The 71593-nt window shown below is 38.0% G+C and overlaps 6 protein-coding genes and 1 pseudogene across 10 annotated transcripts; 3 read left to right on the top strand and 4 right to left on the bottom strand.

Annotated features, from left to right (window-relative positions):
* The first annotated feature begins 3642 nt into the window (after positions 1–3642).
* LOC110914965 lies at positions 3643–5534 on the top strand. Of its 2 annotated transcripts, none has more exons than XM_022159574.2 (2): positions 3643–3894; positions 4025–5534. In XM_022159574.2, exon 2 carries the CDS (start codon positions 4072–4074, stop codon positions 5371–5373), a length of 1302 nt encoding a protein of 433 aa, XP_022015266.1. In that variant the 5' UTR covers positions 3643–3894; positions 4025–4071; the 3' UTR covers positions 5374–5534. The 2 variants fall into 2 exon arrangements, with proteins under 2 accessions (XP_022015266.1, XP_022015265.1); XM_022159573.2 differs by having other exon boundaries at positions 4022–5534.
* Positions 5535–8025: 2491 nt separating this feature from the next.
* On the bottom strand, positions 8026–12046 carry LOC110915644 (protein EMSY-LIKE 3). Its single transcript, XM_022160373.2, has 10 exons — positions 11696–12046; positions 10841–11052; positions 10638–10747; positions 10299–10527; positions 9982–10200; positions 9838–9906; positions 9506–9739; positions 9347–9415; positions 8476–8539; positions 8026–8318 (listed from the first exon to the last, which is right to left on the bottom strand). Exons 1-10 carry the CDS (start codon positions 11721–11723, stop codon positions 8281–8283), a joined length of 1272 nt encoding a protein of 423 aa, XP_022016065.1. The 5' UTR covers positions 11724–12046; the 3' UTR covers positions 8026–8280.
* A 5481-nt stretch (positions 12047–17527) lies between these two features.
* Positions 17528–21928, bottom strand: LOC110915776 (protein MULTIPOLAR SPINDLE 1). Of its 2 annotated transcripts, XM_022160532.2 has the most exons (10): positions 21699–21928; positions 20768–20825; positions 20539–20688; positions 20399–20461; positions 20035–20108; positions 19873–19927; positions 19554–19667; positions 19177–19360; positions 18091–18161; positions 17528–17991 (listed from the first exon to the last, which is right to left on the bottom strand). In XM_022160532.2, exons 1-10 carry the CDS (start codon positions 21849–21851, stop codon positions 17807–17809), a joined length of 1107 nt encoding a protein of 368 aa, XP_022016224.1. In that variant the 5' UTR covers positions 21852–21928; the 3' UTR covers positions 17528–17806. The 2 variants fall into 2 exon arrangements, with proteins under 2 accessions (XP_022016224.1, XP_022016225.1); XM_022160533.2 differs by lacking the exon at positions 20768–20825 and having other exon boundaries at positions 21699–21836.
* Positions 21929–44410: 22482 nt separating this feature from the next.
* On the bottom strand, positions 44411–45986 carry LOC110919874. The gene is made up of 2 exons (XM_022164121.2): positions 45442–45986; positions 44411–45156 (listed from the first exon to the last, which is right to left on the bottom strand). Exons 1-2 carry the CDS (start codon positions 45926–45928, stop codon positions 44420–44422), a joined length of 1224 nt encoding a protein of 407 aa, XP_022019813.1. The 5' UTR covers positions 45929–45986; the 3' UTR covers positions 44411–44419.
* A 323-nt stretch (positions 45987–46309) lies between these two features.
* Positions 46310–47209, top strand: LOC110919875 (putative F-box protein At3g10430). The gene has a single exon (XM_022164122.1). It carries the CDS (start codon positions 46310–46312, stop codon positions 47207–47209), a length of 900 nt encoding a protein of 299 aa, XP_022019814.1.
* Positions 47210–49118: 1909 nt separating this feature from the next.
* Positions 49119–53163, bottom strand: LOC110915775 (protein MULTIPOLAR SPINDLE 1). 3 transcript variants are annotated; one of them, XM_022160529.2, is made up of 10 exons: positions 52819–53163; positions 52187–52244; positions 51958–52107; positions 51818–51880; positions 51385–51458; positions 51245–51299; positions 50961–51074; positions 50687–50867; positions 49664–49734; positions 49119–49530 (listed from the first exon to the last, which is right to left on the bottom strand). In XM_022160529.2, the coding sequence occupies exons 1-10, from the start codon at positions 52975–52977 to the stop codon at positions 49346–49348; spliced, it is 1110 nt and encodes a 369-aa protein (XP_022016221.1). In that variant the 5' UTR covers positions 52978–53163; the 3' UTR covers positions 49119–49345. The 3 variants fall into 3 exon arrangements, with proteins under 3 accessions (XP_022016221.1, XP_022016220.1, XP_022016222.1); XM_022160528.2 differs by having other exon boundaries at positions 50687–50870; positions 52819–53078; XM_022160530.2 differs by having other exon boundaries at positions 50687–50870; positions 51391–51458; positions 52819–53075.
* Positions 53164–58940: 5777 nt separating this feature from the next.
* LOC110918088 lies at positions 58941–63098 on the top strand (annotated as a pseudogene).
* Positions 63099–71593: the final 8495 nt, after the last annotated feature.

Raw genomic sequence — 71593 nt, 5'->3', positions numbered from 1 at the left:
CCAGGATCAAGCCACCAATCATATTGAACATAGTATGTAAATAAAAATAAAACCCAACGCAATATAATTGGTGTCCAAACAAAACGTAATTTAAGTTGTAAGCGGAAGCAAAATGTTTAAAATAAAGTGTAAGTTCAAATATATCAAATGTTTAACATGGCATAAGACTACCCATGTCCCACAACGATCACGCCTCCTCGTGCAAGCTCCATAAGTACCTAACGACCTGCAAGACATGTAACAACGAGTCAACAACAAAGTTGAGCGAGTTCACAGTTGGTGTTCTTTGTTAGGTTATTTCAAAAAAACCATGAGTTCGTTTGTAAGTTATAGTTATCCCGTTTTTCCCTGTTTCCCAAACATATTCATAATCAGTGGGGGCTTCCCCATGTGAACCACTAGACCCGTTTACCATATCGACCACTGACTAAAGTAAGTTGGTGCCCTGACGTCAATGTCTATCATCATTAACTAGTGCCCAGATCTATTAGTTCACGCCCGTCCTCTGCGGCACGGTGTGAGGCTTGTCAAACCTAAATAGCGCTATCTAACTAATAACCCGCTCGCCATTGGCCCGGCGATTAAGTCGATATAAAAAGGAGGGACTTCATGATAGAAAGTTTTGGTCTAGTATCCGTGTTGTCACCCTTCAGTAAAGAGGGTGTGTACGTAATCTCCAAACCAGGAGATTACGCAGGTTCCGATTAAATACTTATCACATGTTGTCACCCTTCAATAAAAGAGGGTGTGTACGTGTTCCAAACTAGGAGATCACGCAGTTTCCGATTAAATACTTATCACATGTTGTCACCCTTTAATAAAGAGGGTGTGTACGTGTTCCAAACTAGGAGATCACGCAGTTTCAGTTATAATGTATATATGTACACATGCATGCAAAGTGTGGCTATTCGAATTAGCGACCACATATTCATCACAAATCACATAATAAATCTTGTCACAAAATTTCAGCTTTTAAGTGCATTTTCGGACAATTTGCGGTGCGTTAATCGGGACCGTTCGGGCACCGGATAGTTCCCGAAAAATTACAGAACATTTCAATCGAACCAAAGACCATTGCATTAAAATTTGGTGACCAAATTCCTTACGGATTTTTCGAGAAAAATCATGCGCCAAACCATGATCAGATTTGACATAATCTGGTCAGGTTTGCCGAAAAAATTATATAAAAATATACGTTTATCCGAATGACGAAATTCTAGTTGGAGATTTGCACCGACACTTAAGAGCATCTACAGTAAAATTTTCAAGTCTAAACAGTAAACACATACCAAGTTATGACACGAAACTTGAGTTGCGTTTTCTGCAGAAAATGACAGCTTAGAGCAGTTTTGCGATTTAATTCGTTAAAAATACCTATACCTGTCCGAACAATATGAAATCACTGCGGTTTGAAAGATACTTCCGAATACTTGATTTTAGGCTCCGAAAACATAGAGTTTCAATACGTTTAAGTCCCAAAAAATACTGCCGAAGTTGGCGTATTTTCTGCAGTGAAAGTTGTTTGGTTTCAGCTTTCACTCTCAACATTTATTATGTGAATTAAAGTTGTTTTCAAGAATAACGAGCGTGTTATCAACATGTTAAAACATCCCTAAAGCTAATCATCTCAGATTCATCAGACAAAAGCATTTAACTATATTATGTACATAAATCATTCAAGCAATACCAAATACCAAACACCGAATCTCATGACAAAAGGCCATGTTGCAATTAAACTTTTTGACCACAAAATGCCATCAGATTACATGTGAATTTTAACAGCCATCTTTATTTGCTTCTTTTCATGCCATGACCAACAGAATTTCTATAACATCCTAATATTAATCGTGAAGAAACCATATAACCAAGTAATATATTTAATTATAAACATCAACCATCTAATTCAGCCATACTAACTCATGTTATATGTATCGATCACTTATACAAGTTCCAATTTGAAGGGTTTCATGTCACTGTACCCATTAACAATTAGTCTAGCATGATTCACCAAATCCATATACATAACCTCCTATTTTTGAAGTCTATTATAAACACGCATGTTTAATACGAGTTCGTGTTCTTGAACATTCGAACCGGAACTTCTTTACGCTATGAAGATCAAGTATCGACTACGACATATCACAAAAAAAATAATAATAAATCAAGACCGCTCCTATGGTTTCCGACTCGACATCGTCAACCTGGTTCGTATCCACACAACTTCCTATAATCTACAGGTACATATACATATATATACGGATAACTAGCAAGCTCCGGGTAGTCGTAACGGTACACGTTCAAACGATCACATTCATACATACCATCACTTACATACTTTCATACTCCACATAACTACAGATATATATATATATATATATATATATATATATATACATGCATGCATACATATTTACACACACTAGTTCAAGTTTACAAAGCATATACAGTCAAGTATGGTAGTAGATAAACAAGAATTTACAACTCGAACCGAAACCGAAGTAACACGTTGCTAAAACAAATCTAAGAGGTGAACGAGGCTTACCGATATTATATAACTTTTAATACCTAACTAACTCAACCCAAATACCCATACCTTTACCCACTTATAATTCTTAACTAGCTAGCCCACTAAGTCTTAGCCCATTAACCAAACCCAACAATATTTCAAATTATAATAAAATAATTAAAGCCCAAAACCTTTAGAAAATTCTCTCCCCCCCTCTCTCTCTCTCTCTCTTGCGTCCCTGCACTGCCAACAAACAACATCACCCAGCGACAACAGTCCAGCAGCCGGCGACCACCGTAATCAGCCACCATACCACCATCGTTTGACACCAAATCTAACTGGAATCCGAACACGGGTAAGTTTCTTTGTTATTTTGATGATTTTATTGCTATTATAGGAGAAAAAAGAGTAATAAAGTTGTTAAATAGGTTTGAAATTTTGTGTGTTTTGACGTTGTTTATGGTTGTTTAGATGATTTTTAGGGTGATTATGTTGTTTATATATTTTTAGGGTGATTACAACTTACGTTATAATTTATAGGGCTTGAATAGTTGAAAATTAAAACTAAAATTGAAACATTATGTTATGAAGCGATGAACTTATGTTATATAGAGAAAGAATTGCTTAAGAAATTAGTTTTAGATGATGTTTTGGATAGATTTCAAAAAATGAAAACCCGTAGGGCGTCAACGTTTTAATTATGTTTGTAACAAGGTTTGACATGTTTTTGATGATTATATAAATTTAGTTTGATGTTCGTTTGTTTTACATGACCCGACCCGACCCGATACGAACCGATTTTTTTACTTATATACCTAGGGGCCTAAAATTTTTAAAAATATTCCGCATCCCATGAAAAAATTACTGAGTCTGCCGCTGCATGACACTGACGTAGAAGGTCATGAACACACATTATAGCATAACAATTTCAAAATCATAACAAAAGAACCTAAAATCAATTAAAAAGGACAACTAAAAATAACAAGCCATAGGTAGCAACAAATTAAAATTCAAATATTCGAATACTTAATTAGTCTTTCAATACACTCTTACCATACATAAACTAAAGCCCACAATATATGCACGTGTACGGTCCCTTTTATGTAAAGTCATACAAAACGAAACGGCGACGTGTCATAGACCTCTTTCCGTGAACCACAATTATTATTATTATTCATTATTCACTTGTGTACTACTACCGCTTCAACGCATGCGTTTTATCCTCTCCGATCGCCGGAACGCCGCCGTAACTGTCGTTGCTCCGCCGTACCTTCCGCCGTCACCGTAATCGTCGCACTGAACATCATCCCCTCCGTTCAATTCTTCAATTCCAACAAGAGAGAAAAACAAATAGGTCAACAAATTGAAATAAATCGTCTCTCGATCAGGTTAGGGTTTACATCTCGATAAATTTGTTCATATATGTGTTTCAATTTCGAAAATTCATATCGTTAGTGTTAATCGGACGTTGAATGTTCATGATTTTCGCCCTAATTTTGCCCTAATTTTGTGTAGAAGGTGAAATTAATTAGGGAAAATTGAGAATTAGGGATCTGTGAAATTAGATGGCTGATGATATGGTTATGGATCTGGATTTGAACCAAGAGCCGTTACCACCACCACCACCGTTTGGTCATGGATTATTGATAAATGAACTCGAAACCGCACAAGGTAGGATCGAGGAGAGACTTAGGCAGCTTGAAGCGGTTACGGCTAGGGCTAGACATCGCCAGCGATGGCGACAGGCTTGGAACAATCCGGAGTTGAGTTATATGGCGGTAATTGAGGGGGATGGTGGTTCTGGGAATCAGAATCAAGAGAGGAATGATGTTCGGGATGCCGTTAGGGTTCAGGAAGGGGGTGAAGAGAGGGAGAGGGGGAGGAACAGTAAAAGGGATATCAGTCAGTTAGCAAAAGCGTTGGAGATGGATTTGGATCCAAAAAAGACGGATAATGATGGAGGCGGTGAGGAAGATGAGAGTGGGGGTTTTTTCGATTGTAATATATGTTTGGAGATGGCTCGGGATCCGATTTTGACTTGCTGTGGTCACTTATTTTGTTGGTGTTGTTTCTACCAGTTGTCGTATGTGGATTCGAGTGCGAAAGAATGTCCCGTTTGCAAGGGAGAAGTGACGGATTCGAGTATTACACCAATTTACGGGAACGGGAAGAATCCGCCGGTTTTGAAGTTGGAATCTGGTGTGAAGATACCTCCAAGACCGCGCGCGCGTAGAGTAGAAAGTATCAGGCAACAAAGGGTGATGAGGGGGATTTCTCATATTCCTGTAGCAGAAGCGCTTAGAAGGATTAGAATCGGGATCGGTTCGATTGGTGAAAGCCCCGTTTTTCAAGGTCTTAACGGTGTAGGTCCGGGTTCTGATACCAATCCCACGTTGCTACACAATTCAGAAGCTGGCGGTAGCCGCCGCCACCGCTCCCGCCAGTTTTCAAGGGTGATATCTGAAAGTGCTGCGTCACTTTCTTCTATTTCGTCTGCTCTAAACAATGCAGAAAGATTGGTTGAAGATCTTGAAACTTACATTAATGACCGTTATTTAAGTAGAGCAGAGGCACGTCGTAATCTACCAAGTAATCAAGAACTGAATGCTTTTCTTGCTGCTACTACTGAAAGTCAACCAGAGCCTCAGAATGCAGAGATGAATTCTTCATTACCAGATTCTAGTTCTTCTCAAAGATCAGTTGCTGTTGTGCACTTGGATGATATATCAACGGATGGATCTGTAGAGATCGATCTGACAATTTCTCAATCACACCCGTCTTCTTCGTCTAGACGAAGTGCTGGTTCGCCGGCGTTGAGTTTAGAAGGTGGAACATCTCGGGAACTCAGGAGGAGACGTTTGAGGTGATGTTCGTGAGCCTGAAGTATTTATACTTTGCTTGTTTTCGTCATTACATTGATTTTTCATAGTGGACATGTTTTAGATGTCGAGTGTTATCTTTTTCTGTAATTCAACACATGTAACGCTTTTAATATCTTGAAATCGTAACACCTGATTTGTTTCATGCATTTTGTTTCTTATACATGGAGCCTGTGTTCATTGCAGTACCAATGATATGTTGGGAACCATGAGAGCCTCATAATGCACTTGTCACTATTTTGCTTTGAATGTGATACACAAGATGTTAATAATATTTTGGGTGTTTTTTTTACTATATTATTTGTCAAATCAGTTTTTAGAAAACCATAAACCAAACCTCATGGGAGGCTGGAAAGTGCTCAGGGGATCACAAAAGTGGAAAAAGTTGGTTTATGGGATGATTCAAGTGACAATCTGGAAGACTCGGAACGCGAGGGTGTTTAACCACAAAGACCCTTGTATCCGTGCAATGAAAGAGGAGATTAGGCACTTTAGTTTTTTGTCGGTAAAAAGTAGAGCCAAGGCGAGGGTTTTGACATGGGAACAATGGGTTCGGTTCGATTTTGCAAATATACTTTTTTAATCTGTTGTGTGGTGCTTTTTTGGTCCAACTAGTTTGTTAGTCCATGCTTATTAATAAATGTTTGTTGGCCGTTCAAAAAAAATAAAATAAAATAAACCAAACCTCATGGGTTGGCTAGCTAGCGGGTAATTACTAATTAGTGTGTATAGTATGACAGTTGGCGCCTTTTTTATTGTTTAAGATCACTGTTTGCATTATTGTGATTATTACTACTTTTTCAACTGATGAGATGATTGATGAATATTACACGTATACATAGCTTTTTGAATAAAAAGAAAATATGAAAATTATACTCTTGACTAGTTTCTACATTCAAGGCAAACCGGTGGCTGAATCGATGTTAAACCTGGTCTTTTAAATCGTGAATAACTGGCTGAACCCGCTTGGAAAGTTCGCCATGACTAAGGCAAAACGAGACTTGTTATCAAAGTGGCATCCTGGTGGTGTATTAATGAAGAGAGTTGGACCATCAGTACAGGTAGAGGTGCACAAATCGGTTTGGGCTGCTGAACCGAACCTGTTTGGAACTGGTTTGGGCCTTGTTCGGTCGTGATGAAATCGATTCAGCGGAGGAACCAGTTTGGTTCCCAACCGGTTTTGGGGTGTTTGAAACACAAACCTATGGGTCTGTTTGGTTCGGTTTCGGTTTGAAAACCAAGTTCGTGCATGCACATTTTAAAGTTATTTAAAAAACAAATGTACTAAATAAAGTACATAAAATACAACTTTTGTTATTTTTTGTTTTTTAGAATATGATACAAAATCAATGCAAAAAACATAATTTAGGAAGAAATGAGATTGGTACCGATACTATACCTAAGTGCCTAACCGATACAGTGATACCGTATTGTATAGTACTGGTACTGAAATTTTCCTTAAAACTGAAACTGAATACCATATTGTATAGACTACTAGTATGGTATAGGACCGTTAAAGGTCCCAAACAGGTACCGTACTGCATAGTAGCGATACCGAAATTGAGCTAAACTAAGGAGCTAAACTAAGAAACCAATGTTGTATCATATGTGTTCGGTCGGTAACGGTATTGTATAGTACCAACACTCGGTTAGAAGGTTTTCATCCCTAATTTTATGTATGTGTATTTATATGTGTGTTAATGTGTATGTGTTACTGTATGTATTTGTATGATGTGGATGATAGTATATATGTGTGTATGTATTTGTGGATGATAGTATATGTATTGTGTATGTATATGTTAGTGTATGTACGTGTTTGTGTATGTATTGGCTAGGGATATGGAACCGGTTTGGAACCATCGGTTTTTTTCTGTTCGGAACCGGTCTAGGGTACCGGTTCAGAACTGGTTTAGTTCTTGTCCAGTTTGTCGGTTCCTTAACACGAACTAGTTTATTTTTTCCACACAAGTAATGCATAAATGATAAACCTAGAGGTGCACAAATTGGTTTTGGGCACAAACTGGTCTGATTGCAGTCAAAAAAAAGTCAAAATTGTTTTTTTTTTAAACCAGTTTGCTTTGAAACTGGGTTTTATCCGTTCAATTCGGTTTCAAATGAGGAGTTTCAACCCGATTACAAACTGGCAGTTCGTTTCAATTTAAAGCCTAACATTTTCCAACTCTTGGATACGAGAACCTGATTATGAGAGAAGGCGAGCTCGTTCCTAATATTCCAAATACACCAGCCAGCAAGCAACCAAGATAATCTCGAGAAGCACTTTTCGTTTTGACCGGCTGAGAGGAGATGTGAATTGTGAATTGAGAGAAGATCCATGACTGTGAATGAAAAGATCCACACCAATGGCTTTTCTTCCACACCAAAGATGCTATAATGCATGAAGTAAATAAACGGCCTGATGATTCATCCTCTTAACCGCATAAAGGGCAGACTACTGATCCCACATGCACATTCCGTTTTGCCAGGTTAACAAGAGTGTGAAGATATTAACTTTTTTGAGGCAGGGTGGAGAAGATGATGTTAGAAGATGACAATGTTAGAAGATGATGATGGCAGCGATGCGGTGAGCAAAGGTGATGGCAGGGTGGAGAAGATCAATGGTGAAAATCAACTATGCTTTAGTGACAGAATTTTAACCATGTTGATAATCGTCGTTATTAAAAGTGCAAATGAATTTCATATAAAACATGAACATGACAAAAGTTACCCCATACTACAATTACTGCTACACATTATATCTAAAGGGGTAACAACCAATCATGATATATTTTACAATGCACTTTAACACTAGTACCCAAATCTAAAACAAACATCTTTCTATGTCACCTTTTGCCATCTCATTAACCGTTAGTATTTCGCTATCAGTAGTTAATTAAACTATTCCCGTTCCATTGGTCGTCCACGCATACCTTCATCTGTCAAAAGCAGCCAACAAAAAGACCCACTTTATCATACACGAATATGACCCCCAAATCCATTCAAATTCTCAAACACAATTCATTATTGCACCATCCAATGACACCCGAAAGTAGAATGGTTTATAAAACCGTGTTAAGAGTTAAAGAAGTGTACCACTTTCACCATCAGAAATATCTGCAAGCCTTGCAATAGCATCAGCAAGTGCCTCTTCATGTTCCTGCATTATATCATATATTAATGAGACATGTCGACTCACAGTAACAAATTAGAGGTTTCTTTATGAAAGGATCTATTTGGGTTAGACTTGTATATAATGGGTCAAAAAGGGGAGCATAAATACTTAAAAATCGCCCAAAGTATCATTTTAATGCATAAAACCTCCTGAATTATTTTATGCAAAAAGTAATAATAGAGTAAAATGTCATTTTCGTCCCTGAGGTTTGGCCAGTTTTGCGACTTTCGTCCAAAGGCTTGTTTTTCCGCATCTGAATCCAAAAGGTGGTTTGAAATCTTGCCATTTTCATCCGGCTCGTTAACTCCATCCATTTTTCTCTGTTAAGTCAGGGGCATTTCCGCCTTTTTTGTTAACTTAAAAGAGCAATTTGGTCTGCCCTTTTAAGTTAACCAAAAAAAAAGCGGAAATGTCCCTGACTTGACAGAGAAAAATGGATGGAGTTAACGAGCCAGATGAAAATGGCAAGATTTCAAACCTTTTGGATCCAGATGCGGAAAAACAAGCCTTTGGACGAAAGTCACAAAACTAGCCAAACCTCAGGGACGAAAATGCCATTTACTCATAATAATAAATAAACAAAACATTCATATTATTCAAATAATGTAACTTCCACAACATTTTAACTGTTTATTAGAAGTATAAAAATTTTGGGCGGAAAGCGTTTCGGGCCAACCCATGCCCGATCTGACTACAAGAAAATTACCCACAGCCCACCTGACCCGTTTGTCCATCTGGCAAACCTCTAGAAACAACAAAAAAACCACGTACTTCAAACTTGTTTTTACTAACCTTGAGGACTTTTCTTGCTTTCTCTATTTCAAGTGGATCTGGATGACTAGATCCAAACACTCTCTCCACCTGCGCATGTTCATTAATAATACAAAATGAGCTACCGCACAAAATAATAAGATTTAACCGTACAAGCAATTAATACTGATTAATATTTACCTCTTTTATTAGAGTATCGGTGTTATATAGTTGAAGATCATCTAAACCCTTCTTTCCGATGCCATTCTGTGACGGTGGGAAAATCTTTCTTGTTTGACCCTTGGGCATCCCTCTACCTCTTCCTCCACCTGGACCACTATCTCGCCCAACGGGTCGACCCGGCCCACCATAGCCCGTTTTAAGAGGAATCCCAGGATCCTCACCTTCCACCCATTGTATATCCTCTGGAGATATCTGCATCAACAACAAAACTGTAGTAATAAAAAAAAAAAAGCCTTTTAAAGAAAGAAATCGCATCATACAAAAGATATATATGATATATCTACACTTACCTCTGCAAGATTGACCCACTCCCATGTCTCATTTGTTGTATACATATCGTATACTAGTGCATGCCGACCCTGAATGATATAAAAGATTTTCAGAATTGTTATTTTTTTAGGAATCGATGAACGCGTGTTAAAAAATCATATTACCTCCACTGGATTGTAATCTGTAATTGTGGCTTCATAGAAATTATTGTCATCGGGCCACCTGGTTCTCACTTTTCTACCGATTAACGGTGAGAACGATGGTGTTTCAGCGGTTTCATTTGCATGTGCACCGGAAGTCACACGGTTACCAAGCTGGGCCCTACCAGTAGTGCTGCCTGATGGAGGATGCTGCGTTTTTATGTTAGATAATCCACCCATCATCTGACCACAGAAAAAATCGGTGTGAATTGAAAAGATAGTCAAGATACACAATAATATAATTATATAAGAAATAAATGCTAAAAAATACGAAAGCTTACGGATTTCTTGTTTTTTCCTTTGGGCCCCGTCACAGGTGCTCTTCTAGCAGATGAAGGAGTTGGTAAAGGTACATGTTGCGGTGGCCCACCAAACGATTGAGAATGTCCTGACGGGTTCATCTTCTGCTTCTTACGGTTTCCTGATACAGATGGGCTCGGTAATGGGTCATGTACTGCTTGACCAGGGTTGACCATCCCGGGTTGAAGCCCACTGGACTGCCTCCACTCCCTGTTATTTTCATGACACAACACTCACAAAAATCAGAAAAAAGCTCCGTAATCATTAAAATGACAAACCGTGTTAATGTGTTATCACCAATACTGGATGTCTGGATTTACCTTATTCTCCGGATAACGTCATCTGAATTTACTTTAAGCAAAAGTTCTCTATGTTCTTCATTTGACAATCTCAATTCTTTCCTGAGCTCGGTTATTAAACCTTCCTTTTCCTGAAGATATATGTTTTAATGAAAATCTAACAAAAGCCTGATTAAAATAACAAAAAATTCACGCATACATAATGAATTAATGACAAAGCATACCCAAGTGATTGCATCTGCTTGGGCTTTGAAGGCTCGTAAAACTGAACTGTATGCTTCTTGCTCAAGGTGGTGAATTTGGGCTTCCATATCGGTATCCCCGTACGTCCTAGGATATTGTGCGGAACCCATAACTGCAGATCTTCCATTACCTGCCACGTGTCCACCTCTTGGAATTCTGTTTTGATGGGACGGGGGGAGATCATCATCGGTTCCTGCAATGAACTCATATAATTACTTAATTAGCATCAACACATGGATACATATACATGCATACATACATACACATACATATGCAGACATGCACACATGCATATGCATGTTCACCAGATCCATAATTAACAGATCATATACCAAACAAAAGGAGTGTATAAGTCAAAGTCATACTACATATTTCTAAGTCGGATATGTAACGAAGAATCCATAAATTTAAAAGAAAGCTTACTCATAGTCAAAGGTCCATTTATAGTCGCCATTTAAACGCATCAAATCACTAACAACCACCCAATCTTAAATTGATTCTCTACATTCCAATACACTCTAGTCTAAACATACACCCAAGACCAAGAAAAAGAAAAAGAAACTACCTTCTTCAAAATACGGAATAACAACATATTCATATCTCACTCTCTGTAACATTAATACACACACGCACGCACCATTAAAGTAGCTCCTAAATTCAAATATACCATTAACTCAAGTATTCAAAACAACAAAAAAAATACAAAGTTAACCAAAAAGATTAACAAAATACAAAATTATCAACAAATCAAGCCGAATTATCGCACATTGATCGAAAACAGATTCACCAACAAAGATCAACAAAACTATCAATCACCAGAAAGTTAAAGAACTCACCGCTGCTATCATAAGGTTCGTAATCCATAGCCAGCTTGCAAGATAAAGGGAAGAATGAATCAAATTTCCACAACGATTAAGCGCACAAAAACCCTAAGTTGGCGAAAAGTTTGGAAGAAACGGGAAACGATGAAAGAGGACTCAAATTGAGCGTCGATTGGCGTTAAATTTGGAAGAAATCGATTGATTTGAAGGTATACAGGGGTGATTATGGGGGAATTAGGGTTTGAATTTGGAGTTTTGAAGAGAGTGATGACAAAAGGGGCGGATATGAAAGAGATCTATACGGTTATTGGTTTTTTTGGGGTTGAGTTCCGGCTCCTTTTTGGGGTTTTGACTTTTTCTAATTTGAAGTTATGATGAAAGGTTTGTACCTATGAGTCAGGGTTGGTCAATCACCTTACTTTCACTTTGATGCAACTTTTTAAAGGGTCCCTTTTTAAACTCATTTTTAGGCTTGACCTAAATTTTAATAGGAATGCGCGGCTGTATGTCAATCATGTTGGGCTGACGGGTTGAGAATATAATATATTTTGGTCAATGTCTGGTCTGGTTGACCGGACCAAAACGCGGTTGTATGTCAGCCTTTGTCTGGTTGACCGGACCAAAACGGCGCGCTTTAGCCACAGCTCGACACTGCAGTGTGTGCATATAGGACAAAAAACACTTTTTGGTGTGCATATAGGCACATTGATGTGACAATAGGTACACCCTTATAGGCAGCGCTTTGGACCAAAACAATGTCCCTTTGTCCCCCTGGCGTTTGACACGTTTAGCTCCTTGGCGCCGGAGGCGGTTTGGTTCTTAGCTAGAGTTCAGCGTGTGGTCCATAGCAACTTTTCGACCCCTCAGGGGCGAGGCTTTGTTTTTAGCAGATTAGGTTTTTCTATTCAGAAGGGGATGACGGCGCAGTTTGTTGCCCGTCTATCTGCTATCCTTATGTAATTTCCTCTGTTGTTGAATGGAATAAAAATATTTATGATTTTTCGAAAAAAAAATTATTGGTGTGGTTTAATTAATTGTTTTCGTTTTCTTTATCTCTCATTCCTAATTACAAACTAGAGTTTATATATTTAACTTGATATTAGAAGAGGTGAATGTAAATGATTGGAGAATGAGCAGTTAACCAATAAAATAAATAAGTTCAAAATGAAAAGTTGATGAATAAATTAATTTCATTTTCAGAAGTCAAGTTAATTTAAGGAGGGAAAAGAAAAAAAATAAAGGGAAGAAAGGAAAACAAAGGATGTTTAACGAAAGAAACCTAAAGAGTTTAGCCTAGTTTTTCCTTTTATTTTCTTTTTTAATTGAAATTCGGGAACCCAACATGTTTGATTTTCCTTTATTTTCCTTCTTTAAATGAAACTCAAGAACACAAATATATTTCTATTTTGTTTCTTTTTCCTCCTTAAGTAAACTCAGGAAGACAACACTACTAGAAGAAAAAATAAAAATGAAAACGTTAAACTTTGAATATTAACATTTTTCATTTCCAAAATCTAAGTATTATTTAAAAAAAAAAAAAAAAAAAAAAAAAAAAAACCCTTAAACCGGTTAATATGTTAACTACTATTAGATGGATCGTGTATAGATTAACCCATTAATTAAACAGTTTTAGTCAACTTGGGTTATAATTCACAACTTTGACTTTTCAAACAACTCTAAATCATAATTTTCCTCGTTTATTTTGTGTTCCCGAGTTTATTAAAGGATAAAATAGAAGAGAAAGACTTTATTTTTTTTTTTTTCATTTCTCTCATCTTCTCTTCTTTTCTCTTATTTCCATTAAAAAAAGCTCTTCAACACTATTATTCTCTACTTCCTTTCAAATCATTTCTCTTCTCTCGTTATATGAAACTCGGGAACACAAAGACGTACGCACAATTTTACTATGGCTTTTATCCACGCACACATTTTATTAATGTTTTATTGTCATCTGTGAAGTATAATTGAAGTTTAAAACATCATTTTTCATGAAATTTTCATAAATCACCCACACGCATCTTGATGCATGTTAGAACTTACGCTCTGTTCCCGAGTTAACTTAACGAGGGATAAGAAAAGAAAGTAAAAGTGAGAAAGGAAAGGACGAGAAAGGAAAAAAAGATGTTTTTCCCACCATTTCGTCCCAAATCGAAAGAAAAGAAAAACTAAAGAATTTAGCCTAGTTTTCTTTTGATCTCCTTTCTTTTACTTTTTTAAATGAAACTCGGGAACACGACATTAGGGATGGCAAAAAAGCCCAAGCCCGACGGGTATACCCGAAACCCGAAACATACGGGCCAGGTACGGGCTTAAAAAAAGAAAAAAATTGGGTACGGGTATGGGATTTAGTAATACCCGCCCGATACCCGGCCCATTTACCCGAATAATACCCGAAAGTATCATATTATAGATTTCCATATATATAAACTTAGTACATGTACTTATTACCTTCTCTATAGTCATATGTGGATATGTATTTGGCAGATGCTTAGTGAACAGATAACTTATTTTTAAGCATGTATATTGGATATGGAAGCTATCACCCTTTATTATGTGGATGTTTATGTAATTAGGTGGTCCTCATACAATTACTTAATTAAGTAATCGTTTTGATTTATTTTGGTATATGTGGTCTGAATATGATATGTAAGTTATTAATCATATTTTCATTTGTTATAGTCATTAAAATAGTAAATTATATAAACATCAAAGTAATAATTGCATATTTGTCCCAACGGGTAATTTTTATGAAATTAACGAGTATACCCGATACCCGCGGGTATGGCCGATACCCAACGGGTAATTACCCGACAAATACCCGACGGGTAACAGCAGTGGCGGAGCTTGACCAAAAGTTTCGAGGGGGCGTAAAGTGATGGGACCCAATTCTTTTTTCCTATCCTTATGTTTCGGGTGGGGTTGGGTTGGCTATTCGATTCAAATCGGGTCAAATAATAATAGTTCCACATAAAACAAAGTGTATATCTACCAAACTACCCATCATTTATATACAAAGTTTATAAATATTTAGGATATACAATTTAGAAAAAATAATCAGGGGGGCGATCCTATATAATTTTAAAATTTTCGGACGAAAAATCGAAAATTATACACTTCTAACTGAAATATTGGGGTGGGCGGGTGCACCCCCGGGCATCCACAATACTTCGCCCCTGGGTAACAGGTCAGGTATGGGACAAAGAATTACAACCGGGTACGGGCCTGAGATTACCAATACCCGGCCCAAGCCCGGCCCATTTCCATTCCTACACGACATGTTTTATTTTCCTTTCTTTTTATTCATTAAATGAAACTTTGGAACACAAAAGATTTTTACTTTCTTTTTGTTTCTTTTCATTTCCTTCCATTAGTAAACTCTCGAAGACAGTCTTAGTGGCACTAAGATATGATTTTCACTAGTTGTGATTTATGAAACAAAACTCACTTGAAGCTTAAAAACTAGGCAGAATGAGAGAAATTCCTTATCATGTCACATGTTAAATTACTTCTAACATCCATAGTGAGTTAGTTAGGTTAATCTCTAATCATATTTTTCAATGTTGGCAATAATTCTCAAATACATATTTTCTTTCTCCAAATTAATCCTGCTCTCTCTATCTCTTACAACACAATTCGTAGATGAAAAACTATTTGCTGACATTACCAATACTTAATTCTAAAGAGAATTAGAGTTTGGGTGTGGTAGCATGCAAGCGGTATGAGCGAGGTGCTAGGGAACATCACCCCATCCCTTGTGGTACCCATACAAGGTGGTGATGTATGGCATCTTTACACCATTCAAACCACAACATCTTATTATCAAAAACAGTTCTGAAAGTACTCATACCAATATCGTTATTGTTTGACCGAAACCAATGTGCAACCGGTATTGTAGTGATGGTATCATTTCAGTTCGTTGCAGTACCGTTACAGTACAAACACTCGTTATAACTTACGATATTAAAAGATACTCTATTGTGAGTACAACTCAATTTTTAACGAAATTTATATTGGAAACCATAAAAATGAATTTATATGTAAGGGTAAAAAATAACATTCATAGTACTGGTATTGGTGCGAAGGTATCAGTTCGGTTCATCACGGTACCGGTATGGTACGGACACTCGCTATAACTTACAATATAAAAGATACTTTTTTTGCGAATACAACTTCATATTCAACAAAATTTTTATAGGAAATTATAAAAATTAATACATGTATATAAATAAAGGGTAAGGATAGTGTAAAAAGGGCCTAAAGTGTGAGAAGTGTGAGAAGTGTATTATAACACTATATATAATACTATATAACACCATATAAACACCGTATAACAATATGTAACACCATATAATACCATACAACACTATGTAACACTATATATCATTATATAACAAATATAACACTATACATCTATCATAGACATGCTATCAGACACCCTATAGTGTTATATTTGTTATATAATGATATATAGTGTTACATAGTGTTATATGGTATTATATGGTGTTACATATTGTTATACGGTGTTTATATGGTGTTATATAGTATTATATATAGTGTTATAATACACTTCTCACACTTCTTACACTTTGAGCACTTTTTACAGGATCCTCTACCTATAAATATAAATAGGTGAATGTAATAAGAAATAATTAAAGAAAATTAAGAAGTGCTTGGCAAAAAGAAGCTAAAGCTTAAGGATTCGAACACCTGATTATGACCAGTTGACCTAGTCTACAATTACACAATTCATCGATAAAATACTATTATATTTACTGTACATCTATTTTGCAAATTGTTATAGATATAAATATAAATATAAATATAATATAATATAATATAATATAATATAATATAATATAATATAATATAATATAATATAATATAATATAATATAATATAATATAATAATATAATATAATATAATATAATATAATATAATATAATATAATATAATATAATATAATATAATATAATATAATATAATATAATATAATATAATATAATATAATATAATATAATATAATATAATATAATATAATATAATATAATATAATAAACCTGAGAATCACACTGAATTACATTGTATCATTCATGGAACTTAATAAAAAAGCCTATTGAGAGAAATCAAACAACATTAAAGGGAAAGTTCACTGGCCTCTCTATTTGCTGTATAAATGGACTGGTAGGTGCATTTTATAGCCAACAAATGTAATAGATCTACGCATCAATCTTTGCATTATTAAATAGATTTAATTACAAATAAAAGATTTAATATATTGCAAAAATGGTATACTCAAATAAATAAAATTATATTAACACAGCTGCGACTATTATAGATAGCAATGCAGGTGTTACACTACCCTTGTAATCAGAGTCAGCTTACACGATCAAATGTGGAAATAGTTCGAAAAAGCTAGTTTTTGTCTGTTTAAAATATTTCATGTTTTAGTGTTAAAAAAAATTAAAAAGTTAAAATATTATCTATAACCAACTCATCAATACTTAGCACCTCAGTGCTTTTCGAAAACAAGCACACCTTAGAAAGAAAGATAATTCAGATCGACTCTTAACAAGATAGCTTGTAGGCAAAAGGAGTGTTCAATATCCAGTTTTAAACCCAAAAATAAAAAAATAAAAAAACTGAATGAACCAGACCGAGTTTAGAAACCGGTTTTCGTTTCAGTTTTAAGAGAAACCAAGGCTGTTAAGCGGTCAATTGAACGCTACATAATCATCTGGATCTACAATGTCTTTATATTTTGAAATCTAAGACTCACCAATGAGATTAGTTTATTGTTTATTTCAGTCTTGCCAATTTTGAGTATGAATCAGCAGTAAAGTTGGAGCATCAATAACTAGGAGACTGAATTTATTTAAAACCCAAAAACAAATTTACCAATCGATCATGATGGTTTAAACCGAAATCCAAACCAAATTGGTTTTGAATCAACAATCTATTTGACCCGATATCTATATAACCAAAACTGACCCATTTATAAATAAACGGGTTGAAACGGGCACCTCTATGCAAAACTCAAGACAGATTGACAGTTTTGTATGCTGAGAAGTGAGAACAAATATAATGAAAGAGGAAAGAGGAAGGTGTGGCTTACATTATAGAGAGATTCAGCAAAATAACCTTTGAAGAATATTCGGGTTGAGCTTTTGGAGGGATTCAGCCTGGCCCACTAGTTTGGCAATTAGCCCAATTAAGCGATCCACATACAAAATGTAAAGCCCGCATCTGCTTTCTAAAAGCTGAAGTCCTTTTCTAGCATGGAGGATTGAAGTCACCCACTCTTCAAACAACTCTAGCATAGTTACGGTTGAATGTTTTATTATTATGAAGCTATCTATAAGGTGGTAACTCTTAGCTGATGTAATTAGCATATGATAAAATACACGCTTACCAGTTGCAAATCCACTTGTCTTTGACCAACTAATCAGGTAGTCCGATACTAAAAACTCAATAAGCTGGATTCTGCCATTACATAACGCGTGTGAGTTGTGACAAAACGATTCATGGCCAAAATACCATATGTGACAAAATTATTGTGTTAGGGTATGAAAGTGGTGACAATATGAATTTGGGTACATAAAATGGAACTTTAAGGTTGATACATTGTTCCAACCTGCAGGCTAACTGGCTAAGTACACCTGTGGGTATTTTGTACTTGTCAAAAATAGCCCGAAAATATAATTGTACTGAGTTTATTATCTATGAAAAAGTTAGGTGTCATTAGGCCTGTAAACGAACCGAACAAACACAAACACGGGTATATTCGTGTTCGTTCATTTAACTTTAACAGAAAACGAACACGTACATGTAATCGAACACATTTTTTTGTTCAAGTTTGTTCATTAAGAAAATGAGCATGTGTGTGTTCGTTTATGTCCGTTCGTTTAAAACCTAAACGAATAGTTCACGAACGTAAACAAACAAACTTATACGTACATAATTGACCAAACATAAACGAACGAAAACTAGTTTTTTTAACCTTTTTATATAAATAAGTGATTTATTGCGATAAGTTCAATTCAAAACCCCATTTTTTATTACTAGGAAGCCCAACCACTAATTAGTTATTTCCATATAAGTAGTTAGAAATCCCCTTTAAAATTTGCCTTTATATAAATATAACTACTATGTATTTATTAAAATTTAAACAAACATAAACGAACATGAATAAACGAACATAAATGAATGAACATAAACAGACGTTCACGAATATAATGAACGTACAAAACGTGTGTTCCTGTTAGTTCACTTAATTAAATGAAAAACAAACTTGTTCATGTTCGTTCATTTTTTTAAATAAATGAACATAAACGAACTTCCCGCCGACAATTCACGTACATTCGGTTTGTTTACATGCCTAAGTGTCATACTTACAAATGCAGAGTTATTAAGTTCAGATGTGACACAAAAATAGAAGCATCACAGATAGAACAAGAAGATTATTAGGAGATGATCATGGTTGATGATAATAACTTACAAAATGTACAGATTGCTATGCATCTCAGGGAAAGTTGATTCAAATGGATCAAGAAACAGTAAATTTTCTGCAAGTAAAGAGATTCTTTGAGAAACTGCAAGTATTATTCGTTGCCCAATACGTGACTCGCGTCCAAGCTTACGAAGCAAGTGCTGAACATGAAACCGTGCATCATGATGGGCTTCTGAAAGAGAATTAATCACAAAGGGACACGTTGAGATCTCGAGTACATTACCTTTAAAGAAATATTGAATTTCAATCATGGCATAGAAATGGCAAAAAGATGACTCAAAAAGATACACAACAATACAATAAATATTTCGCATACTACTTTAGCTGAATTGCACATTTGCAATACGGAACAGACAGATGCTTACCGTTTCCTTGTAACGTGGTGCACATTTTTCGCACTAAATGTAGTGACAAGCTGCCAACGATCCCATCAACAGATTCAATGTTCTTTCCCTTGGACAACGTATTATTGATCGCATCTTCACAGATAGGACAAAGGGAAACAAACATAAGAATAAGTTACAGATTTCAAATAGAGCGAAGCACAAGGTTTCTGCCAAAAATCATGTGGTTAGGTGATATAAACATGGTATTTGTGCATGGTAACAAAAGATATCTAGTGTGAACTGTGAAGGAGTTAGGTGACCAAAGATATACTTTTATATGAAATAGAGAAAGATATACCCAAAATGAAGTCTACAGCCTGGTGTGACCAATTTGCAAAATTACCATCATCTGGCTGCAACAATAGTAAAAAAAGACATCGTAAGAAAAAGGTTGGACAAATAAAGCAGAATGATGAATCGAATGTCTAGAATCAATATTAGGTGACCAACACAGTCTTACAGTGTCACATAGCTCCACAAGGAAATCAACCGAGGCCCTAAGCTGTTCAGTCTCCTCCTCAGCTGTATTACCTGCTGATATAAAACTGTCATATCTATTTGTACTGTCCAAACAATCAAACATCTCATCGATGCTATTGCCTCCCATTTGGGTGGTCTTGTTATGTTGATGTATGTTATTACTATATAGAGAAATGTACCGTCTAGGTAAAACCAGATTTCTAAATAGTAACATTAATCTGTTGATATGGGAATATCTTTTGTTAAATGATAGATTACTATGAACATCCAGGAAGTTTCAACTCTGGACTAATAGAACAGGAAGTTTAATGGCAGAAGTCCTAATATATTAACATTAGTTATACCAGACAAAAATAATCTTTGTGTGGAACCATCATTTCTTCTTTTTCTTCTTTCCTTCAGTCTCACTGCACCAACGAGATCAATCAATAAATATCACAGAACACGTAACACGATAAATCAATCACATGTTAATTTATGTAACCTTGTCTAAGAAATCTGCGACGTAACACATCCTTAAATCTCCCATCAAATCCTTCTCCTGATATCTCAGTAGGGCTCAATTTCCCTAAATTGTCGAAGAAATAGCATTTGCAGGATGCACTCCCCGGGAACACTTCATGATGCATTCCATCTGCACAAATTACACGTCATCTAGGATGGAACTGGAACATATAGATTTGTCTAACATACACACACAAAGAGCTATGAACCTTCAACTTCTTCGAGATCATGTTTGAGTCTGAGAATCTCTTGTTTTCGCTCTTTTGCCTGTATTGCAGATTTACAAACAGAATCCCTAAATGTTCACATGTTTATGACAAACTATGCAACATGTTATGAACCTAATGGATCTAAACCAAGCGATCCAATCAGGTTGCCTAGTCCATGAGGACCAACACGTTAAAGGGGTGGTGAGTGGTTCATCACAGGATAAAAGGAACATAGAGAGAGAGAGAGAGCATAGGGATTATGAATGAATACTGTGAATGTTGTTTAGCTTCTTCTTTTTTTGGGTAAATGTTTAGCTTCTTCTTCCCATCCCCTAATCTGATATATGTTATTCCCATCCCCTGCTCTATTGTTATCTATATCAATTTCTTATTTGTAATCATTCAAATCGATAGAAACATAGCCAATTCTAATCTGATATATGTTCTTCCCATCCCCTGCTCTACTGTTATCTGTATCAATTTCTTATTTGTAATCTGTGATGTAACTTTAACCTAACTCGAAGCTAATTCAGATTCAGCTGACAGTTTTTGCAAGAGCAAGATGTTATAACTTATAAATACAAACAGAAGCCTTAAATGTTCACACCGTTCATCATAAGCTATGCACTAAGTCCATAACTACTCAGCGACGTCAGTGTCACTGTGACCTAACTTGAATCCCTAAATGTTAACATGATCATCACAAACTATGCAATAAGTTAATAACAACTCAGTGACGTCACTTTGACCTAAATTCGAAGATAATTTCGATTCAACTGAAGGTTTGTTCACATCGTTCATCGCAAAACTATGCAATGAGTCATAACAACTCAGTGACGTAATTTTGACCAAAACCAAAGCTAATTTCGATTCAACTGAGGGTTTTTGCAAGATGTATACGTTGTGAATGGGAAGAGATGAGAGGATGTACCTTGCGTTTCCATTTGAGAGCTTCACAACTGGAGGTATCAGATGGAGGATGAGAAGCTTTGTTCACGAGCTTAGAACGAAGAAGAGCCATTGCTAGAGCGAGCTTCAACGGTTCGTCTGAACCGGCGGTGGCGGTGGTGGTTTCCGACGCCATTTTCAGTTTTCACCGTTCCTTTCTCCCGCGCGGGAGCTATGCAAATTAGATAGTTACGTGTAAAGTGACTTTTGGGATTGCTTAATGAAACTCCTATTTGACTTTTTGACTTACAAGTTAAAAAGTTTTTTTTTTTTTTAACGGTGTCTTTTTTTTAGTGACCTAATGTCACACTGCCTAGCCAAGATCTGTCCAGATTATGTTGTTTTAACCGGGTCTGCGCTGGGTTGGTCAGACTTGGTTACGGCGTTCCCCTGAAAACCATACTGTCTCCACACGAGTTGCCTCGCTGAAGTAATAGCCGGATGAAAACCGGGGTGTGGCTCAGAATCGAACCCCCCCCCGGTGGGTTTGTCACCATCATTGCCCAACCACTGAGCATAAGCCCAGGGTTATATCCATCCCAATATGACACAAGTAGGAATTGAACTTGAGTCTCCATTAAAAAAACCCAAGTCTCCTACCACTAGGCCACAGATGGGGGATGTTAAAAAGGTATTTAGTTGTCTCACCTTGTGGTAGTTTGGATAGATTAGCTACGAAAGTTAATTTAAGAGGAAGGAATGTGAATATTACTTCGGTAATGTGCCTTTTTTGTAAAGATTACGAGGAAACGGCGGAGCACTTATTTACCGCTTATTCGGTGGTGGAGAGGTTTTGGTCGGCTTTCAGCGCGTGGTGTAAAATTCCGCAGGTATATGCTTTCGACTTCAAAGACAGTATGGGGATACACAACTTCACACATTTAGGTAAGAAAGCTAAGAGTCTCATTCAAGGTTTGGTATTGATTTCGTGTTGGTGTATCTGGAAAGGTAGAATTAATATGGTTTTCAAGCAGATTAGACGAAGTCCGCAAGATATTCTAGGGAGGTTAAATCGAGGGGTTTTGGGTGGATTAGAAACAGAACTTCTTGTAAATGTATTAGTTGAGGGAATAGTGTAAATATCCGTTGTATATGATGTAATTGTCTTTCCTTTGCTCGTTTGGGTCGGGGGAGTTGTTTGTTATTTGGCATTTTACCCGTTTAGGTCAGAGGTTTGTTTTTAATAAAGTTTACTTTTCAAAAAAAAAGTTGTCTATCCTTGTGACTTTTTTATGGTGTTAAAGAAGAGTTTTTAAGAAGTTACGGGATTTTGACTTTTGCAAAATTCAAATAACTTTTTGTAAAAGTCAATAAAGAGGTTGATAATAGCCGAGACGAATGAGCAAACTACAGAGAGCATACCTGTAATTTTAATAAGTTTGGGACTAAAGATGAAAAAATGACAAACCACAAGGAGTATCCGAGCAATTAACCCTTACGTAAACGATTACTATTTGGCCAAACTCACGAAATATAGAGTAAGTTAATAAAATTTCCAAATTAACTATATATATAGGATTAAGATCAAGAGAAAACTCATACGAGTTGTAAGAACTTAGAGAACTCCGCCTTCTCATGCGAGTTTTACCCAGATTTTATGCACACACCTAGATTAAATGTTACAAACACATCTGTAAAAAAAATTGAAAATAGCATTTTCAACCTATTCCTCCTGTTGTAAAAAGCTGGTGACATCAACATGAATCAACATTTACAGCAGCTATAAGCGTTTTTTACAGGTGGTGTAAATCAATAAAAACTTTTTTTTTTTGAAAAAACTGATATTTTTAGGATTTTTGCCTAGGTATAAACCTAAGACCACCCATTAAAAAACATGTACTTCTACCAAATAAGGTAGCTCTACCTCATATAATTAGGCTGGGTCTATTCGCACACGGCAGTTGTCTTTTTGCACATCCAAAAGAATGATTTTTCGTGAACAAAGAAGACGTCTTCAACTTCATTCGATATCTCATTCGTGCGCATGTAATAAGTGTAATTTTTTTCGATAAGAATGTTTTCAAGTTTTTGCATCGGAGACTTACCGACATTTTTTTCGGCGTTGATCTTCTGAACAGCGTTGTGTATATCTTTCGGAATAAGCTTTCTAGCCGGATTGTTTTTTGTCAGTGTTCGCCAAATACTTTGGTTGCGAATATCTTGCTCTGCCAACTCCTTAACCAGTTTTTTGTCCTCCGAAGAAAGCCTTCTCGCATACGCGTGACCCTCGAAGTTTTCAATAGGAGTGTGGTTATGCTTCGCCTTCGTCACCTCGATCCTCCAAACACTTCCGGATGATTCCGAAAACCCGATCATCTCGAACGGGCAGCCTATTTTCTTGCTACCCGTTTTCCTCTGTTACACTCTTATGCTCCCCACCAAAAGTACATTGAAACCAAATCTTGTAATTCTCTCCTCTTTTATTCGACCTCTTTGTCACAATGAGGTAACCATTGTCTTTTGCCGTGTCTTGTACCCAACGCACCAACTCTTTACGTGACGAAAAGGTCTGCGTTGTATCAAACGAAAATGTAACCGGGTAACAACCTTCCTCGTCAACAGACACATCCTCCGGCTCACCATCGTCACCGAGGTTCGAATAGACTTGATGTTCAAAGCTCTGTTCACAACCGTAACTCTGGTTTGGATAACACTCCTGCTGTACAAAGCTTTGCTCGCCACCGTAACCGAAATTCGAATAACCTTGTTGACAACCGTAACTGTCGTTTGGATAACACTCCTGCTGTACAAAGCTATAGTCGCCACCGTAACCGAAATTCGAATAACCTTGTTGTGCGTAAGGGTCCTCCACAGGGGTATTCAAATCCAGCTGCACCGTGTTATCACGATAACGAATGCCAGATACAACCTCTGTCTCCCTCAAGTTGGACGACACCGGTTTCTCAAACGAGTCAGAAATAGCGGTCCCCTCGTAAGAATCAGGAACAACTGACTCGTCAGAATATTCACCGAAAAGATAGTTACTGAACCACGACATCGTTTTTTCAAAAAATTTAACTAATAGAGCAAAGAAGATCGACAGAAAACAATTCGAGTGATGAATCTCGAGTCTGGCCAGTGATTTAAAGCCAGAATTTGGGATCGAAGCGCCACGCTATGGCCAAAGCGCGGCGCTTAGGGTTCACGGGCGACTGAAACCTCGTATCACCTTTATGTCTGTCAGTCTGTCACTCAGTCAGTCATTCGAAACCTCGTATCAACTTTTGTCGCCCTAAGCGCCGCGCTATGGCCAAAGTGGAGCGCTTAGGGGTGTGAAAATTATTTTGGCTGTGTGTGATTAGCATGATCCTATAATTATCAATCTCTTATTTCCTTCAACGAAAAGCCCAATTATTTATGTTATTCATTTGTTTCCTTCAGTTATGTATTGCAAACGAAGAGTTGGATAAGATTACCACCTTTTAGCGGACAAGGTAATTAGGAGACCTAGACTAGAGGTGCTAAAAATAATGAGTTATTTAAGCATAACCGGTTAATAATCAACATAGTTGTAAAAGTCCCGCCTAGGCTCTGAGTACTCGCTACAAGGTAGGCTGCCGAGGCCCGAGTACTGTTCGCGTAAGCTAATTACTCCCCGAGTAATCTTCGCCTAGGCCGAGTACTTCCCGAGTAGTCCCAAGTACTCTCAAATCCGACTAGTGAGCGCCTAGCGACTTTTGTAACCATGATAATCAAAACACTTACCGGTTATTAATCAATAGAGGAGTAATCTGACGACGGGCCTCACTGGTGGCCCAGTGAACCCGTCTTGGGCTTTCATCGTCTGGGCCCATAAATAAGCCCAATCTGGGTATTTTCCCTTAAAAAGTATATCTGTGTAAAAGGCGGGAAACAAGAAGGGATCCAAGGCTCTGCAAGATATTAAATGCACGACGGAGAGAGAGAGAGAGAGAGAGAGAGGGGGGGGTCACCGCCGGAGACAAACTCTCGCAACTGGCTTCATTAAATGAAATCAAAATCTGGCCGTTGAGACTCAGACACGTGTCTGAGTCTCCCAAGGTCCTCAAGAGTCCGTTAGATGGTCATGATGGTGTCTCCAAGAAAGATAAGCAGCCCTTGTTATATAAGGAAGGTAAGCTAACTCGATACAGATACAGAAAATTCCTCTCATTAAATACATTGCTACCTTATTAATTCCGACAACCTCGGACTGTATTGTGACAACCCTCACAAAACCAGGTATCCGTACGACTTAATTTACTATTAATTGTTGCCTAATTACTGTGCTTAACTGAGATTTCTGATAAACTGCTACTTGATTGTTGATACTTGTACATATCTGCATCATACTTTGATTCCTGTCACTACATTATTTACTTACTGAACTCCAGTGACAAACATGATGCACAGAAGCACAGTAGCATTTGAATGGATAACCTATTTGACATGCTGATATAGCCAGCATCAGGCAGACACTGTCTCTAAAGGCCTGTATGAGCCAGAAATATTTTACTGCACCCATAGTGTGTGTAAGGATACAAGGGTTGTATAATTGCGTCTCTAGGAATAAGAAACAGAGATTGGATGTGCCTAAAACGTACTCTAAGCACAAAACACAGCACTTTTATCAACACACTAGCTTCTAGCTAATTAATAAAGTGCCAAAACATGAGGAATTATTCCTGACACTTTGCAGAATAAATTGTGTCGCTAAAAATATTATTTACGACGCTTAAAGGATTACTTAAGCACTTTAACGGATTACTATCCGACCGAACAACCGGACTATACCCGGAACATAAAAATATTGCCAGAATTATTATTAGCCTTTTTTTGAGCCAGTTAGGGTCCCTGATTACCCTAACACCCGCTTTATAACGCATTAAACAACTAACGGGGTTAATCCCTAAAGTTAACCGACTTAACCAAACTAAACTCTAACTGTACGATCAAGATCCAACCGGGTGACCCCACCCCCCTTTAGGCCGGTTCCATCCTAATGGAACTAGAGGGTACACTTTTTATTATTTTATTAGATTTCGTGGATATCTAGAAGCCTTGTGAACCGATGGACGATAACGCTTAATTTTTCTATATAAACCCTCCACCACTCACAAGACTTCTCACACTTTCCAACACCCACTCTCACTCTCTCTTGCCCCTCTCTTCTCGGCCGAGAGCACCCCCAAGCCATCCATCCGTTTCGGTTTTCGTCTTGCAAGTTCCAAGCTCATACAAGTGTCGGGGATCACGTACGAGGAAGCTTGAAGCAAACGGAAGTTGAAGGACCACGTTCATTTGCTTTTATCCACGCCATTTTCGCCAAAGATCTTCCATAGCCCCGAGCTAGAGGTATAACATTTAAAACTTGTTCTTGATCGTATCTAAAGTGGTTAAAAGGATTTTTAACGGTTAAAAGTCGGTAACCCATCTTTTGAATCTAAAAAGTCTACTAAAACTCGAATATCATTGGTTAAAAGCATAAAACGCGTGTAAAAGTCGTAGTACTTGCATATGTTGGTTATTGAGGCCCGATCTACGATGTGGTGGCTCTTATCATCGTTTAACCCGACTTTGTTAAGATCCCGAATCTTGACATACACTTGTTTCTTTTGGTACAAGGGTTGAAAGGTGAAACTCCACCACACGAGAAGCATGAACTTGTGTAAAAGTGTTTTGACATGAAAAATAGTATTTAAAACGAGCCGATCTACGTATGTATAAGTGGTACATTCGTAGAACCAAGTGTCGAGAAAATCATGTTTTATATAAGTTGGATAACATGCTAACAAAGATGATTTTTATAAACTACAAGTGTATAAACACTTGTGAAACGAAAGATCCGACAAAATAACAATTTTTATAAAAATTGTCGGGAAGTTGTAAAGAGTGATTTGTTCCAAAAACGGGGTTTTTGCAAGACTAAACTATTTTATACATAGATCCACTAAATATAAGGTGATCTACACTATGACTTTCGGAAAAATTACAAGTTCATGTGATAATGCGATTTTACATACTAGTCCGCAAGTTTGAAGTGTTGAAACTTGTTTAATGTGTCGGAAATTGATTGGTTGATTTAAAGAAATTGTTGGAATGATTTTGTAAAAGAAAATGATACGCTTAAAAGCGTGGCCACCTCCAGTTACAGGGGAAACTCTGGCGAAATTTTCTAAAATCTAACACTTAGAATTATTTACAAGTGTTAGACTACTTTTGACATGTTTTCAAAATATATTTCGCCATGACTTTATCACAAATATTCGGAGGTGGGATTTTCACAAAAACTAAACGTGATAAATATATATTCGATAAATATATTTTTCACAACACTGTTTATGATTATTTTGTGAAAATGTATAAATATTATTTTTAGAGTAAAAATAATATTTACTAACTTTGTCGAACCCAAAATAATACAAACGCTTATACGACAAACATATAAGTTACAACGGTAATTACTATTACCACTAAATCGCCAAAACGTAACTTACGCCTTATACGGAAATATTCATAAATGCGGATATTGTCAACGTATTATTTTGGAAAGTATTATACGAAGAGAAAATATATTATTTTTGAGAAAAATAATTATATTTTGGAATGAGAAATAAAATATATTAAGTGAGACTTAATATTATAAACACGCATGTATTAATTCCCCCATCCTTGGGAAGGAAATTAACTACCAAGAATATACACGGAACGGTTGTCTAACTGTTTCCCGAAAATTAAACTATAAAGCTAAGGCACGACCATCCGTCTAATAGAATTAGCACATGTAGGTCGTTGCGCAGCAGTTGGATATTTGGATTACTTGGTGTTGTGACGCACTCACTGTGAGTTCATGTCCCCCTTTTCTCTTAACTGTTTTCAGTTTTATAAACTGCGGGGGTGAAATACATGTTACAATGATTATGAATATGTTTATACATGGTATGGTTAGCGTAAGGAGGTTTGTTACTTAGATCATGTGAGTGGGTAGGCACAACTTGAGGCCATTAATCCTCGTAGTAGGACCGAGGGACAGGAGCGGTAGATCTATCTGGGTGTAGCGAGCCCAGCCCCAGGTCCAGCATAACGGACCTCGGGGTGACTTAGTGCCCGACGCATAAATCCGCTAGGTTTGAGTCATCCCTACTTGCACTTCACACATATCAATGGCCTTGCAAACCATTGGTGATCTCTTTTTCCTTATTTGCTACATACCAGGTTTTTTTGATAAAGATAAAGGTTTGTTTACGCACTTTCGCATGAACTCGCTCAACATTATTGTTGATTTTTCAACTTACATGTATTTCAGGAAATTAACGATCTGGCGCGGTATGGCTTGTTTTCCGCTGCATTAGGCCTGAGGTCATCCAGGGTTCGAGGCTTGTGACTCTTTCCTGGACAAGTCACAGTCCTTGAATCATGTTTATGTTAAGTTTGCATTTGTAATGTTTAGACAAGTTATGGTTGTTGGGTGTTTACCCGTTAAGACAATGTTTAATATTTTTATTATCAATGGATGATCTTGCATATTTTTAATTCATATAGCTTGTTATGATTAAGCTATGGTATTAAGAAGTCACACCAAATTAACCACGCTTCCGCAAAGCCAGGGTGTGACAGCTTGGTATCAGAGCTCTGATCATAGCGAACTAAGATTCCTTCGCTTTACCCGAGGGTGCCTATGAGCCTATTGATGGCGATCCTGCTGAGTATCTTCCACTTGTTGTGATTCCAGCTCCGATTCCTCTTGCTTCTTATCCAGCACACGAGCTATTACTAGACGCCAAGGCTGACGGCGACATTGATCTCTACGAGGACGAGCCTTTTGAGGACGAGGTTCCTGATGCAGCCCCTTTACCCGCTGGCGGTCTCTTGATGATTGCTGATGCCCTAGCTGGAGACTCGCCCGTCCATTCACCAGTCCCGGACTCTTTTGAGTCTGTGGCATCTGCTCCGTCTCACGAGGTGAGCACTCAGCATTTTGTTCATGACTCGGACCCCGATCAGGCGTCTTCTGCCGCCCCCATTCCGAGCCTTGTATTTGAGCACGACGATATTGAGGATTCCGATCCCGTTTTTCCTCCAGGATTTGATCCTGACCGCGACATTGAGTATATTCCTATGGACCATCATATGGAGGACCCTGTTGATCCCGTCGATCCTATTGATCCCTTTGATCCAGAGTTTGATTTTGACATGGCTTTTGACGACCCGGAGCCTGCCGTAGCCCCAGAGCAGGCAGCTGCTTTCGATCCTGTACATGAGCATGACTTGGTACATGCTGACATTCCTATTGAGCCCGTTTTGGCTGACCCGCCTGTTGGCGATCTTCCTATTGATGATGTCCCTTTGTTAGTTGCTGATCATGCTGTTGATCCTTTTGTTGACCCACCTTTGATTGCTGACGTCCCTGTTGACCATCATATTGATCATGTTGATCCTGTCATTGCTCCTTTTGATCCTGTACCCATTGAGCCTGAGCACGCTCTATTTGCAGAGCATATGGATCCACCTGATGAGGAGGCTCAGCACGGATGGATACCGGCTGACGAGGATGTTCCACCGCTTCCACCACATCACACTGAGGCACATCATACTGATTTTTCGTTTCAGATCCCACCGTTTGTACCTCCAACAGGGCCTGGAGAGGGCTCTTCAGCCCACCCCTTTGGGCACATACCGATGCCTATGCCTTTCGTACCTCAGATGACACCTGTTCCATCTTCTGTTCATGTAGCACCATTCGATCCCACCAGCATGCCACTGCTTTGGTCATCTTCCTCACCGATGCCACCTACTGATCCATATCATCCATTCCATATGGGACATACCATAGAGGACGTCTTGATGTCCTTTGTCCATCAGCATGAGTCCCATACACAGCGACTCCAGGAGCTCGAGAGAGCTCAACTATCACTAGGTCCATATCTTGGTCAGACATCCTCATCTTTTCAGCCTTTTCGATTATTACCTCCTGACTTTGCTGCCCGACTTACGACTATGGAGCAGCAGATTGCATCTGTTATTCGCACTCAGCAGGCGATGGAGGAGGATTGGCTTCATTTACGCCGCTTACTCTACACTCACTTTCCCCCTCCTCCACCCCCATCCGCATAGGGCTCATTGGTGCCATAGTGGTAGACGTTGGTGAGACGACAGCGATTGTGACTGCACAGCCTTTTGGAGACCATCTGACGATACTGATTTTTGTTGATATTTGTTGATGTACTGGATGTATGTGACACTGATGTGATATTGTTTTTGACAGGGGTGATGTAGCCCCTATTTGATTTGTGATTGTATGATACAGTGACGTACTGATACCCTTACCACATTATGGTCTCGATATATATAACAATCGCCGTATTCTCACCATATCTGATTCACTTGATTGCTTATTTATGTTTTAGGACATGGGATGTTGTATATATGATATTTGCAACATGGGATGTTGGGACATGGGATGTTGTATGTATGATATTTGCAACATGGGATGTTGGGACATGGGATGTTGTATGTATGATATTTGCAACATGGGATGTTGGGACATGGGATGTTGTATGTATGATATTTGTGACATGGGATGTTGGGACATGGGATGTTGTGTGTGATATATTGATAACATGAGATGTTATATACTATTACTATTACTATATACGTATGTTTATTATGGCCTAATCGACGTACGCATCTTTAGAAGATGGCACCAAGACGTCAACCACAGCCGATGCCTACTACTCAGGACGAATTACAGCAAGTCATTGCTGCCGCCATTGCTCAATATGCTGCCTCGCAAGGAGGACCAAGCGGAAGTAGCTCGAACATCAACGGCAACCAAAATCCTCCTCATGGTAACCCTAAGTCATTAAGACATACCATGGCCTAAATGGATTCCTTTAGCAGATGCTAATGCCGTTCCTATGATGTAATGTATGTGCAGGGTGCACCTACAAACAATTCTTGGACTGTAAGCCCATAAACTTCGACGGCACAGGTGGTGCTGTTGCTTTCGTCCGCTGGGCAGAGAAGACCGAGTCCGTACTTCGCATGAGCAAGTGCGCTATGGATCAGCAAGTCACCTACATCTCAGGGCTATTTGTGGATGGAGCCCTATCCTGGTGGAATCTACAGGTTCAGACCCTAGGAGAAGCCGCAGCTTACGCACTGACCTGGACAGAGTTGAAAGAGCTTATGCGCAAGAAGTACTGTTCTCGCGCTGAAATCCAGAGGTTAGAAACCAAATTCTGGCACCTGAAGATGGAAGGTTCGAAGATAGCTGAATATGTTCAGAGGTTCCACGATTTGTCGCATGTGGTACCCTACATGGTTACGCCTGAGTTCAAAAGGATTGAACGCTTCATCTGGGGATTGGCTCCTCAGATAATCAGCATGGTGACTTCTTCCAAACCTGCAACCATCACAGAAGCCATTGATCTAAGTGTGGCTCTCACCGAAGAGGCGATTCGGTTGAACAAGTTTGATGGGGTTGAGCCCAAGAAGAAGGAGTCTCATGTGGAGTCATCTGGTGGTAATAAGCGAAAGTTTTCGAGTTTCAAGCAGAGCACCGGGATGGTGGTTAAGAAGGGAGAACCGAGTGCGCCAGCTCAAGATTCAGCTGGTGGTAGAAAGAAAGGGAAGGGATACATGGGTGCACACCCCAAGTGCAACTCATGCCAAAAACATCACTCTGGTCGTTGCAGCCTGAGAGTTTGTGAATCATGTGGGAAGACTGGTCATACGAAGGATTTTTGTTGGGCTAATGCTGGCCGGGGAGGCCAAGGAGGAAATGGGAATAGGAACAACCGTGGTGGTGCTGGGAACCGCCCACAAGGAAACCTGGGAGGTGATGGAAACCGTGCCAACAATGCTAACCAAGCGGGCGCCATGAATCGAAACCAGGGAAACCATCAAGCTGGAAACAATGGTGGGAACGGGCAGAGGCCCGGATGTTTTAATTGTGGAGATCAAGGGCATTTCAAGAGGAATTGCCCAGAATTAAACCAGGCACGCGGAAGAGTGTTTAACATGGAAGCCAGGGAAGCGCGCCAGGATCCCAACGTTGTCACTGGTACGTTCCCTGTAAACCAACGCTATGCATCCGTTTTGTTTGATACTGGTGCCGATTATAGCTTCGTATCGCTAGAATTTAGAAACATGCTTGGTTTAGCCGCTAGTAAGTTAGATATTCCATACTCGATCGAATTAGCGAATGGGAAGTTAGTAGAAGCTAACGAGGTGATTCGAGGTTGTGTAATCGAGCTGGGAGAGCGTGAGTTTGCTCTCGATCTATTACCAGTCCAGTTGGGAAGCTTCGACGTGGTAGTAGGGATGGATTGGTTATCGAGTAACAAGGCAGAGATAGTTTGTCACGAGAAGATTATTCGTATCCCGACCGATGATGGTGAGACCATTGTTGTTCATGGGGAGAAGCGTGAGACACCGTTAAGGATGATTAGCTGCCTGAAAGCAAGAAAGTGTTTGAGGAAAGGATGTGTTGCTTTCCTAGCACACATTGTGGATAAGAAGGCTGCTGAGCCAAAGATCGAAGACATCCCTGTCGTGAGGGAGTACCCAGAAGTCTTTCCAGAAGACTTGCCTGGCTTGCCGCCTCAAAGGCAAGTGGAGTTTCGCATCGACTTAGTTCCAGGCGCTGCGCCTGTGGCTAAGGCACCCTACAGACTTGCTCCGTCTGAGATGCAAGAACTGTCGACACAACTTCAAGAGTTGTTAGACAAGGGATTTATCTGACCAAGCTTCTCGCCTTGGGGAGCTCCAGTTTTGTTTGTGAAGAAGAAGGACGGTAGTTTCCGTATGTGCATCGACTACAGAGAGTTGAACAAGCTGACAATCAAGAATAGGTATCCCCTGCCAAGAATCGATGATCTGTTCGACCAGCTTCAAGGTTCAAGCTTCTATTCAAAGATCGATCTTCGATCTGGATACCATCAGCTACGGATACAGGAGGAGAGTATCCCGAAGACAGCCTTCAGGACTCGATATGGACACTACGAGTTTCTGGTTATGCCGTTTGGTTTGACAAACGCACCTGCAGTGTTCATGGATTTAATGAACCGAGTTTGTAAGCCGTACTTGGATAAGTTCGTGATCGTATTCATCGATGACATCTTGATTTATTCGAAGACAAAGGCTGAGCACGAGCAGCATCTTAGAGCTATTCTGGAGCTACTAAAGAAGGAACAATTGTACGCCAAGTTCTCTAAGTGTGAGTTTTGACTACGTGAGGTGCAATTCCTTGGGCACGTGGTGAATGGAGATGGAATCCACGTGGATCCCACCAAGATCGAGGCGATCAAAGATTGGGAAACGCCAAAAACGCCAACCGAGATTCGGCAATTCTTGGGTTTGGCAGGCTATTATCGAAGGTTCATCGAGAACTTTTCAAAGATCGCTCAACCGTTGACACTCCTCACGCAGAAAGATAAGAAGTTTGATTGGGGAATCAAACAGGATGAAGCATTTCAGATATTGAAAGATAAGCTTTGCAACGCGCCAATATTAGCTCTACCAGAAGGTACTGATGATTTCGTGGTATACTGCGACGCATCGCGTCAAGGATTGGGTTGTGTGTTGATGCAACGTCAAAAGGTTATCGCCTACGCATCACGCCAACTGAAAGTGCACGAAAAGAACTATACCACCCATGATTTGGAGCTAGGCGCAATGGTTTTTGCCTTGAAGATCTGGAGACACTACCTTTACGATACAAAGTGCACAATCTTCACAGATCACAAGAGCCTCCAGCATATATTCAACCAGAAGGAGTTGAATATGAGGCAAAGGCGATGGGTCGAGTTGTTGAACGATTACGACTGCGAGATCAAGTATCATCCAGGGAAGGCGAATGTGGTCGCTGATGCCCTAAGTCGTAAAGAGAGAATCAAGCCCATAAGCGTTAGGGCTATGGAAATGATAATTCAAACCGACCTTTCCTCACGCGTTCGTGCAGCACAGAAGGAAGCTCTCAAGGAGGGAAACCTTGAGGAAGAATATCTCCGTGGGATGGAGAAGATTTTGGTGCCAAACAGGGAAGGAACGTTGTGTTTTGGGAAAAGGATTTGGGTTCCTCTGTATGGTGGTTTAAGAGAGATTATCTTTGATGAAGCTCACAAGTCGCGGTACTCTATCCACCCTGGAGCGGATAAGATGTACCAGGATCTTAAAGATTATTACTGGTGGCCTAGGATGAAGGGCGATGTTGCTATTTACGTGAGCAAATGTTTAACTTGCGCCAAAGTTAAGGCGGAATACCAGAAGCCTTCGGGACTTCTGCAGCAACCAAAAATTCCCCAGTGGAAGTGGGAAGAAATCTCCATGGATTTTATTACGAAGTTGTCAAGAACGCCAAAAGGCCATGACACTATCTGGGTGATAGTGGATCGTTTAACGAAGTCAGCACACTTCTTGCCTATCCGCGAGAAGGATCATACAAGCAAATTGGCTGAAATCTACATGAGAGAGATTGTTACACGCCATGGAGTACCTCTCTCGATTATTTCTGATAGAGACGGGAGGTTCGTATCGAGGATATGGCAATCCTTCCAGGAAGCTTTTGGCTCAAAGCTGAATATGAGCACTGCGTTTCACCCGCAGACCGACGGTCAAAGTGAGCGGACGATTCAGACGTTGGAGGACATGCTGAGAGCATGTGTGATGGATTTGGGAGGTAGCTGGGATAAGCATTTACCCCTGGTTGAATTTTCATACAACAACAGCTACCACACCAGTATTGGTGCCACGCCATTCGAAGCGTTATATGGGCGCAAGTGCAGGTCGCCGCTCTGTTGGTCTGACGCGGGTGATAGACAATTGGTAGGTCCCGATGTAGTTCAGGAAACTACAGATAAGATTGCGCAAATCCGAGATCGCATTAGTGCGGCTCGTGACCGTCAGAAGACCTAGGCAGATCTGAAAAGGAAACCTCAGGAGTTTGAGGTTGGGGATAGGGTTTTGTTGAAGGTATCACCCTGGAAGGGTGTGGCACGATTTGGGAAACGTGGGAAGTTGAATCCGCGCTACATTGGTCCTTTCAAGGTTTTGGAAAGAATTGGGACCGTAGCATACAAGTTGGATCTACCTGCCGAGCTGAATAATGTTCACGATACATTTCATGTATCCAATCTGAAGAGAAGTCCAACTCAAGTTAACGTTGCCATTCCTACCGACGAAATTCATATTGATGACACGCTCCACTTCGTTGAAGAACCTGTCGAGGTCACGGATTGGAAAGTTAACAAGACCCGCCGGAGCAGTGTCAAGCTCGTCAAAGTTCGCTGGAATGCTAGACATGGTCCTGAGTTCACCTGGGAGCGTGAAGATCGGATGAAAGAGAAATACCCCCACTTATTTCCTGAGAACCCTGCTTCTACAAGCAGAATTTGAAATTTCGGGACGAAATTTATTTAACGGGGGGAGAATGTGACAACCCTCACAAAACCAGGTATCCGTACGACTTAATTTACTATTAATTGTTGCCTAATTACTGTGCTTAACTGAGATTTCTGATAAACTGCTACTTGATTGTTGATACTTGTACATATCTGCATCATACTTTGATTCCTGTCACTACATTATTTACTTACTGAACTCTAGTGACAAACATGATGCACAAAAGCACAGTAGCATTTGAACGGATAACCTATTTGACATGCTGATATAGCCAGCATCAGGCAGACACTGCCTCTAAAGGCCTGTATGAGCCAGAAATATTTTACTGCACCCATAGTGTGTGTAAGGATACAAGGGTTGTATAATTGCGTCTCTAGGAATAAGAAACAGAGATTGGATGTGCCTAAAACGTACTCTAAGCACAAAACACAGCACTTTTATCAACACACTAGCTTCTAGCTAATTAATAAAGTGCCAAAACATGAGGAATTATTCCTGACACTTTGCAGAATAAATTGTGTCGCTAAAAATATTATTTACGACGCTTAAAGGATTACTTAAGCACTTTAACGGATTACTATCCGACCGAACAACCGGACTATACCCGGAACATAAAAATATTGCCAGAATTATTATTAGCCTTTTTCTGAGCCAGTTAGGGTCCCTGATTACCCTAACACCCGCTTTATAACGCATTAAACAACTAACGGGGTTAATCCCTAAAGTTAACCGACTTAACCAAACTAAACTCTAACTGTACGATCAAGATCCAACCGGGTGACCCCACCCCCCTTTAGGCCGGTTCCATCCTAATGGAACTAAGGGTACACTTTTTATTATTTTATTAGATTTCGTGGATATCTAGAAGCCTTGTGAACCGATGGACGATAACGCTTAATTTTTCTATATAAACCCTCCACCACTCACAAGACTTCTCACACTTTCCAACACCCACTCTCACTCTCTCTTGCCCCTCTCTTCTCGGCCGAGAGCACCCCCAAGCCATCCATCCGTTTCGGTTTTCGTCTTGCAAGTTCCAAGCTCATACAAGTGTCGGGGATCACGTACGAGGAAGCTTGAAGCAAACGGAAGTTGAAGGACCACGTTCATTTGCTTTTATCCACGCCATTTTCGCCAAAGATCTTCCCTAGCCCCGAGCTAGAGGTATAACATTTAAAACTTGTTCTTGATCGTATCTAAAGTGGTTAAAAGGATTTTTAACGGTTAAAAGTCGGTAACCCATCTTTTGAATCTAAAAAGTCTACTAAAACTCAAATATCATTGGTTAAAAGCATAAAACGCGTGTAAAAGTCGTAGTACTTGCATATGTTGGTTATTGAGGCCCGATCTACGATGTGGTGGCTCTTATCATCGTTTAACCCGACTTTGTTAAGATCCCGAATCTTGACATACACTTGTTTCTTTTGGTACAAGGGTTAAAAGGTGAAACTCCACCACACGAGAAGCATGAACTTGTGTAAAAGTGTTTTGACATGAAAAATAGTATTTAAAACGAGCCGATCTACGTATGTATAAGTGGTACATTCGTAGAACCAAGTGTCGAGAAAATCATGTTTTATATAAGTTGGATAACATGCTAACAAAGATGATTTTTATAAACTACAAGTGTATAAACACTTGTGAAACGAAAGATCCGACAAAATAACATTTTTTATAAAAATTGTCGGGAAGTTGTAAAGAGTGATTTGTTCCAAAAACGGGGTTTTTGCAAGACTAAACTATTTTATACATAGATCCACTAAATATAAGGTGATCTACACTATGACTTTCGGAAAAATTACAAGTTCATGTGATAATGCGATTTTACATACTAGTCCGCAAGTTTGAAGTGTTGAAACTTGTTTAATGTGTCGGAAATTGATTGGTTGATTTAAAGAAATTGTTGGAATGATTTTGTAAAAGAAAATGATACGCTTAAAAGCGTGGCCACCTCCAGTTACAGGGGAAACTCTGGCGAAATTTTCTAAAATCTAACACTTAGAATTATTTACAAGTGTTAGACTACTTTTGACATGTTTTCAAAATATATTTCGCCATGACTTTATCACAAATATTCGGAGGTGGGATTTTCACAAAAACTAAACGTGATAAATATATATTCGATAAATATATTTTTCACAACACTGTTTATGATTATTTTGTGAAAATGTATAAATATTATTTTTAGAGTAAAAATAATATTTACTAACTTTGTCGAACCCAAAATAATACAAACGCTTATACGACAAACATATAAGTTACAACGGTAATTACTATTACCACTAAATCGCCAAAACGTAACTTACGCCTTATACGGAAATATTCATAAATGCGGATATTGTCAACATATTATTTTGGAAAGTATTATACGAAGAGAAAATATATTATTTTTGAGAAAAATAATTATATTTTGGAATGAGAAATAAAATATATTAAGTGAGACTTAATATTATAAACACGCATGTATTAATTCCCCCATCCTTGGGAAGGAAATTAACTACCAAGAATATACACGGAACGGTTGTCTAACTGTTTCCCGAAAATTAAACTATAAAGCTAAGGCACGACCATCCGTCTAATAGAATTAGCACATGTAGGTCGTTGCGCAGCAGTTGGATATTTGGATTACTTGGTGTTGTGACGCACTCACTGTGAGTTCATGTCCCCTTTTCTCTTAACTGTTTTCAGTTTTATAAACTGCGGGGGTGAAATACATGTTACAATGATTATGAATATGTTTATACATGGTATGGTTAGCGTAAGGAGGTTTGTTACTTAGATCATGTGAGTGGGTAGGCACAACTTGAGGCCATTAATCCTCGTAGTAGGACCGAGGGACGGGAGCGGTAGATCTATCTGGGTGTAGCGAGCCCAGCCCCAGGTCCAGCATAACGGACCTCGGGGTGACTTAGTGCCCGACGCATAAATCCGCTAGGTTTGAGTCATCCCTACTTGCACTTCACACATATCAATGGCCTTGCAAACCATTGGTGATCTCTTTTTCCTTATTTGCTACATACCAGGTTTTTTTGATAAAGATAAAGGTTTGTTTACGCACTTTCGCATGAACTCGCTCAACATTATTGTTGATTTTTCAACTTACATGTATTTCAGGAAATTAACGATCTGGCGCGGTATGGCTTGTTTTCCGCTGCATTAGGCCCGAGGTCATCCAGGGTTCGAGGCTTGTGACTCTTTCCTGGACAAGTCACAGTCCTTGAATCATGTTTATGTTAAGTTTGCATTTGTAATGTTTAGACAAGTTATGGTTGTTGGGTGTTTACCCGTTAAGACAATGTTTAATATTTTTATTATCAATGGATGATCTTGCATATTTTTAATTCATATAGCTTGTTATGATTAAGCTATGGTATTAAGAAGTCACACCAAATTAACCACGCTTCCGCAAAGCCAGGGTGTGACAGCTTGGTATCAGAGCTCTGATCATAGCGAACTAAGATTCCTTCTCGAGTCTAGACTATGATCACTAGGGCTCTCACGAAAACATTTTTACTGCATACCACTTAAGTCCAGATCCAAAATGTTTTTATAAACAAATGTTGAGCATATTTTATTTATTATTTTTAGGCTCAGTCTGGGAGGCTGAGGCTCGGTCTGGGAGACTGAGGCTCGGTCTGGGAGGCCGAGGCTCGATCTAATGGATCGAGGTAGTTGTCTAGTGGGACTAGGGAGTCAGTCTGGGAGGCTGGGAGAATTTGCTAGTGGGACTAGGGAGTCAGTCTGGGAGGCTGGGAAAGTTTGCTAGTGGGACTAGGAAGGACAGTCTGGGAGGCTGGGAGGCTAGTGGGACTAGGAGGATTATGTGATTATTACTTGGTAACTTGTGTGATTACCTGATTTACTGATTATTTGTGCATACTTGTGATTGTGTTACAGACACATGGATACATCAGACACCGGAGACTCAGATACCACTGGACCTCTACCCATAGTGTCGGATGACATTGTGTCATCGGAGCATGAGGTACATACCTCAGACTACACGAGCACGGATGATGACGACTTCCAGCCGTTCGCTCTACCCGACGGCATTGATGAGCATACTGATGACTCCTTGCCCTTCGCTTTACCCGAGGGTGCCTATGAGCCTATTGATGGCGATCCTGCTGAGTATCTTCCACTTGTTGTGATTCCAGCTCCGATTCCTCTTGCTTCTTATCCAGCACACGAGCTATTACTAGACGCCGAGGCTGACGGCGACATTGATCTCTACGAGGACGAGCCTTTTGAGGACGAGGTTCCTGATGCAGCCCCTTTACCCATTGGCGGTCTCTTGATGATTGCTGATGCCCCAGCTGGAGACTCGCCCGTCCATTCACCAGTCCCGGACTCTTTTGAGTCTGTGGCATCTGCTCCGTCTCACGAGGTGAGCACTCAGCATTTTGTTCATGACTCGGACCCCGATCAGGCGTCTTCTGCCGCCCCCATTCCGAGCCTTGTATTTGAGCACGACGATATTGAGGATTCCGATCCCGTTTTTCCTCCAGGATTTGATCCTGACCGCGACATTGAGTATATTCCTATGGACCATCATATGGAGGACCCTGTTGATCCCGTCGATCCTATTGATCCCTTTGATCCAGAGTTTGATTTTGACATGGCTTTTGACGACCCGGAGCCTGCCGTAGCCCCAGAGCAGGCAGCTGCTTTCGATCCTGTACATGAGCATGACTTGGTACATGCTGACATTCCTATTGAGCCCGTTTTGGCTGACCCGCCTGTTGGCGATCTTCCTATTGATGATGTCCCTTTGTTAGTTGCTGATCATGCTGTTGATCCTTTTGTTGACCCACCTTTGATTGCTGACGTCCCTGTTGACCATCATATTGATCATGTTGATCCTGTCATTGCTCCTTTTGATCCTATACCCATTGAGCCTGAGCACGCTCTATTTGCAGAGCATATGGATCCACCTGATGAGGAGGCTCAGCACGGATGGATACCGGCTGACGAGGATGTTCCACCGCTTCCACCACATCTTCATTTAGGTATCTCAAGTTGAGTCATGGGTGTCATGGATGGGGTAGGAAGACAATGCTTCCATTTAGGTACCCCTTTGATGTTCACCACTACACTTGATGTAAAAACAACCAAGGAGGGTCATGAACTAAGGTCTTTACATGTATGTAAAGTAAACTAACTAATAGAAATCATCAAATCATGTGAGGATTGTATGTTTGGACAACCCAAGTTGTTCCATAATCACTCATGTATCAAAGACTATGTTTGACATGATTTGTGGGTTGAAACCCTAGACAAAACACCAAGTTTATGAGGTTTAATCCTCTGATTTCAAATGTCTCAACCTTGTTTTTAAGCTTAACCAACCATGGGATAAGTTGTAAGCATTAGGACATAGGCATGAGATGTGTACACAAGTTGCATAGGTTTAAACAAGTTTTGAAGAACATAAAAATCAAACAGAAAGTTTATGGACTATTTCGGGGCATTTCCAGGTCTGATTTCTCCAAGGAGAAGTCTAGGAATCGAACCCCATGATTATCCAAGCAAGTAGGAAAAAGAATCAAGTGAATCGGATAAGAATTGAGTGAGTTATGCTCATTTTCGTGAAGGGGTGTCAATCTGCTCGAACCTTTGCTTTCAGCTACGGTTTGGAGGATGTTTTGAGAGTTTTTAGTGTTGCAAAAGTGGTAGGGAGGCTGGTTATAAGTGGTATTTATAGGGGGGAGGATTAGGGTTTCAATGGGTTGGGCTTTGGAAGTGTTTAGAAGGGGTTACACCTTGAAACTAGCCCACAAAACCCAACTATATGGGGCTGAATTTTGCTGAATTGGGGCTGCCATATTTCTTTATTCTTTTATTTTTTAAAACATTATAATGAATAATTTTGTTAATTAAGTTGTGTATTAATATGCAACAATGTTTCCCCTAACTTGTAACAAGGTGAAATATGAAATAAAACATGATTTAACTAGGTAAAAAGTGTAATGTACAAGTATGTAACATATTTGTAAGTGACAAGTATATGTCACATATTAGATGATTAACCGTTGTATAAATAAGCATATTATTAGGGGTTTTTAGGTATCAACAATATAAGGACAAGCATGGACATGCATCGTGAATAAGTATAAGTATGAATTACAAATAAGGATTCGATGTACAATGAATTCGAACGTATGAACATGTATGAATATGTAGATGGTGAATTTAAAGAAATACGAATTTTATTTATGATCCAAGTCTCGGATTTTACAACGAAAAGACGACTACAATAATACAAGATTTCCAAAAAAAGCATTACAAGGCGAGCTTTCTAATTATGGAAAGTATGAAAAAGCAGGGCGTTACATGGATGTTGAATATTCTCAACCCAAAGCCAAGTTTTCAAGGGGTATGGTTGGGGCTTGGGTTGGGCGTGGCTGGGCGGGTGGCATAGCCACATCAACAATTTTTTTTAATATGTATTTATATTTATAACTACATAAAAAATAAACATACATATTTTTTATAAAAAAAATACATAAACATACATAATAATTATCAAAATAAAAAACAGTCATTCTTCGTCGTCTTCGTCGGTTTCGAACCCAGGAATCGTTGAAACATGTTCCACCAAATCAGCTCGAAGGTTCTGATGTATATCCCTTGGGGGTCATCGTCATCATAGTAGGTTACGACTGCTCTACCTTCATCCTCCAAAATCATGTTGTGAAGAATAATACATGTGTACATCACGTTTCCAATTTGAACCTTGTCCCATAGTCGACAAGGCATTGCCAATATTCTCCACCTTTTCTTCAAAACACCGAATGCTCGCTCGACGTCTTTACGTGCAGCCATATGGACCCTGTTAAACTTTAATCTCTTTGGATCTGAGGTACCGTGTCTTGTGAACGATTTTACGTAAACCCCCCACTCTGGGTAAATCCCATCAACTAGGTAGTACCCGTACATGTACTCAATCCCGTTTACAAAGAAAGTTCCTTTGGGTCCTATACCATTTACCCGATCATTGAAAAGAGGCGAGTGGTTTATGATGGTAATATCATTATGTGAACCTGGCATACCGAAGAACACATGCCATATCCAAAGATCTTGGGACGCAACCACTTCAAGCATGATGGTTGGCACCCCGTGAAATCCACTAGTGTGAGCGCCTTGCCATTGGGTAGGACAAAGTTCCCAGGGCCATTTCATACAATCTAAACTACCTAGCATCCCGGGTAGCCCATGATAATCAGCGTGATGTTCCAATATTTGTTGCATGTCACTGAAGGAGGGCTTTCTCAAATATCTTTTCCTATAAAGTTCTAGAATACACGAACAAAAGTTGTGAAGAGTTTCTCTAGCTACACGTGCAGACATTTTTAAATAGTCATCCATAATGTCCGAACTATTGCCGTACGCTAACTGCCTAAGTGCGGCCGTGACCTTTTGCCACGTACTAAATCCTAATTGCCCGGTTACATCGGGTTTTTGTTGGAAATAATCATATTTCTCCTCAAGATCTCTAGATATTCTTAAAAATAAGTGTCTACTCATACGAAAACGACGCCTAAACATTTTTTCATCATACTTAGGTTCCGCTGAGAAGTAATCGCTTACCAACAAATCGTTAGCGGTGTGTCGTTCACGAGCGACGTACCTCCTCCTCCGTTTAGGTTGTTGAGTCTCTTCCTCATCATCTTCGTCTTCCACGATAGCTTTCACCACCGCCGCGATCGTTTGTAGAAATATTTCCGCACAATCATCAGATGATGATGACGATTCACTATAACTTGAAGAACTCATGGTAATATTGTGTTTTATGTGTTTGATATTGTGTGAGAAAAATGTTAAATGTGGTAAGTATATATAAAGGAAAAAAGATTTTTTTTAAAACTAGCCCCCAACGGCTAGCCGACGGCTACTTTGAATGGGCCACTCAGCAACCGCCATGTCACCTTGCTCCCCCGCCCCACGCCCGGCTTGAAACCCAAGCCCCAAGGGCCACGCCCCAAACCCAAGCCCACCCGGGGTGGTGCCTTGGGCGTTTTCCCCCAACCCACGCCCCAACCCAAGCCCCATACCCCATGGCCTAAGGCCATGTGTAGTCATAAAGCCCTTTTGGGGGCGTTATGCGACATGTGGCATGCCACGTCACCCCGGGGCTTTATGGGGCGTTATGCAATTTGAGGCCGTAGTCATAAAGCCCCTGTGTAATCATTACTCATTTTTTAATTTTTATTTTTTTAATTCATTTGTAACTTTTTTAAAAATAAAATTCATTTCATTAAATAAAAAAAAAAGTACAATAAAATAAAAAAACATTAAACTAGAAAAAAAAAACATTAAACTAGCATAAAAAAAATTACACAATCAAAGATTATATTTTTTTTCAATCCGCTCCTTTTGTGCCAACGCTATTTTCAAAGCTTTTCCCGTTAAGTGGTCATGCGGTTTGGAGTAGAACTCAAAGTCGTGAGCCCATTGTCGATCCCGCATAATCTCCGTAACTTCGCGGTTCTCCTCCAAACGTTTATTACCGAGTTCGTGTATGTCTTGAAGTCGCTTGTTTATCTCCGAAAATGCGTTACTCATATCCGTTCCCATAGACATCGACAACGACTCGGGTTTTTTCGCCCGGCTTTTTCTTCCGGGCGGTCTTGGTAGCTCCTCCACCGGCTCGTCATCCGGAATATCCTCGTTCAAGTCGGTGTTTCGAGCGTCGGAGGTTGGCGTTTCGGGTTCACCCGACTCGTTTGTTTTGGACCTCTTTGATGGCCGTGTATTTCCCGAACGACCACTTGGAGTAGATACGATGGCCCATTTGGGGCTATGGCGAAGGATTTGCCAACACCTCATGTACGGGAAATGGCCATTAGCCTCCGTATACTCGACCAATGCCTGTTGCGTAATGTCTTCATCGCTACTTCCACTTTTCCATCCGGAAAACAAGCGTTGGTACACGGTTTGAAAGTTTGTGCATTTCCTGTTTATATCGGTCCACTTCCCCGATATAGAGTCCGGTAGGCGGTATTCCTCTCCTCTACCCATGAGATCGAAAAAGAGTTCTCGTATTCGGTTCCAAAATACGGTTTTACTTTGATTGTTTGCTAAAAAAAAAAAAAAACAAAATAAAATGTTAGTGCAAAATTTTAAAAAATAAAAACTGAAAATAAGTAAAAAACAGAAAATAAATTTACAACAGAAAATAAAAAAAACAGAAAATAAAAAAAAAACAGAAAATTAATAAAAAACAGAAAAAAAAAACAAAACAGAAAATAAATAAAAAACAGAAAATAAATATAAAACAGAAAAATAAACAAAACAGAAAATAAAAAAACAGAAAATAAAGTTAAAAACAGAAAATAAATTTAAAAACAGAAAAAAAAACATACATATGACCGGGTCCTCCGAAACATCGATGAAAGCGCGGGTTAACGCATACTCCTCTTCGGGCTCCCACGTTATCACATTTTTTTTCGCTCGGGTGTTGGTTTCCACTTTCTTTTTATGTGCCCGTTTTGCTTTTCCTTTTCCTTTTTGCGTCTCCGGTTGCGTATCTGGTACCTCGGGTTGCGTCTCCGGAACAACATCGGGTTCGCGTAGTGGGGAGCCGAAAGCTTGAGCCGACCCAAACGCTTGAGACGACCCCATCCCATCCGTGTTTTGATTTGGGTTCCACCCGTAGAGATTAGGGTCCCATGATAGCGGTTGGTTCAAAAGATTCATGAACACGGGACTTTGTTGATTGTAATCGAGAAAACCGGAGCCGAAAGGGTTGGGTCTAGTGGGAACCGGCGCCACGGGGCGAGTAGGATTACCACTTTGGTTTGGGTCCGCACTTGATCGGGGAGGAATGAAGCCACGGTTGAATGGATGCATTGTATAAAATATCAAGAATTTTAAAAAAATATGGAAGAGATGAGAATGTTTGAGTGTGTGTGGTAAAAAAATAGAAGAGGAAAATGATTTAAAGGAAAGTTTGAAAAATAAATTGATTTTTTTTTATTAAAATGACCGTTACAAACGGTCAAAAAATCAAATTCTCAATCTCAACACACCGCGATAATTATCGCGCTGCCAAAATTTTTTTGGGCATAGCACCCTTCGTTTTGGTGTGCACGGCGCCATGTGAGCGCTATGTGGGCTTATACCGCCCGAGTACGCATAGTCTAAAGGACATATTACATTTCCACCACCTCTCTCCCCAAATCCTTTGCTCTTGCCTGTAAAAACCCTAGAATATCCTCAATCTGAATCAAAATGTCAGACAACATACCGTTTGAACTCCAGGTGGAAATCATGAAAAGGCTTCCTGTGAAACCGCTGATTCAATTCCGATCCGTTTCCAAATCATGGAAGTCTATGATCGATAGTTCTCGTTTCATTGCTGATTATAGCAGCCACGTGCAACATCTATTTGTAAGCTACGACAATAAGGTTGGTCCTGATGTTGAGCGGAAATATGTTTCAATTCTTGATAATGATAGTTTCCCTCATCACAGAGTTTCCCCCACTCTCCCCCCACTGGTTAATAACCTTAAATATCCTATCATAATCGGCAGCTCTCATGGCTTGTTGTGTTTGGAGAGTATTTATCATGATGGTCCCTTCCCTGGAAAGGAAGTGGCTGTGATTTGGAACCCTTCAATTAGAAAAGCAGTTGCTATTGTTTTGTCTAATTTGGGAGTATATCTATCTGCAACCCTTTTAGGTTTCGGGGTTTGTGGTAAGACTTGTGATCCTAAGATTGTCAAGATTAAACATATTGGTTGGAGGAAGGATATGGAAAGTATACCTGATAGCATTCCACAAGTTGAGGTTTTCACGTTAAGCGCAGGGGCTTGGAGAACTCCATATGGTAACAATCTACCTCGCACATCAATTAGATTTCGTCATTCTAGTGTAGTTATAGATGGCTTTCTGTATTGGCTTGTTACGGAAAGAATTACCGTGGATGGTGGACTCGAGGATTATAACTTGATTATCTCATTTGATATCACAAGTGAAGAATTTAAAGAAGTAAATCTTCCAGATAGTTTAGCCCATCTGGATCATATGAAGTTGTCTATGTCTAAGCTAGGGGAGTCTCTTGTTGTGATTGAAGGCAATGCAGAGGCCTATAGTCCGGTTTCCGTTGTATGGATGATGGAGGATGGTTAGAAAAGTCGTTTACAAAGTTATTCAATATATACACATCAGCTGCATCAGGACTTTTAGAAGTACTAGGATCTACGAAACGTGGTCAGCTTATAACGGAAGTTGAAGAACATCCCTATATACCGCTTGATGATGCACTGCTTGTTGTTTATGACCCCGAATCTAAACACACCAACAGTCTTGGGATAACTGGAATAAGTTCGGCATTTGGTGTGCATCGCTACGAGGAAAGACTACTTCTACTTGATCATCCAGATTTTATTATCTATAACAATAGTAAAGGCTACATTTTTAAACCTGAGAGCTAAAAGGATAAAGGTTTTTGAAGCATACAAGCAAGAAGCCATGTATAAAGCAACAGCTTGGAAACACTTTTGACTTTTCATACTCTTATCTATGCAACACAAGATGATCTTTAGTTTTAAAATGATCTAATTTCATAACTTCAGTCATTTCATATTTGGTTTGCCTTTAATCACCCAATCAATTCAACCGCGTGTCTTTTTTGTATAACTAGAACAGACCTCATATAAAACGTGTTAGTTTGTCGTAGAGTGACCAAACAGGCGATTTGTTTGCAGATGTTTACACTCTTTAACACGAACAGGGTGCTTTTTTTTCTGTCTTTTAGACACTAGCTTACTAATCAAGTTATATAATATCATTGATTTAACTATCCACTATCAGTGTTCTTGTTGTTTTGGATTATGTTTGGATAGCAAGATTCCTGTTGTTATCATGATTATGGTCTGCATTTAGTATTCGTCTACTGGTCTAAGATTCTCGTTGTTTTCATGATTATGTGATGCATTTATGATTCATCCTGTGTTCAAAATAAGGTCTAGTATGGTAAAACTCCCAACCACTATGATCTATTTGCTGTCTGAAGAGCTGGACCGGTAGGTTTATTTTATAGCCAACAATATGAAATAGATCTATACATCAATCTTTGCATTAAATAAGTTTAGTTACAAATAAAAGATTCAACATATAGCAAAAATGATATAGTCAAATAATTTTTTTTATATTAACCGCAGCTGCGACTATTATAAATAGCAATGCAGGTGTGTGACACTACCCTTGCAATCAGGAGTTACACTACCCTTGCAATCAAATGTGAAAAGGGTTCGAAAATGCTTTTTTTTTTGTGTTTTACATATATTATTTTTTAGTGTTAAAACGTTAACAAGTTAAAATACCATCTAAGTACCTCAGTGCTTTTTGAAAACAAGCACCCCTTAGAAAGAAAGATAATTCAGATCGACTTTTAACAAGATAGCTTGTAGGCAGGAGTGTTCAATATCCAGTTTGAAACCAAATAAACAAAAATAAAACAAAACTTAAATGCTACAGACCGAGCTTAGAGGACCCGGGGTGGACACGTTATGTCCCCCCATAACGCGTGTTTCATATGCCCACACCGCCGCCGCCTTCCTTTTTAACGCGTAATATGTTTAACGCGTGAACCGGAGCACGCGTTTTCAAAATTGAAAATGGAACGGTTGTGGGTCTTTTCCAGCAAAAAATTAGTGAGTGATGGAATTTGTACAAGTGATGACCATTTCCAGCAAAAAAGGGTGTGAGTGATGGAAATAATGGTTGATGACATGGCAGAACCTGATTGGATGTTGTAAGTGATGGAATGGTTAGTGAGTTATTCCACCCCTACCCCCCTTAGAAACTGGTTTTTGTTTCAGTTTCAAGAGAACCGAGGCTGTTAAGCGGTCTTTTGCATGCTACATAATCAACTGGATCTACAATGTCTTTCTATTTTGAAATTTAAGACTCACCAATGGAATTCATTCATTGTTTGATTTCAATCTTGACAACTGTGAGACTGAATCAGCAGTCAAGTTGGAGCATCAATAACTCTGACTGAAATTATTGATTTTTTTAAAAACCCAAGAACAAATTTACAAATCGGTTTTGATGTTTTAAACCGAAATCCAAACCAAATTGGTTATGAATTAACAATCTATTTGACCCGGTATTTATATAACCAAAACTGACCCATTTAGAGATAAACGGGTTGAAACGGGCACCTCTATGCAAAACTCATGACAGATTGACAGTTTGGTATGCTAAGAACATATATAATTGAAAGTGGGAAGAGGAAGGTGTGGCATACATTGTAGAGATTCAGCAAAATAACCTTTGAAGAATATTCGGGTTGAGCCTTTGTAGGGATTCAGCCTGGCCCACTAGTTTGGCAATTAACCCAGTTACGCGATCCATGTACAAAATGTAAAGCCCACATCTGCTTTCTAAAAGCTGAAGTCCTTTTCTAGCATGGAGGATTGAAGTCACCCACTCTTCAAACAACTCTAGCATAGTTACGGTTGAATGTTTTATTATTATGATGTACCCATACGGTTTACAACCACACAGAACTAACTTGTCAATTTGAATCTATAAGGTGGTAATGTAATTAGCATATGATACAAAAAACATGCTTACCAGTTGCAAAACCACTTGTCTTTGACCAACTTATCAGGTAGTCCGATACTAAAAACTCAATAAGCTGGATCCTGCCAAATACATAGCACATGTGACAAAGTTATCGTGTTAGGGTATGAAAGTTGTGACTATACGAATTATGGTACATAAAATGGAACTTTGAGGTTGATGCATTGTTCCAACCTGGTGGCTAAGTACACCTGTGGGTATCTTGTGCTGGTAAAAAATAGCCCGAAATAATATTGTATTGAGTTTATCATCTATGAAAAAGTTGAGTGTCATTAGGCCTGTGGACGAACCGAACGAACAAGAACGCGGGTATGTTCGTGTTCGTTCATCTAACTTTAAATAACGAACACGAACATGTAATCGAACACATTTTTTGTTCAAGTTCGTTCATTAAGAAAACGAGCATGTTCGTGTCCGTTTAAAGCCAAACGAACAGTTCACAAAACGTAAACGGACATAAACAAACAAACTTATAGGTACCTAATTGACGAAACATAAACGAACATAAAGTAGTTTTTTAACTTGTATATATAATTTAGTGATTTATTACGATAAGTTCAATTCGAAAACCCATTTTTTATTACTAGGAAGCCCAATTACTAATTAGTTATTTCTATAAGTAGTTAGAAATCCCCTTTAAAATTTATATTTATACAAATATAACTACTTATATATTTATTAAAATTTAAATGAACACAAACACACGTGAATAAACGAACATAAATGAATGAACATAAACGGACATTCACGAACATCTATGAAAGAACAAAACGTGTGTTCGTGTTCGTACGTTTAATTAGATGAAAAACAAACTTGTTCATGTTTGTTCGTTTATTTAAATAAATGAAAAACGAACTTCCCGCTAATAGTTCACGTGCATTCGGTTCGTTTACAGGCCTAAGTGTCATACTTACAAATGCAGAGTTATTTAGTTCAGCCGTGACACACAAACAGAAGCATCATAGACAGAACAAGAGGATTATTAGGAGATGATCATGGTTGATAATAACTTACAAAATGTACAGATTGCTATGCATCTCGGGGAAAGTTGATTCAAATGGATCAAGAAACAGCAAATTTTCTGCTAGTAAACATATTCTTTGAGAAACTGCAAGAATAACTCGTTGCCCAATACATGACTCGCTTCCAAGCTTACGAAGCAAGTGTTGAACATGGATCCGGGCATCATGATGGGCTTCTAACAAAGATACACAACAATACAATGAATATTTTGCATACTACTCTATCTGTATTGCACATTTGCATTACGGACCAGAAAGATACTTACCGTTTCCTTGTAGTGTAGTGCACATTTTCCGCACTATGTGTAGTGACAAGCTGCCAACGATCCCATCAACAGATTCAATATTCTTTCCCTTGGACAATGTATTATTGATCGTATCTTCAAAGACAGAACAAAGGGAAACAAATATAAGAATAAGTTACGCGTTTTAACAGGAACGAAGCAGGAGGTTTCTGCAAAAAAATCATGTGGATTGGTGATATAAACATGGTATTTGTGCATGGTAGGTGACCAGAGATATACTTCAAAATAAAATGAGAAAGATATACCCAAAATGAAGTCTACAGCTTGGTGTGACCAGTTTGCAAAGTCACCATCATCTGGCTGCAACAATTGTAAAAAAAAGTTGGATAAAGTAAGCAGAATGATGGACCGAATGTCTAGAATCAATATTAGGTGACCAACACACCCTTACAGTGTCACATAGCTCCACAAGAAAATCAGCCGAGGCCCTAAGTTGTTCAGTCTCCTCAGCTTTATTATCTGCCAATGCAAACAGTAGATAAAAATCAGATTGTTATATTTATCTGTACTGTCCAAACTATCAAACATCTCTCACCCATGCCATTGCATCCCGTTTGGATGGTTTTGTTTTGTTAATGTATGTTATGTTATTGTTACATAGATAAATGGAAGGGAACTAGTTTATAAACTATCAAGGTAAAACCAGATTTCTACATATTAACATGAAACTGTTGATGCAGAATTATCCTTTGCTAAATGATAAATTAACATGAACATCAAGGAAATTGCATTTTCTGAACAATTAGAAGAACATGAAGTTTATTAGCAACAGTCCTAAAATATTAACATTTATGAAAGATACTAGTAGTGACTTATACCAGACAAAAATAATCTTTGTGTGGAACCATCATTTCTTCTTTTTCTTCGTTCCTTCAGTCTCACTGCACCAACGAAATCAATCAATAAATATCACAAAACACGTAACACGATAAATCAACCACGTATTAATTTATGTAACCTTGTCTAAGAAATCTGCGACGTAACACATCCTTAAATCTCTCATCAAATCCTTCTCCTGATATCTCATTAGGGCTCATTTTCCCTAAATTGTCGAAGAAATAGCATTTGCAGGATGCACTCCCCGGGAACACTTCATGATGCATTCCATCTGCACAAATTACACGTCACCTAAGATGGAACTGGAACATATACATTTGTCTAACATACACACACAAAGAGATATGAACCTTCCACTTCTACGAGATCTTGTTTGAGTCTGAGAATCTCTTGTTTACGCTCTTTTGCCTGTATTGCAGATTTGCAAACAGAATGCTTAAGTGTTCACATCGATCATCACAAACTATGCAACAAGTCAATAACATCTCAGTGATGTCACTTTGACCTAACTCAAAGCTAATTTCAATTCAGTTGACAGTTTTCGCAATAGCAAAAGGTTATAAATACAAACAGAATCCATAAATGTTCACATCGTTCACCACAAGCTATGCAATAAGTCAATAACAACTCAGTGACGTCACTTTGACCTAACTCGAAGCTAATTTCGATTCAACTGACGGTCTTTGCAAGAGCAAAACGTTACAAATACAAACAGAATTACTAAATGTTCATAAAAAAAACTATGCAATAAGTCAACAACAGCTTAGTGACGTCACTTTGACCTAATTCGAAACTAATTCAGATTCAACTGACGGTTTTTGTAAGAGCAAAACGTTATAAATACAAACAGAATCACAAGCTATGCAATGAGTCAATAACAACTCAGTGACGTAATTTTGACCTAATTCGAAGCTAATTTCGATTCAACTGAGGGTTTTTGCAAGATGTATACGTTGTGAAAGGGAGAGATGAGAGGATGTACCTTGCGTTTCCATTTGAGAGCTTCAGAACTGGAGGTATCAGATGGAGGATGAGAAGTTTCAGAAGTTTTGTTTACGAGCTTAGAACGAAGAAGAGCCATTGCTAAAGCGAGCTTCAACGGTTCGTCTGAAGCGGCGGTGGTGGTGGTTTCCGACGCCATTTTCAGTTTTCACCGTTCCTTTCTCCCGCGCGGGAGCTCTGCAAATTAGATAAACGACTAGTATTTATTTGGCCAAACTCACGAAATATAGACTAATAAAATTTTCATAGGGGAGACTTCAATAAGAGAACACTAAGACCAGACGGTATGGGGCCTGCTTAGGCCCGGCTTGGCCCGGCACCGGTACCCCACACCGCACCCCTCGGTCCGGCCCGTCCCCATCGTCTCCCACCAGCTGTTCTCGACGGGGCTTAATTTCTCTATCCTCACACACACAGCTCTACATACATACACATACTATGTTAGAACCTCGTGTATTACACGGGTTGAATAAATATAATTTTATATACGAAGTAATGAAATAGTTACATCTTTTAAAAACTCATGTATTGCACGATTTGAATAAACACATGTCTTACACAAATAATTTAATCCGTTAAAATATTTAGAAATCAAGTTGTGTTTTCTAACAAAAGGAATTTTGAGGTACTGTTTACTTATTGTAACATCTCACTTTATTTTTTATTAGGTTAGAGAGTTGTGTATTACATGGTTTATAAAATTTTACTTTGTTTTTTTATTTATTATTAGGTTAGAAACTTACGTATTACCTGATGTTGGATAATCAGCAGAAAAAAAAAAAGAAAAGAAATATTTTAGTAAAAAATATTAAATATACAAGAGATAAGCTGAATATTATGATTTAATATTATTATTTCATTGGAGTGTAAAACGGGATAATGGGATCCTTTATTAGAAATAGGATTCTAAATATACCATGTATAAAAAATATATATGTTCTACATGTATTGAATAAATCTTTTTAATGGAACAGTTGATTAAAATAAATATTTTTATTTTAATATGTGATTATCAGTTATCCTTGTCCTTATCATCAAAATATAAAAACAATTAAAACTACCAATTAAATAAAATCTTTAGAGTTAATTACATGGTTAGTCCCTGTATTTTGCACAAAGTAACATACTTAGGTACTAATAGTTTAAAATCACATTCTAGGGTATTAATTTTTCGTTTTGTAACGTTTCAAGGCATTAACGTTATTTGCAGGTTTCAAATCACATTCTATTAGTACCTAAGTATGTTATTTTGTGCAAACCACAAGGACTAACTATGTTAATACCCTAGAAGTTAATATCTCCAAACGTTACAAAATCAAAAGTTAATACTCTAGAAGATGATTTTAAACTATTAGTACCTAAGTATGTTATTTTATGCAAACCACAGGGACTAACTATGTAATTAACTCAAATCTTTATCTTTATAAATATTTAGAACGCTATTATATTTTTTTAGATTTTAATAATAGGGTAAGGTTCGGCTACAAAGTTCATTTTTCCTACAAAGTGTACAAAGTCATAAAACACCACAATTTCAGCCATAAAACACATTCAAAACCCACAAATAACATAGTGAGTATCACTAAAACATAATATCAAAACCCTAACAGTCCTTAAAAACTTCAAACACATCATCGTACAACTATGAATATAAAACACAACATGATAATCAACATAAAACACACTAATGTTAGTCATTCGATAATCAAAGCCTTATCATCCAAAACACAACACAAAACCCACAAATATGGTGTTTTAAGAATCTTCACTATGTTATTTGTAGGTTTTGAGTGTGTTTTATGGTTGAGATTATGATGTTTTATGACTTTTTACACTTTGCAGGAAAAATGGACTTTGTAGCCAACTCCCACCCTTAATAATTAATATATGATTATAATAATTAATATATTATTATCAGTTATATTTGTCTTTATCATTAAAATCTCTTCTACAAATTTTAAATTTAATATTATCAATAAATGACTTTTCATAATAAATATTTAGAAAAATAATTAAGACTGTCTAATAGAACGACATGTGTCTCTAACATGGCTTCTTTTATTATATGTATAGATAGATATATATAAAGGGGTTCATCCCCCATCCCCTCCAAGCCGAGCTTACGTGGCGGTGATGTGGCGGCTCATCCCCTTGGGGATGAGGCTCTCCATACCCTCCAGCCTAAAAAGATGAGAAATAGTGGGAACCGACTCAAACAAATTTTGATTGGACTCATTCTAACGGTATTGGAACCGGCTCGTCCAATCTTAACTAAAATCTCGTAACCATAAACAATGTCGCTATGTGTTACATATCTATTTGTTACTCGCTTTGTGTCTATTGTTTCTAATGTGGATCCACAGGCGGGCCGGTTTTCCACAGCCATGGGTTGAACTAAGTATCACCATCGTCATTTAGATTCGCTCTTTGAGGTTTGAATCTCGGATTATTTCATTATCGTTGTGTGGCATTATTATATTTGGTTGTGATGATTGTTGTTATGGTTGGATTGATATGGATATAACACTTACACTTGAACCACATGTTAAGTTTATTTTATAATTAAAAGCAATTTTTTTTTACTTTAAATTAAATATAGATCTATTCATCAACTTAATGTTGACTCAAAACTATTTTTACACATGATACAAGTAAGCATATATCATAAGATGAAGGCACTTAGAACATGTCATAGATTAATAAAATGGATTTTATCTTATGTTACATGACTATGGTTAATGTATGAATTATTTAAGATTTACATGTTATGTGATATTTTAATTTGGACATGCCTTAAATATTTAAATTTATAATAGTTGTCATAATCTTTGGACAGTCATCTCGCTCCGACCTAGGAGTGCTTAACGGATCGTGTTGTGGGTTAGCAGGTTCAACCCGGCCTGATCCCGAAAATTTTATACGAACCCGAACCCGAAAATCGTGTCATAGTGTCATACATGTGACCCGGACAAGGCCTGAATATTCGCCGATTGACCCGATCACAACCTATTCAACCCGATTTTTTTTATTATTTCCGCAATTTAATAAATTCATATTAAACTATACTACAAAGGAACGTAAATGCATATTATACAATTACATTAAATTATAAAATCTTATATTAATTTCTCTTTTAAAGCTATAATTATGGTATAAAATACACACTTAGTTTTATTTATGACATAAAAATTGTAAAATGTATAATATAATATAAATGGGTTAAACGGGCCAACCGCCAACCCGACTAGGTTGACCTGAACATGACTCGCTTAGCTAAACGGGTTCATGGGGTCAACCTGAAACTGACCTGAACCCGTTTAGACTAAACCCAAACCCGGAAATTTCATGTTAGAGTAAAATGCTCGGATAGTCCCTGTGGTTTTGTAAAGTAACACATATGGTCCCCAACTTTTGGAAATTACATCGGTGCTCCCTGTGGCTTACTTTTTTGTAAGACCCTTATATTCAATGAGTATTTTATAATATTTCATGCTATTCTAAACGTCATTTATCATAACGGTTATGCAACAACGTTTTTTTAGATTTCAAACCCGTCAAAATATGCTTACCATGGTTACAAACCAAACGTTTTAACAACACTTACTTAACTGAACCAAAATATTTAAGCAATATTTACAAAGGCTTGATAATACATAACTAAGGCGTTTAGTTATAAAAGACCTAGTTTCTTTGCGGAAGCTTCTTGTGTGAGTGTGTTCAGTTCTTTCGATAGCTTGATCTTCATCCGTGGTTTCATAATAGTTACCTAGAGTCAAAACACCAAAATTTCATTAGTTATGATAGTTAAGACTTTCTTATATGTATTAACTAGACTAAACAGATCAACAACAATAAAAATCGCAGTTAAATGAGTGGTCGCGCGCCGCGACAAGGAGAGCCACCTCTCTCGCGGGCCGCGAGGTTGGTCGCGTGACGCGACAGGTACCACTGCCTGCCGTCGCGTGCCGCGACAATACATTTTCGACAGCAAGATTGGTATTCAGGTCTGCATTTTTCCCAGCAACACTTATTTTTACGAAAACGGACATAACTTGTCCGTTATTGATCCGTTTTATGATCCGTTTCTTTCTACGTGACCGTAATTCTATCTTTTATGATCCGTTTCTTTCTACGTGACCGTAATTCTATCTTTACAATTATTTCCAAATTATTTGTCCCGTTCATAACTTGGTTTTTAACTCCCAACTTTCTATGGGATTAACACCTATAAACATATCAAATTGACGGGGTGTTATACATACAATTTATGGGCTCATATTTGTATGTGTATGTTTATTCGACCCGTAAACCTTATTCACTTACATGAATTTAACACGAATCCTTTAATTTGAATTCACCATCTTTTAGTCATACTCAAACCTGAGTTTATGACTTATATTCATCATTAACCGTCTCTCGACTAACAACTATAATGTTTATTAATTAAAAATCCGGCATCATTTTGACATCTTTAATCGTGCAACCTTTTCCGGTTTACATCAAGACATCCTATTGACCCGTTTAGTTCTCTTAGCGAAATCCATCGCTTTATTTCACCAAAGTTTCATTACTTTGGTTGTTTTAACCTATTTGGTTTACTTAACGACATCCGTCGCTTTATATTACCAAACAATCACCCTTTGGGTCAAATTGACCCGTTTAACTTTCCTAGCGACATTCGTCGCCTTATTTCACCAAAGTTTATTACTTTGGTTGTTTTGACCCGTTTGGTTTCGTTGGCGACTTCTATCGCTTTCACACCACCAAACATGTACGATTCGGATCACTTTGACCCGTTTAAATCTTAAAGTGGAAATCCACCACTTCCATGTTTTTATTTAGCACTATACACTAGTTATTCCAAATGGTTAATACATTCGGAATCCTCCGTTTCAGTAATAACCAAACTTCATAACGATTTAATCATTATTCAAATAACTAAACATAAGATAATAATGATAATCTACGAAGTGCATAGCCACGTACCTTTCAAAGCTTTCCTTTTAAGCGGTTATCCGTTCCGCCTTGCCCACTCGATGATTCACCCAAATTACCTATATAGTTTAATTCGAATATATCGCTTAGAACTCATGGTTCAATATTCGACATACCATACTTTTATTTATTCTATTGCGTTATTATTTCATATTTTTCCAAATATTCCGATTCACCTAGACATTTTGTCGAACACCTTAAAGGCGAGATTATAATACTAGCATGATTATGTTTATGATGAACAATTTACCCATATGAAATCATCATTTTCATAAGCATATGTCAAGAACACTATAACTAATACTAGAACTTGCATCATAACAATTAAATAACATCAATTATCACAATGATTCAAGTAGTTTCCCAAATTCATATAACCCACATATGATTGAAATCACTAGGTTATAACATGAATTCATCAATCTTTTAAATCTAATAAAAGCCATACCTAAGGGACACATGTCCCCCATCTGGAGCCTCTAAACCTCATTTTCCCGCCATTTTACAATTCCTGATTTCCCTTGAGTGAACACGAACGCGGGATCCGAATACCTAATACGGGTCTCCATTCCATATATAAAACAAACAGGTTTCATCTTCTTGAACACACTTCATTCGCGACCTAGGGTTTCTACAACTTGAATCTTATTTCTGCCTCTCCTTTATCATTCATCATTGCATCTCTGAGGATCTCAAATCGTCATCAACAAGGTATGACTTCCTCTTCTCACCTAGGGTTTGTTCGATAGTTGTCGTTCTTCCATCCGTCTGCCTCATTGATTCGATTTAGTATTCTTCATTCAAAAGGTTTTTTTAGGGTTACTAATGTTCTGGATTTCGATTAACGTTTCTTTAGGGTTTTTTTTTTCTCTAATTCTCTAATTTTTTTTGCCATACAATCATTTTTGTTCTTTGATTTGTGTTTTGGATCTGTTTCTTGATTGAGAATCATGTGTTATCCCTAATTTATTTTATGGGTCTGCAAACTATGCAATATTCTGATCATACATATTGTTGAATGCTGATTATCTCTTTTTTTAGTGTTTTGCATTCGTTCGTAATCTAGGGTTTCTCCATCTTCAATCATACATATGTTCTGATAATCAAATGTCTTCATCACAAAGGTACGAATCCCTTCCATATCTATAAACATTTTTTTATTATTGATTATATTTATTTTTCTTTGGCTTTCAAACATAGTACCAGATCTGCAGATCCGCCATTGTTTCTTAACTAGCCATCACTAAGTTAAAGGAAAACTCTAAATCTCGAAACTTTGAAGCAAAATTTGTGTCTGAATATTTTTGAAAAATCACCCCGGTTAAATAACTTTTCTGATTGTTGTTGTTCTATTCTTTAATTTTGTCATATCCTTTATAAGATTCTAAGTAATTTCTGATAATTGCTTTGGATTTGTGATTCCTAGGCATGTTGTTCTTCCTCGAGAAGTTGTGAAGGTATTTATAAAGACTCGGCTTCTATCCTAAGTATATTGTAGATTTTCATATGTTATTAAGGTATTTTTTGTGAAGGTATTTATAAAGAACCCGCTTCTATCTGTGAAGGTATTTATAAATCTTTTATATACAAAGAAATAATATATTTACCTGTGAAATCTCATGGGAGAACTACAACCTTCACTGCATTATGTGTCACATATGGTATATTATGTCATTCGTTATCTCTTTTTGCAGGCTATGATCCGTGTGTGAAGATTATGGCTATGATGGCATGTGTGAAGATGATGAAAACATAGATCACATAAAATTCATGTAAGCATACCTCACCAGCAACAATACACCATGCTAAAAGACACATTAAATAACACAATAGCTATCATTCCTTAAAAATAACATACTATGCACAGGTACTGTGTCAACGCAGAGCCGGCTATTGGGCCGGCCAAGTCGGGCGACGGCCCAAGGCCCAAATTTTTAAAGGGCCCAATTTTTTTTATAAAGGGTTATATATAACACAAACTATAAATATTTTATATAATCACCTACAATATCTCAGTTGGTAAGCACTCTGGGTTTTATAATTGAAGTCTAGAGTTCGATTCCGTCATCTCACGTTTCTTTTTTTTATGTTTTGATTTTCAGAGTTTTTCAGAGTTTTAAATGTCAAAAGGTTTTATTTCTTAAACAACTAAATGGTGCCCTTTAGTCTATTGACTAAGAGATATTAACCATGGGCGCAATTTCGATCCTTGCTTTCAAACAATTTTTCTTTACCTTCTTTTTTTAATTTCACATTAATTGATGCACATTGGAGATGTATCTTCATATATAATATTTTAGTTGTCTATTGTTTTATCCTAGTTACAGGCATATCTTCATTTATAAGTCACTTTTATCATAAAATTTGAAAGTAATAAGAATGTTCTATGGCGAATGATCTCTAGATCAAGTGGAGGAATGCTTGCATTTCTCTTGATAGATGCAAGTTCAACTTCCACTTGATTCAGAGTGAGGCACTGGTGGGCAATGATAGGAGACCCAGGGAAACTTGGGTTGGATCATTGATCCAAAACAGGTTTTACCGGTAATTTTACCATCGTGCCTACGGGCGGGTGGGTTACTGGGTTTTTCCCGAAATTGGTGGTGGACTCGGGTTACTCTCGGAGTACTCCGTTTGTCTAGTGGGTGCCCCGAGAGTGTTCGGGATTGATTTTGTTGGCCGTTAAAAAAAAATAAGAATGTTCTATGTGATAATGTAATATTACAACTTAGTATATTACATTTTATACTTATGTTTATAAAACCCTCATGGGCATAATGATATTTATATCGAGTAACCGTATCGTATCATACCGAACGAAACCAAGATTCGATCAATACCATTATAGGGAGGGGGCCCAAATTTTATGTCTCGCACGAGGCCCAAATTTTTTTATCATTCTTGGAGACGGCTCTGTGTCAACGCAACAATCACTAGATGTCAAGGGATTGTTTTGTATATTTAATTTTAATAACCAACCAAAAATTTTATGATCCGTAATCATCTTTTTGTTAATTAAATTGTTCTGGTGTGTCACTTTTTTATGTGATTGATGATGAAGGTTATACAATTTGTCCATTTTATTTCTAAGTGGGGGAATTAGAATCTGTGATGATTTTGGCTCTTTTTTTTTTTGTTAAGACGTGCTTTTATGATCTTGAACTGGGTTTGTTGTTTACTAAAAAAGATAGAACTTTTGTAAATATTTATCATCTTTCAATGTTGAAAAGGCATGTGAGAGTGAATTGTTAGTGTTTACTGAATGTCGTTGATTGTTGACATGTTATATTATATTAATATAGTTAAAATTAAAATAAAATTGAACTTCGGTTTTATCTGACTACTGATACGGTCTTTGTTTTTTGTGTTTTTTTTTTTTTCACATCCCTAAACATGAGAAAAGCTACTTTCTTTATTTTAACTTGAAAGGTAGATTTTAAACTAACTTATGTGATTTTTATGACAGGTGTGTTGTTCCAGGCGTTCATCAAAGTGTGCTATTAATTTGTTATTGGATTTAGAATTTGCTTTTGATTTTGATTTTGATGTTCGTTTGTGACTTAATTTGATTTTGTTTATGTAGGATTGCATTGAGACACTCGACATCGGCGAAACAGCCACTGCCAAATCGAAAGGTCATAACTTTATCTTATTCATAAACGACAACCCGGGGTATGATTTTTTTTGAGACTAGGCCTCCAAACAGGTTCAAATAATTCATTTTGTAGAATTTGGACTTCGGTTTTATCTGACAACTGATATGGTCTTTGTTTTTTGTGTTTTTTTTTTCACATCCCTAAACATGAGAAAAGCTACTTTCTTCATTTTAACTTAAAAGTTAGATTTTAAACTAACTTATGTGATTTTTTTGACAGGTGTGTTGTTCCAGGCGTTCATCAAAGTGTGCTATTAATTTGTTATTGGATTTAGAATTTGCTTTTGATTTTGATTTTGATGTTCGTTTGTGACTTAATTTGATTTTGTTTATGTAGGATTGCATTGAGACACTCGACATCGGCGAAACAGCCACTGCCAAATCGAAAGCTCATAACTTTATCTTATTCGTAAACGACAACCCGGGGTATGATTTTTTTTTTTGAGACTAGGCCTCCAACAAGTTCAAATAATTCATTTTGTAGAATTAGTGATTTAACTGCCGGTGGGAATGGTGGTTCCGACGTTTTTTATTACGATGTTCTTTCATATTTTTTTGGTTTTATTCGATTAGTTGGGTTTCTGTTAATGAATTTAGATGCAATTTAGATATAACTCTTTATATGTCTTCCCTTTTAAAAAAGCTATCATCCATGACTCTCTAAATAACCTAAGATTATGTTGGGGGGGGGGGATAAGGGTGCGAAAGAGATGTCACCTAGGACCACAAGATGCGAGACAATACCATCTTAGGGCGCGAAAGGGGGGGTGGAGTTTAATTATTTAGGTATTTTTTGTGTTCGTCACTAAACTCTAACACACCTTTAGTTATATTATTTTTTCAGCCCTGTTTATATAATAACTTCATTTGCTTGCACTCATTTGAATGCACTTTTTAACCATTTTCCATCTAAACTTTTTTTTTTTTGCACTAACTTTACAAACCAGGAAAGAGGTAACAACTGTTGAAGATCCATTTGATGCGCCCACTTACAATATACCAGAGAAGCTAGTGACATTTATAGAATGAGCTTCATATAGTGTTGTAATCCTGGCTGGACTTTGAATTGTTGTTGCCGCTATAGTGGTTAAAGAACTTATCTTTGAACCAAACGAGTAAGACTTGGTGGCAGTTACATAATTTTTATATTTTTTTTAGTTGTCCATTTTTTGTTATTTAATGGATTTTTGTAATTTTTTTAATCAGGTAAAAGGTTTTTAGCAAAGCTTTGCAGTTTGCACATGATTCAAGACGACAATCAGTTTTTTCATTGGCTGAGGTCTGTATTAGATTTGTGTTTCATACATTGTCAATTTTGTAATATTATTCTTGGGTACCAGCTTTGTGTCATGATCGACTCACCGATTACTCGACACGGTCAAGAAAACAGAAATCGAGCAGCCCGCCAACGGATTCCCATTAGAGTTTGGAAAGATGATGATGATGGTGTTGAGCATGTTGAGGTTAGTCTTAATAATTTCTAACTTCCATATAAATCATGTTTTAAGGGGCCTGAACCAACAACGCAATCATTAGAGCAAATTTATAATATTTTTTATTAGCCCCTTATGAAGAAGATCAGGAAACTTGCCAATCTTATTTGATGATGCGTAACAAGGAGAGAAAACACAGTCTTACGTTTTAGGTTTGCGTTTAATCTATATTCTTAAAAATCGGTTATTTTTCCAAGATTGTTACTTCCATTTGTTAAGTTTTTTTTTCAATTCTAGGAATGGGGTTACGGATCCTCCGTTTATAATATCTCTAAGAATAAGTTTTGAAGTTAGCGGTGGTTCAATGGTTTTAGGGTACATAAGCATCAATTTTAAAAAGAAATAACCATTTGTTCAAATATGAAAGCGAGTGTGTGAAAATTGATTAGTTGGAACAAGTAAAACCAACGTTATGTACAGGTACAACACACTTGACTTTGATTTTGACTTTATAAGTCATTATTATAAGCTATGATTTTTTTTTCTATTGAGAAGGTGCTAGGAAGAGACTGGTTAAGCATCTGGGATTAGAAGGGTTGTATATTCCACAAACATGCCTTGAACAAATGAAGCTCGAAAAGCTCTTGAATGAAGTCGTGGTACAAAGCTAGACTACATTAAAAAATTTAAAATAATTTGTAAAACGACAAGTTAGGATGACAAGTATTGTACATATTTAACAATTGACCATTTACAATGACATGAATATGTAGTCTCAAGTTCGGTAGAGAGTTCCAAGGGGCAGACGCCATTGGTTGTATATTGCAATGGAGGAACCGGCTCACTAAAAGGATGCGAGCAACCACGTTCTAAGGGTATGTGAGGGCGGTTCTATATAACACGTTTGTAAACCTTATATATTCTTTATCATTGATTGATGTTGCAAAACCACACTTTGCTACATGATTTTTGTTACTATTCTCCCTAATTGTTCATGAACATTACACTTTGGTTGATTATGCCTATGGCAATTGCAAATTACATGATTTCCTTTGTAGAATATGGGCTGAATTTTGCATACATGATTGCTAACTGCAATCCTTGCAGTTTAATCTTTATTGTTTCTATTTCCTTCGTCGACAGGTTTTAGGTTTATAGTATTTTGCAGGTTAATCTTCATAATTACGTGTGACTAAATGTATGATCATGCGTACAGATTGCTAATGTTTTATCGGCATTTGTTTTTTTTGTTTAGACATTCACGGTCTTTATGATCATGCGTACAGATTCTTTATGATTAACAACGTATTTTGTTTTTAAAAGTAACAAACATATCATTTTTCAACACCGCGAAATTCGCGGGTATTATCACTAGTTTCTTATCTAAGACTTGTGTCCTAGACCTTTAATCATCCTAATTTTGCCATAGCATCAATAAATTTTTCAATAACTTCAGTTATGAGAATTCAAGAAGAATCAAACATTACCAAAGATCGAAATCAAACATACCTTGTGATCTTCCAACTATAGTGATCACGAATTTAGCTTAGAATCGAGTTCAATTGGGTTTTCTCTCTTTGATTTTGATGTGAAATTGAGGGAGTTTAGGGTTTGGATGAGGAACTCTGTTCCCTGTGGTTTTGGTCGATCTGTATAAACACACTGTAACGCCCTGTGTTTTGTACTTTCTATTTATAGCTTGTCTTACTCGTGTTGCTAATTTTGGAAGCTTTGTATCATTGTACTCGTTCCTTCTAGTACTCGTTGTAAACTCGAGATTTTGATCATGAATGAAAACTTGCATTTCCTTGTTACATACTATACATACACCATAATACGATTAATCATGAGATCATTTGATACTTCTTTGTGATACTTACAAACATATGTTGAACTTGTAAATATGTGACATATACTTGTTACTTACAAACATGTTACATACTTGTACATTACACTTTTTGCCTAGTTAAATCATGTTTTATTTCATATTTCACCTTGTTACAAGTTAGGGGAAACATTGTTGCATATTATTACACAACTTAACTAATAAAATTACTCATTATAATGTTTTAAAAAAATAAAAAACTAAAGAAACATGGCAGCCCAAATTCAGCAAAATTCAGCCCCATATAGTTGGGTTTTGTGGGCTAGTTTCAAGGTGTAACCCCTTCTAAACACTTCCAAAGCCCAACCCATTGAAACCCTAATCCTTCCCCCTATAAATACCACTTATAACCAGCCTCCCTACCACTTTTGCAACACTAAAAACTCTCAAAACATCCTCCAAACCGTAGCTGAAAGCAAAGGTTCGAGTAGATTGACACCCCTTCACGAAAATGAGCATAACTCACTCAATTCTTATCCGATTCACTCGATTCTTTTTCCTACTTGCTTGTATAATCATGGGGTTCGATTCCTAGACTTCTCCTTGGAGAAATCAGACCTGGAAATGCCCCGAAATAGTCCATAAACTTTCTGTTTGTTTTTATGTTCATCAAAAACTTGTTTAAATCTATGCAACTTGTGTCCAACACATCTCATACCTATGTCCTAATGCTTACAACTTATCCCATGGTTGGTTAAGCTTAAAAACAAGGTTGAGACATCTAAATCAGAGGTTAAAACCTCATAAACTTTCTGTTTTTAATTAGGGTTTTACCCACAAGTAATGTTCAAGTGTGAAACTTGTTGAATGTGTGATGGTTGGATTAGCTTGGGCTATCCTTCATAAGAATCCACTCATTACTTGATGTTTTGCTATAGATTAGTTGTTGTTAATACCTTGATACTTGTATGTTCATGACCCTCCTTGTTGTTTATAACAACAAGTGTAGTGGTGAACAATAGAGGTGCCTAAATGGAAGCTTGTTCTTCCTACCTCATGTATGTATTCTATGACACAAAGAGGTACCTAAATGGAGACATTAATCTCCTACCTCATGCTTGAATCATAAGACTTGTAAACTATATAATATCTAAGTTATTCTATATGTATACATCTAAGTAACTAAGACTTGATGATGACTTAATAGTTATTTGTTAAGTGGACGTTACATCATCTATGACCATGCCCTTGTTATGACTCTAATGGATCTTAGAATCCATGAAATCATACCAACTCTTTTGAGTTTCAATAGTGTCAAGAACAAGAGTTATGCGTACAAGATGATTATTTTCACCTATGTTACTTTCTATATATTAAAAACTCCGAATCTATAATCTTCCGTTATACGCCAAACTCACACACCTACGTTTCCTTGTGTAGAAGGACAAGGTGCTCCGAACTAATTCATCTACAAACTTGCTCTCGGAATTTCAAGTCACCACTTGTAAACCGTGAGTATACTCGTATTTCCCCCTTTTTACTTTTACCACTTTTGGGGTGTAACATGTTTACCTATTAACTTACACATGAACACTTTGTTAAACACATGAACGTTCCTATAACATGCTTGTATACGTGATGACTTGATACTTTAAACTTGGGTTATTCTTATGTGTTGAACTTATCATTAACTTCGTACGAGCCAAACCTTGACATATGTAGCGCTATAGGATTAACGACCCGCCCGTAAACTTGAGGTTATGTCTTGAGCATATTGCGTTTTCTTGGTTTGATATGTTAGACACATGCCATATTTAAGGTTTATCTTGAATCATATGCTTGCCATGAGGAATTGATCACACTTTTTAACTTATGCTATGTACGTACCAAACTTGTATACTCGCCTTTGCTTTTGCATTGAATTGTATTTTTAAACATGTTACATGTTGATGATGATGAAATGAAAACGGATAGCAAAGATGCCTAAATACTCACTTAGACGTTTAGGTTTAAAGTGTTGTATCAATTTTGTTTATGTTATGTTGAACAATGTTGTTATTTGCTTTTCTTGTAATGTTTTGACATTTTTTTGGAAATGAAATTTGGATTATTAAATTATTGTCACAAATAGCGTTATGATGTCTCGAGCAATCTTCACACTTCGTCTCATCCCGATGTTTCCGCCATTGGTTGGGGTGTGACAGATTGGTATCAGAGCCATAACTATAGGGAATTAGGAAAATTGCCATGCTTTTGCCCTAGTCTATAGTTTTAGGAACTTTGTCTCTTATTTGTTGTTTAAAACATTTGTGCTCTATCTTACATGCTTCCTAGCTACACTTCTTGTTAATAAATTTATGTGCCTTTCCTAAGGCTAACACGAATACACTTTTGCTATTTTATACTCTTGTAACATCAACGAGACAACTTTACCAAAATAGGCGTGAAACCCACAATTTGGTAAACGACTCTCACTCTACCTTTAATCTATTTTTGCACGAAATTTCACCATTAAGCTAGGAGTGACATCCACAACTTAATGGTAATTTCCATTTCAACTCTAGTGGACCCTTGTCAAAGTGTCAAAATTTTATTTTGGCCGACAAGTACCAACCACATTTAGGGTACGAAATCGTCAAGTTAGGGGTGAAACCCGCATCTTGTCGATTAAGTCCCATTCCTTGATTTTTTTTATTCTCGCCAAAGTCCCGAATGTTCCAATCATTTAGAGATGTGTAGTAACCGGAAGGGTAAGATACCGTTAATCGCTTCTCGACGAGAGTATCTTACTTATAGGCCAAAGCACAATATCTCTAAATCGAAAGGACTTTCGACCCACTTTGGAATTGTCGACGTTTCTCTACCCGAAACATTCCTATGTTTTATTGAGCCTCTCTTTTATGTATCTCAATTTATATGTGATTTTATACTTGAACGTTCATTCATTTCGAAATGTCGTTTTAATCATGTCGCACATTATCGCAATCACAAACAATAATAATTCTCATGAACCAACTAAATTTATATTTTCCTATTCGCAACTTATGTGCTATACATGTTGAATGTGTGTTGGAAACTTATGCTTTATGTGAACTTTACTTGGTACTTGAACATCTACTTGCTTTGCATACACAAACCTTGTTTTCAATTAATGATCAAAGTCTCATCCTTTCCCTTCTCTTTCAAATCTTTTAGATGTCTTCTAGTTCATCCAAGAAACTCAAGTCAAAGAAGGGTTCGACCTCCTCCGCCATGTCCCAAAAGGATTGTATGAAGTTTATGGCTAAACAATTTGCAAAGGTCCTACCCGACATTGTTAGCAAGATCCAAACCGATTCACCCCATGGTTCGGTCGACTCAAAGGCCGACAAACCCAAATCGACCTTCCAATTTAAGCACTTCATGGCTTGTAAACCCTTAGAATTTACCGGCAAGAATGGCGCTACCGCCATGATGAACTGGTTTGATGCCATCGAGCTTACCTTCTTGCAAAGTGGTTGCCCTGACGAACTAAGAACCTTGAATGCAACCGGTGTGTTTCGTGAAAAGGAACTTGAGTGGTGGACAACTGAGCGTAACAAGAGAGGAAACGAGGTCGCACACGCTATGCCGTGGGACGATCTCAAACAACTTATGAAGGATCACTTTTGTCCCCCTCACGAACTCCAAAAGTTGGAAAATGAATTCTGGAACCTCACGCAAAAAGGGAGTGACATGGATGGTTTGATTACACGCTTCAAGCAGCTTAGTGTTCTATGCCCTGGTCAAGTAGAAACCGCCCCCAAAACTGTGGCCAAATTCATTCGTTGTGTTGCACCTTCTTTAACAAACCATCTTGCATCTGCCAACCCTCAAACCATTGAAGACGCGTACCGCATAGCTACCGAACTTAACAACAATTGTGTTCTTCATGGAACCTTTGACAAGGTTTCAACAAAGAATGCGCACCAAGCCACCATTGACTCCCCTAATGAGTCTAAACCCTCCCAGCAATCTAAGAGAAACCAAGGCAAGAAGCGGAAGGCTTCAAGCCAAAACTGCGCGGTCGTCACTCCGCCAAACCCACAACCCCTTCAAACTGTGCCTGCTTTCGATGGTGAACGCAAGGTTTATACTGGAACGCACCCAAAGTGCGACAAATGCCGATATCATCACCCCCCAAACGCTCATTGTCGAAAGTGTGACAAGTGTGGCCGGTATGGGCATCTCTCGCCATACTGTCGTATCCCCCCACAGGCCTACCAAAACCAAGCTCTTTTGGCTCCAAATCAAGTCGCCCCTGTGCGAGCATGCTTCACGTGTGGTGATACCAACCACATGGCCAATGTGTGTCCTCAACGATATCAACCACAACAACCTCGACAGCAACAACCACAGCCACAACCCCAACAACAACAACAGGTTCAAGAACCCGCTAGGGGTCGAGCTTTCCTTCTCACCACAGCTCAGGCTCAAAATGCAAACGACGTCATCACTGGTACGTTTCTCATTAACCATGTCTATGCTTCATGCCTATTTGATACTGGTGCCGATAAAAGTTTTGTGTCGTTAGAATTCGAGTCTTTGCTCAAGTGTAAACGCTCTAAGTTGCCAAAATCTTTCGCTGTCGAAGTTGCTAATGGTAAAACCGTCAAAGTCAATTCTGTTCTCTCCAATTGTTCACTAATCCTTAACGATCATACGTTCTCAATCGATCTCATACCTATGCAAATGGGTAGTTTCGACGTCATAGTAGGTATGGACTGGCTTAGGCGAGTTCGTGCTGAAGTTGTCTGTTCTGAGAAGTTTATTCACTTGCCTCTTCCAAATGGTGATTCTCTACACGTCTATGGTGAAAAGCCTTCTCAAGGCCTTAAGCTTATGTCATGCATCAAGGCAAACAAGTGCTTACGCAAGGGTACCTTCGCCTTTCTCGCCCACATCGTGGAAAAGAAGGATAAAGGCCCAAGCATAAGTGACGTTCCTGTTGTACGTGACTTTCCGGATGTATTTCCCGAAGACCTTCCTGGTCCTCCTCCTGCTCGTTCTGTCGATTTTCGCATCGATTTAGTGCCTGGCGCTACGCCTGTCGCTAAGTCCCCCTATCGTTTAGCACCCTCTGAGATGCAAGAGCTCTCGAGTCAACTTCAAGAGCTTCTTAACAAAGGCTTCATACGCCCTAGTACTTCTCCTTGGGGCGCTCCCGTTTTATTCGTCAAGAAGAAAGATGGGTCCTTTCGTATGTGTATTGACTATCGTGAGCTCAACAAGCTTACTATCAAGAATCGATACCCTCTTCCTCGCATTGATGACCTCTTCGATCAATTGCAAGGCGCAACCTGCTTTTCAAAGATCGATCTTCGTTCTGGGTATCATCAACTTCGAGTACTCGAAGAAGATGTGCCTAAAACCGCCTTTCGTACGCGTTATGGTCATTATGAGTTCGTGGTCATGCCCTTTGGTTTGACCAACGCACCTGCTGTCTTTATGGACTTAATGAACCGCGTGTGCAAAGCATACTTGGACCGTTTTGTGATCGTCTTCATCGACGATATCCTCATCTATTCCAAGACGCAAGCAGAGCATGAGCAACACTTGCGCCTTATTCTTGAACTCCTTCGTACTGAACACCTATATGCCAAATTCTCCAAGTGTGAATTTTGGTTACAAGAAGTTCAATTCCTTGGTCACACTGTCAACAAACTTGGTATTCACGTTGATCCCGCAAAAATCGAAGCTGTGAAAAATTGGGTCGCACCTAAATCTCCGTCCGAAATCCGTTCGTTTCTTGGTCTTGCTGGTTACTACCGTCGTTTTATCTCCAACTTTTCGAAAATCGCTGTTCCTTTGACCTCCTTGACTAAAAAAGAGAGACCTTTTGTTTGGGGTCCCGAACAAGAAGAGTCTTTTCAAACGCTCAAGGACATGCTTTGCAATGCTCCTATCCTAACGCTTCCTGATGGTAACGATGATTTTGTCGTGTATTGCGACGCTTCAAACCTTGGTCTTGGTTGTGTCCTTATGCAACGTGACAAAGTTATCGCTTACGCATCGAGGCAACTCAAAATTCATGAGAAAAACTATACTACTCACGACCTTGAACTTGGTGCGGTCGTTTTTGCATTGAAGATTTGGCGACACTACCTTTATGGTACTAAATGTGTAGTCTTCACCGACCATAAGAGCCTTCAACACATCTTCAATCAAAAAGAACTAAACATGCGTCAACGTCGTTGGGTGGAATTGTTAAACGACTATGACTGCGAAATCAAATACCACCCGGGTAAGGCGAATGTAGTAGCCGACGCCCTGAGTCGTAAAACTCACGTCCAAAGTATCCGTTGTTTCCAACTCGTCCACGATCTTCAAAATCGCATACGTAACGCCCAGTATACATCCGTTAATTAGGGGTGTGCACGGTTCGGTTCGGTTCGGTTATTAGCATTATCCGTAACCGTAACCGAAGTCATCGGTTAATCGGTTCGGTTAATTCGGTTAATTTGTCGGTTTTCGGTTCGGTTCGGTTAATTTTCGGTTAATAACCAATTCAAATAAGGATGAAATATATGTATAAATACATGAAATATATGTATAAATACATGAAATATATGTATAAATACATGAAATATATGTATAAATACATGAAATGGATGTATAAATAAATGAAATGGAGGTATAAATGCATGAATAGATGTTTAAATACATAAAATGGAGGTATAAATAAATGAAATGAAGGTATAAATAAATGAAATGAAGGCATAATAAATGAACTATAGGTATTATTACATGAAATGAAAGTATAAAATATGAAATACATGAAATAGAGGTATAAAAGCTAGAAATATATAAAAAAAATAAATGATTCGGT

Source organism: Helianthus annuus, chromosome 16, assembly GCF_002127325.2.
Source record: "Helianthus annuus cultivar XRQ/B chromosome 16, HanXRQr2.0-SUNRISE, whole genome shotgun sequence".
In the NCBI taxonomy this organism is placed as follows: Eukaryota; Viridiplantae; Streptophyta; class Magnoliopsida; order Asterales; family Asteraceae; genus Helianthus; species Helianthus annuus.
This window is presented reverse-complemented; position numbering and strand designations above follow the sequence as displayed.

What these genes read in the sequence shown, in the direction of transcription:
- LOC110914965 (XM_022159574.2), top strand. Translation starts at nt 4,072, where the DNA reads ATGGCTGATGATATGGTTATGGATCTGGATTTGAACCAAGAGCCGTTA.
- LOC110915644 (XM_022160373.2), bottom strand. Translation starts at nt 11,723, where the DNA reads ATGGATTACGAACCTTATGATAGCAGCG. An exon ending in GACGTTATCCGGAGAATAAG is followed by an intron (nt 10,528 to 10,637) that starts GTAAATCCAGAC and finishes TGAAAATAACAG; the next exon opens with GGAGTGGAGGCAGTCCAGTG. An exon ending in CCGATACTCTAATAAAAGAG is followed by an intron (nt 9,416 to 9,505) that starts GTAAATATTAAT and finishes GAACATGCGCAG; the next exon opens with GTGGAGAGAGTGTTTGGATC.
- LOC110915776 (XM_022160532.2), bottom strand. Translation starts at nt 21,851, where the DNA reads ATGGCGTCGGAAACCACCACCGCCACCGCCGGTTCAGACGAACCGTTG. An exon ending in TGATCTCGAAGAAGTTGAAG is followed by an intron (nt 20,689 to 20,767) that starts GTTCATAGCTCT and finishes TAATTTGTGCAG; the next exon opens with ATGGAATGCATCATGAAGTG. An exon ending in TCGCAGATTTCTTAGACAAG is followed by an intron (nt 20,462 to 20,538) that starts GTTACATAAATT and finishes TCGTTGGTGCAG; the next exon opens with TGAGACTGAAGGAAAGAAGA.
- LOC110919874 (XM_022164121.2), bottom strand. Translation starts at nt 45,928, where the DNA reads ATGCATCCATTCAACCGTGGCTTCATTCCTCCCCGATCAAGTGCGGAC. An exon ending in TTCGGAGGACCCGGTCATAT is followed by an intron (nt 45,157 to 45,441) that starts GTATGTTTTTTT and finishes TTTTTTTTTTAG; the next exon opens with CAAACAATCAAAGTAAAACC.
- LOC110919875 (XM_022164122.1), top strand. Translation starts at nt 46,310, where the DNA reads ATGTCAGACAACATACCGTTTGAACTCCAGGTGGAAATCATGAAAAGG.
- LOC110915775 (XM_022160528.2), bottom strand. Translation starts at nt 52,977, where the DNA reads ATGGCGTCGGAAACCACCACCACCGCCGCTTCAGACGAACCGTTGAAG. An exon ending in CTCTCAAATGGAAACGCAAG is followed by an intron (nt 52,245 to 52,818) that starts GTACATCCTCTC and finishes TCTGCAATACAG; the next exon opens with GCAAAAGAGCGTAAACAAGA. An exon ending in GACAAGTGGTTTTGCAACTG is followed by an intron (nt 49,531 to 49,663) that starts GTAAGCATGTTT and finishes TAACTATGCTAG; the next exon opens with AGTTGTTTGAAGAGTGGGTG.